This window comes from Tamandua tetradactyla, chromosome 6 (genome assembly GCF_023851605.1).
Source record: "Tamandua tetradactyla isolate mTamTet1 chromosome 6, mTamTet1.pri, whole genome shotgun sequence".
Taxonomy (NCBI): Eukaryota; Metazoa; Chordata; class Mammalia; order Pilosa; family Myrmecophagidae; genus Tamandua; species Tamandua tetradactyla.
This window is the reverse complement of record NC_135332.1, coordinates 30,226,245-30,287,192: the sequence shown is the minus strand read 5'-3', so window position 1 is coordinate 30,287,192 and position 60,948 is coordinate 30,226,245. Positions and strand designations below refer to the sequence as shown.

The following is a 60,948-nucleotide window of genomic DNA, read 5'->3' as shown; positions in this document are numbered from 1 at the left end:
GAAGTATATTTGGACTAATGGTTTGAAATAAAATATCTCAATCATGTTATTAAAGTACCTGTCTGTAGTCCTTTTATTGAGATGTAAAATATTATATTTTTTGGAATAAGCCTATGCTTTCTCTTATTTGATGTTTATTATAACATGGAAAAATTTCCTCACATTGAACCTTCCTCAAAATCTTCAGATAAGCTTTGACTGGAGTGATTTTTCATTAGTATTATTGTTAAACCTCATTTATTGTTACTCTTAAAATAATTTTTCTTCATTTTTTGCAGGTTTTAGTATTAGAATTTGCTTGTTTCATAGACTCAATAATTAGATGGCTTTCTTTTTCTTGTGTTCTGTAATGGTTGTTTATAAACTGGGGATGAACTGATCCTTTAAAGCTTAAAATTTTTCTATAGTGAAAATTTCTGAAACTGGAATTTAGTGTGGGGGTGTTGAATGACTTAGATTCTCCATTGGTCTGTTCAGATTCTCTACGCTCTTATGACTTTTATTAATTCCATGTTTTTCTAGAAGATTCTAGATTTACTTGAGGTTTATAATACTTTATCATTCATTTTAGTCTTACATTTCTAGCTCCGAAGTATAGCTGATTATGCCTTTTTTAATTTTTAATTTGCTTCTTTTGGACTATTTTTCTATCTCTTGATTAGATTTTCTAGAGTTCACCAATTATAGTATTTTTTCTTCAAAGCAATAATTTTTGGATTTATTTATTAATGCCATTGTTTTAGTTTCCTATTCATATTTATGGCTTTATCTTTAATATTTATCTTATTTCCCATAAAACTTATTTGAGCCTTTAAGTCAAATGCCTTAAATTAAATAACTATTTGGCTTATTTTTTTGTTATTTTTTTAAAGTAAAAGCATAACTACAAAATCACCTCTGAGAACAGCTTTGCCACAATTTTGATGTAGAATATTTTTATTCTATGTATCCTCAGTTTTATTGATTTGCACTTTAAAGATAAAATACAATGAGGTACATGCTATAAGAAAATAAACAATATACTGTGGGGCAGAGAAAAGGTTGTGTTGAGGTGGTCTGTAAAATGGTAATAATAATACATATCCCAGAGATTTGTTCTAGGAATTAAGTGACAATGCATAAACGCAGTTACCGCAATGCCTCATACTTAGTAAATATTAGTTATTTACTAATATTTTTGTATTACCACTATTTATGGAGAAACTGTGTCTGTCCCAGCTAGGTCAATGTCTAGTACATAGTTTGTACTCAATACATTTATATATTGAAAATTATAATAAATGAATGTGCTCCAAACTTGCAATTCCCATTTTTTTATTGGACCCCTTGATCTACATGTTCAAAATTGAATTCCTCAGCTTCTTCTGCAAACCTGTTTTTCTGGGTTCATAGTACATCCATTTTCCCAAGCTCTAAATCTCAGAGGCATCTCCATGCCTTCAGGTCTTGTTGAGGCTTCTTCAGTATGCGCTTGTCTCTTCAATATGTGCATACTACATCAGAGGGAGAAAGGAAAGGAAGACAAAGTAAAACTGTCCGGGAAGGAGCTCCCTGATACAGATTTTCTGCCTTCCTGGAGAAGGTAGAAGGCAGACTCGTTGAAAGCAGTTCTGGTTTAAGCAGCTAGGAGGTAACTGGAACCATGTTGAGCAATGGATAATGGATGGGCTTCTTTTGCCCCTGGATGATTACCCCAACTGCACGGTGGCCAGTGTAGCAACTTTCTCCTGGCCCAGAGAGAGAAACTCCAAGTGTCAGTTTCAACCCCCACTCACAGTGAGTGGCCCATACTCTGGAAACAAAGTTCCTAGGTATAGCTGACAGATCGATTCCCACAGTCACAGCCCAGTTTACCTAATGAGTATAGGCCCATGTACCATATATTCTTGAAAAGCAGAGGCATTTTTCATGTCTCTTACCTCAAAAAGAAGAGCTCTTTGTTTTGGTGACTTTTCTGTAATGTTCTTTTGGTCTTCTTTATCCAGGCTCTCTGGAGCAGTGGAGGGTCTTCTCCTATGGTCTCTCTATAACCCTGTTCTTGCAAACATTCAAGGATAACATCGTACCCAACAGCTGAGAGCACAGGTCCCCCAGACCTAACACGAAAATCTATGCCAACATTTCAGGGATGGTGGTGGGCTATCTCCCTGTGACCCCTGGTAGGGCAATCTTCTCATTTGCCCTCCTTTTACAGACTTCTTCATTGAACTAAGAAGGCTGCAGGAAAGATTGCGCTCTGATGGGAAAGTGAATCATCAGCTTGAAGTCCTGGCCATCGACCCTGAGCAAGGAACCCTGGGTAAAATATGTTACAACTTATAAAACATATACCACCATTTCCAGATCAAGTTCAAGTTGGTTCTCCACTTCAGGAACTGCCTCAATGCTCCTCATCCAGCTGAAGTACTAGAAATCATGAAATGAATTGATAGGTGATATGCCCCGGGGAATAACTGAGGCAAAAAAAACAACATGAAATGGATTAGAGTGGCAATGAATAGCAAAATGTTCCTCGGACCTGGGAAAACAGGCCAGATCAAAAGGAGGGACAATGGAAATAAACCAAAGAGCAATTTGGAATGGCCATTATGAGAATGAAAATCAAACTCTTCAGGAGATGGAAATATGGGCCAGATTCAAGGCAATGGGAAAGTGGCCAATGGATGAATTCAGTCTTATGTGCAACTTGACAATCAGACGCTGGGATATAGAGGAAAGCATACTCACCACATGGGCAGAGCATACTCACTGCATGAAGGCCCCATGTAGGTGATGGATGGATTCCTGATCAGGAGACACCTTCCATAACAGATTTACATGTAGACAAGTGGATTAAGTGAGGCAATATGATCAGAACCACAGCCTCTGCCACATGGAGCATTTAGCCAGGACCGCCAGACAAGACAAAAAGTCAGGTCCTTAGGATTACTGAGTTGGCAAGAGGAGTTGAGAGCCAAAGAGCCATGCATGTTTTACAAATCTTTTCCCATCATCCCCAATGTCCAGACCTCTTCTGGCCTGGTACCAGAAGGTAGGGCTTGGGGCCATCTCTCCCTTCCATGTTAACCAGAATCTTTGTCACCATGGCTTGATCAAAACTGGGCAAGGAATGGCATTGATCTTGCTCACCAAGGATCATCTCCTTGGCTCAAATAGAAGAAATACCAAAGGTGTTGGCTGTAACTTAACTTTATTCAACTAGGTGGAAGGTTGTGGGGAGGGGTTTCTAGTTGACCTATAGTTGAAATGGGAATTCTAATCTTGTCTCGCACACACCATTAAAACTCTTTTACATAGATGTGGGGTAGCTGTATTGTTAACTGTACAGATTCTAGATCAAATGACCTGTGTGACTTATGTAAAATAATCTATCTGGTCCTCAGTCCCTTCATCTATAAAATGGGAATAGCATATTCATTTTAGGACTGTTGTGAGGATTAAGTAAAAAGTCCATCATGAAAGACCTTTAATGCATAGTAATCTCTCAATAAATATTGGTCATTAACAGGAAGGAATCCACAGGGTTCCATTCTCATTTTTAAGCCATCTTAATTATTTCTGAAGGAAGGCAAGGAACAAATCAATATTCACCTCCTCTAAAAGCTTCCACCAAGACTTGAAAGTCATTATCTCAACATCTATCCAATTATTTGGGAAGGTATAATTAACAGCAACACCCTATCTAGTCCAGTGATGTTAAACCATGCAGAGTCACTTTAAAGAGTTGTTAAGTAGGAAAGAAAAAGAGAAGTAGGGGGAGAAGTTGGGAAAGAAGAAAGAAGAGACAGGTGTAACCATATTGAAAGTTCACAAATATTGTCCACTGCCCTATGTGGAAATAAAGATTTCACTGGCTGGGCCTCCTTGGGACCCTAGAGTTTGGTAGCACTTTTAAACTGCACAACTTCATATTCTGGCCAGGAGTTGCTTCCTGGCTGACTCTCCAGGGTCTACCCATTTTCTAGGGGTGGCCATAAAACCTTACCAGAGGAAGACACAGTTCTTAGTGTGTTCCTTTTACACCAGACTTCGGAATGTCGTAATTGGTGTAGGTACACCTATTTACCCAACTGATAACCTGGAATGTTCCTTTAAACAAGGTGTTGCCCAGTACTGGCAGGTCATCTTTTCAAAGACAGATAATACCATGGCCAGACTGGACTCACACCCATAGGAACCAAGGCTCTGGGGCTGAGGCCGACCCCTGAAGATCTGAGCAGCCTGGTTCCCAGACCTGGAAAAACTTCCCTGAGACACAGACACAGTCAGATGTCAATATATGTTTCCTTTATTTTGAAATTGTAACCGCGGAATAAGGTGGTTTGTGGCTGAAACAACGTTCTCGGGAAAGCAAACTGGAGTGCTTGTCCATTTCTCAAAACAACAAATTCCAAAAGTCATAGCCAGCGGCCCCACCTCCCCCAGACAAAGTACAGAATAGATTAGAAGGTGGGAGGATGGGCACAATAAAAATTGGGGTTGTGACAGCTGGCAGATTTCCAATAAAGTACAATTTCCAAAACTACCCCAATTACAGAATTGGGTAGCACTTTTTAAAAACAATTTCCAGCAGGAGTACCCCCCCCTCCCCTCCGGCCCTCACCCTGATTTACCATTGTAAAAACAATTTTCAGTACCCTGAGTAAGTGACATCTAGGGATTGAATACCAATTCGCTTTGCTTCAGGGGAGGGTGCTTTTTGGGTTTATTCTTGTTTCTGGAACCAGGATCAAGATTTATGGAGAAAGGGGAGAATCCAAATGGTGGTGGAGGATGTTTATTCTTTATGTTAACTCATTACCCGCTGAAATTCATTTTGAACATCTTTTCATAGCAGTGAATTATAAAAAATTTGCACAAAAATGTTACAAGCGGTACCCCAACCCTCACAGGGGAAATGCTGAGTCAAGAGTTAAGCACCCCAACATACACAAAATCTTTGGGGGGCAGGGGCTGAAGTCACCTGGCTGGGAGGGCAAAAGGGATGAGAAGTACAGGTTCTGTCAGGAATCGGGTGGGGTGAGGCAGGCCAGGGGGCAGACTGTGAGAGCTGTACATAAGAATAGCACGTTATCTTAAATGAGTGAAGAAAATCGCCAAAGAGTGAAACTTATTTATGGGGGGGGAAAAAAAGAGAAAAGTTTGGGAAATTAAAACAATCCAGTGGTTACTGGAAAATGTCTCCCTTTTTTTTTTAATTTTTAATTTTTGGGGTATTTTAAAAAAAATTTTTGGAAAGTACTTTTAAGGTGATATTTTTTTCCTTTGGAAAAAGAAATCTTTTCCCCCTCTAACCTAAGCAAGTGGAGTTGCCACTACCTAATTTATCTCTATTGTTTTGCTAAGAGGTAGATAAAACAAAAGTGAAACGGGGCTTCTATGAGGAGGTCCATTAGAGGGTGGGGAGGGGCTGGGGTCGCCCCTGGAGCTCCCCGACTACAAAGATGGCCTGAGCCAATCCAGAGGACTGGCCCTCGGGCTCTCAGGGCCAAGGGTCCAGCTCCACCTCTTCGCCTGAGCCAGCTGTTCCCTAGCCGGCTGAAAAGGGCTTGCAGGTAGAGGAGCATTTCAAAGAAACCCTGCTGAAGAGGGCGAAGCCCTGGCTTGCCCTGGCTCCCCCAGGCTTCCCGACTTTGGGGGCAGTGGTGGGCTCCAGGCCAAGCCCCAGCTCTCCGCTCCAACCAGCCCCTCCGGTGGAAGGGAGGAGGTACGTCCTTTCCTCACCATGCGGCCTAACAAAGCTCTAGCAGGTGAGAGGGACAAGCTGGAGGGAAAAGGGGTGAAACATGGGCCCCCAGGGCAAGAAAGGCAGAAAGGGGGGACCTAATGGCCAGCCTGCCCAAACCAATCAATACTTGGGGAGAATCCTGGCAGGCCCACCGGTTCCCCAAGGACAAACCTTTTGTGGCACAGCCTCAATTCACTTCTCCTGGCTGGGATTCATTCTGTGGGATTCACACCCTCATGCACGAGTCCCTGCCCTTGGTTCCAATCTTACTGTAAGGATTGAGGTAGTTAATCCATTTATACTCGTAGCATCCATCAACCTGTGGTTACTCAAAACACACGCTCCCAAGGAGCTTCCTGCTAATTCATTTAAGTAAAAACATACTCTTCCTTTTCTTTTCTTTTGTCAGTCCGGACTCAACCACACTACAGTGCCAGTCATGGCACCATCACCCTGTGCCCCAGGGAGGTGCATGGGGCAGAGGGGTCAAGGTTGGGGCTCTGGCCCTCACCCTCTAAATCCACCTTCAGTCATGAGGCCTCCTCCCCATCCTGTACCCTGATAAAGAAGCCTTATGTATCCAAAGGAAAGAAACTGAAGTTTTCAGCTGGTGTTACTCTAGGTCTGAATTCAAGAGAAATGTTCTGCATCTAAATCTCTGAGATATTTGGATAGGAAATGGCTTTTATGTCCCCTGGCACTGATGAGGATTTTCCTTTGATTTACCTGCAATTACTGTGTCAGGCTGTACTGTTTTCCTTCTACCAGTTTCCAACAGACAAAACAGTTGCAAGGATCTCCCCACAAACACTTCAGGGAATGCCCCACCTCTGAATGAGAGGTGAAAGCAAGGGTGGACTAAAGGTGCCAGCTTCTCTTGTGACTCAGGAAGGCCCAAGGGGTTCCTTCTGGAGCTCTGTGAGGTAGTTACATAGCACTGCTGTTGCCCCGTTTGGCAGAAGGGAGCATCTGGGGTAGGAGGAGGGGAAGGCACCCTCAAGAGCAAACTGATGGCCCTCCTCACTGCCAGACTGCCAGGCCTGAAGGGAGCTGTGCAGTGCCATCTCTGCAGGGGGGCAGGGGGCAGGGGTCTGAGAGCAACCTCATGGGAGGAGCGTGATGGCCAGCAGCCCCAAACTTCCCCTCCTCCCCCAAAGTGCAACCAGAAGCCAACGAAACCCTTTCTCAGCTCCCTACCCCTTGGGGCAAGTACCACTCCCAAGTGCCCGGGGAGCTTCGGAAGGGAAGGGACTTGTCTTTAGCTCACACTGCTTCCAGGGGCCCTCCCTCTCTCTGACAACCCAGGTATATACATTGAAAGATGGCTATTGCTTTGAATCAGAAATGGCCTCTCTTAGCCTCTGTCTGTCTTTGGCACAGAGGAAAACGGACACACAGAACTGACTGGAGAGCTCCCCTCCAGTGCTCTTCCCTTACACGGGGTCTTTCCTGCCAATGTGAGGCATAAAGAAAAGGACAGCTCTCAACTGTCCCCAGAAGTCGAGAGCTCACGGGAAAGGAAAAGCTTTAGGAGGACTGGGAGGAGGGAGTAAAAAGAGTAGAAGGGCAATATAAAACTTCCTGTCCCTAAAAATGGCTATCTCCTACCCAGACCCCTCACAGGAGCTGAGTCCACAACTCAAGTGAAAAAGGCAACCAGACCCTAGCAGGGATTAAAGCCATAGGGGTGTAACTGGCAGATGCAGCTTCAAAGTCAGTCAGTGAGTCAAACCATTTTGGTTTTTAATGTGTTTCAAAGAATTAAAAAATATATCCTGAAGAGATGGTCCTTCTTTAAAAATATATATGTAGCACATATATATATATATATAATTTTTTTAGAACACTGAAGTGTTTTTCTTTTCTTTTTTCCTAAGTCGCTTTTCTCAAATCTCATCATCCAATCTCCCAAGTGCTTTTCACTATCACCAAGAACGGGGAAATGAGAGGTGCGTGCAGGAGGGCAAGGATTCGCCCCAAAACCTAGCTGTGGGTCCAAGGAAGACCCACCCAAACAGGTCCTTCTTCCCGCTAAACCTTAACCACCAAACCATACTCCTGTTGATTTCTGGTAGTAATGTAACTTCCCCGATTTTCCTGCTGGGCAAAGATGAGTGATGGGTGGGTTCTTGCCCAACCTAAGTCAGTAAAGTTTACAGTCCCACGCCACGCCTCCTCAGAGCTGGTCTCTTCCGGGAGCTGGATCAGCCAAAAGAAAAGAACGTGGGCTTAAGGTGTGAAGGGAGCAGGACCCCAAGGAAACTGAACACTGCAACAATCACATTTCAGGTACTGTGGGATTTGTTTTTTTTCTGACAATAATTTGAACCAGATATCAAAGCATGCTTGCTGTTGGAAATTCACTTTAAATCACTAAATGGCCGAAGTCTGAATGTCATCTGCTTCATTTTGGGATAAAGCATATAGAGCCAGAGATGGAAAGTAACTGGGAGACCCTTTTTTGTGGTTAGGACAGGTGGGAAGCTTTAATTATCCCAGCCTAATATCTGTAAGTGCTTTCCTTCTTTCTCCTCTCTGGGGTGGACAGAGAGGCTAAGGGGCTACGAAAGAATGACATGGGGAGAAAGCGATTAGACCACGAATGAGGCAGGAACCTGTCCCCAATCACAGTGTAACAGCCTGCCCCTCCTTGCCACACACCACCCTAAATCAACAACTCCCTAATTTGGGTCCACTTTTAGGATCAATCAGATCAATTTAAAGAAGATAGGGAGATACAGGGGAGGCAACTGTCTGAATATTTCTTTGCCCCTTGGTCTATGAATATAGACCAAGAAGAAGAGCAAGAGTGGACTGAAATGAAAAAGAAAGAAAAAGCAAGAAAGATAAAAGCAAGCAAGCAAGTAAGAAAGAAAAGCATTGCAATGACAAACCAGTGGACCTCTCTGAGGGTGAGAGGGTGGCCTTGTCTTTCTTCCATGAATGGAATCTTGGCTCCCATATTTTTGGACAGAGAAATATAGATTTTTTTAAAAGTGTATATTTTTTTAGTTATTACTTCTCTCCTCGATAAAACGGAGGCAATATTTTAAAATATCTCAACAGCACCACTGGTGGGAAAGACTGGCTGGGGTGCTATTTAACCAAAACGTGAGAGAGGGGAGGCCGAAGCCCAAGGTCGGACAGGGCTGTTCTGCTGGTAGGGCCCACAGCTCTGCTAGGCTTTTCAATTCCATCAGGTAGGATTTTTCATCCAGGGTCAGCAGTTTGGGGCTCTGAGAGTCAGACACCAGAGCCAGGAGAGGCTGTTCTGCCCCTCAGGGGTCTCTCAAAGCCTGGGCCTCTCCTCTCTCCATTCCAGCCTCTTCCCAAGGCACCAGCCCCCGCCGCCTTTCCCACGGGGCCTGTTCTCCATAGAGAGTTCCTAAAGGGTTACTGGCTCAAGTGGTAAGAAATTATGAAACATAACTTTCTCATTTTTCCTTTTCATTAAAAAAATAAAATATTCAAGACTATCAGCTTCTCTTTTGCTTTGTTTTTCTCTTTTATATAAAATATCAGCAAGCCGCAAAGAAAAAAAAAGTTCAAAAAATCAAAAGGGGAGAACAAAAAGGAAAATTGCTGAGGTAACTTCATACCTTGAGGTAGTTTACTTCGCGCACAGCATTGCCTGACTCCGCCCACACATCACGGTTTTCTTGTTGTTACTGTTGTTGCAATGTCGGAAGGAAGGGGACTCCATGCATGCGCGCTTCCACATGCAGAGAGACGCCTTCCTCCCTTTCCAGCACACTTGATAGAATTTTCCAGGATAGCTACAGTGCACCGCCTGGATAACATCCACTGACAATCAGTGTATTAGGAAGCAAGGTCTAACCTCATTTAACTGATGGCTGCTGTGCTCCATAAGGACTAAACTTCAAATTGGATCTCATGGAGCCTGGTAAATTAATAAATTAAACTTATTTACCCCTTTGTGCATAATGTTGCTGGTATTTTGAATTTTGTTTTTTTAGACATGCCTTTCATTATGTCAACAATGATTCATGGAGGCAGAAGCCATCAGTTAAATATGCCTCTAGGATTCAAAACAGAAGCAAACACTCCCCAATTTACTGAATATTCAAAATATTTGCCAGGTGATGAACTTTAGCTTTATCAGGAGCTCAGGGTTGGGTTCCAAGTCCCACCACCACCAAGGGAACAGTGCCGTGGGGTGGGTGGCGGGGGGGTGCCCTACAACCCCTGCCTCTGGGAACCAGCCCTTATGGGAACACGTGGGCTGGGGTGAGGGCACCATGGCAGCCTTTGGGGCCACTCAAGTCCTCCATGGAACTGAGACTTTATGAAGGGGATTCAGCATTCCCCTTCCCAGTGCTCACATCCAATCATTTAAAATAGACTTTTAAAAAAATATAAAATCCGCCTGAGAATGATGGGAATCAGGGACAGTGGTCAGTCCCTACCCCAAAGTATTCAGTACCACCCACATGACGTGGGACCCATCTGGTTGGAGGGAAGTGGTGGCAGGGCAGGGATCTCGGTGATGGGATGCCCCGGGATGGGGGAAATTTTAATTGTGCCAATTTTTCAAGATGGTGATCTGGAATAGATCAGCCACAAGGGCACCCCTTTTAAACGTGGATTACTATATATTTTAATTATCTTTCTCCCCATTTCTCCCCCATTCTTCATTCCTTGCTGTTCCTATTGGTTGGGAATTGAACTAGAGCCAGCGGCATGTCTTCTCCCTCAGAATCAACAGTATAAGCAAAGAAATGCATTAGTTCCCATTTTTCTCCATTAGCAGTGGCGATACAATTAGTGTGAGTGTAGGAAGAACAGGTGTCAGTACACGAGCATGGAGGTATGCAATCGAATAAACCAAGCAGGGAGAGAAGTTTGGAAGGACTTTAGGGGCAAGAAGCAAACCATCCTTTGAGGCTGATTAAAACACCCCTCTACATCTTTTAAAAACTTGAAGGGAATTTTATTTCTCTTCCCACTGGGGTTTGACCCATCCTCTCGGTGGCCTGGAGAAGTTACTAAAACAATCCACGTTTAAAAGCACCCTGAGCTAGAATTTCAATGGCGATAACCCAAAGGGTGGGCAGTGTTTGGGGCCGAGAGATCAGGGTTCCTCACTGGAACATCTTTCTCAAGCAAGTGGGCAAACCTGATCTACAGCCCGACTTAAGTATCCCTGATTCCCACTCATTCTCAGGCCCGAGTTGAGTGTGCTCTCGATATCCGCCTGTTGTCCTGGAGCTGATGAGATGTTTAGGAGCTGGTCACTTTCTCCGTGCCTGGGCCTGGTTACTCTGTCCCTTCTGGTGCTGCTGCTTAACTTGAGCCAGAATATCTCGGATCTTCCGCTGAGCCATCTACGGAATGAGCAGATGAGAGGAAGGGAGTAAGGACTCTCAAGGCAAGAAGACAGACCACCAGGGTCCAGTCACGGCCAGCCCATAGACAGGGCCGAGGGGATCAGAAAGACAACGACAAGATTAGGGGTTAGGGCAACTTCTCTGTCTGCAAGTGTACTATGGGCATTCAATATAGCAACTACTGGGGGGAAAGGAGGGAAGAGTAGTATAGATTATTCATCAGAATTTAAAACTTCACAAAGTTTAAAATTTGACGAAGTTGACAAACACGTTACTGAATTAAAATGGAAACTCCTGAAATTTCTAGGCACAATTATTCTATGTGTTGCCAGACAGTTATAAATTAGACTTCCTCAGAAACCTACTACCCAGAAAAAAGGGCTAGAATGCCTAGATATAGCTAAACAAAAAAGTGGTGAAATGAATAGCATCCGTTGTGAAAATGGATGATATACCAAGGGATCAATACCTTTACTCTTTACTTCTCAGAACTTTCTTCCCAAGAATAAAGTTGCATAAGGGAAATGGTAAAATGGGATTTGCTTCACAGAAAATTACAAGAACATCTCCTTTCCATAAACTGTGTGCTCGGTTTTTTGTTTTTAAAGAGACCCAACAAGGTTGAGTCAAGTATCTGGAATCACTACTTATATTAGCACCCATTCTGTCAGCCCCACGCTGACGCTCTACAGTTTTTCATTTAGACCTCATTTCAATAACTGGAATTTCCCTCATTTTAATACTACCCTGGCTAAACCTCATTCTGCTCATTTAGTAAAATGAAATTATTGTGGGGAATGAGATAATACACATAAAACATTTAGAACAATGCTTGGTGTTATCATGAGCACCCATAAATCGTAAGACACTAATATTGTGATTCTTACTAATACTTCTCAAATGATCATCAGAAAAGTTACTTATCCAAGGTCACATAGCAAAGAAGCACAGGCAAGATTTGAACTTGAAGCTCTCTGGCTCAAGCCCTCTGTTCTTGAGGCTGTTTCACGCTGTACTGGGCACCAAGGCCCCAGGTTCCAGTTTTGTGCTTGACCACTAGAGCAGCCTCAGACTGACCGCCAGCCCACTGAGACTGGGCAGTCGTAAATGAATGGAGGGGACTGTGTTAAGTGGTCTCTATAATCCCTTCCAGTTCAAACACAGGGAGAAAATTCCCCTTAATTTTCAATCATTTCCCTCCTGGGTCTATACTTGACCTTCTTTGCTGAAGTTTGGCAAAATTTGAACCTGATATGGATCCTCCTTTCTAGGCTCTGGCGTTTAATACAATGCTGGGCAGCACTGGTTGGCTCATGAGTGGCTGTACAAGGTTCTGGGAAGGGGATGAGAGGGGATGGCAGAACAGGAACCAAGGATGGAACAGTCACAGAAAATCTGTAATCCAAGATGTTATCATTATTCTATAAACAAGACTGGATGATGGCTGATATCTAAAAAAACTCAATTTCCTTTCTTATCCAATGCAAAAAAGAGTGAGGGAAGGACTACAGTTAAAAAGCAAAGACTTCAAATATGTTCTATATAACATATGACATATATATAGTTATTACATATAATATATACTATATATGAAAGTTGTCAATAATCCCTTTACCTAGGACTTAAGGGAGTAAAATGCTACACACCAGACTCCTACAGCTGTAGGAGGGGAATGGCCCAGCCCAGGGACAGGCTGATGCAGTCAAGGCCACGGGAGCTGTCAATGTTATGTAGATCAACCTCGAGTCTCTGCTTCTCCTGCAGCCCTCGGAAAATGGGGAGGCCCCTACATACCTGGCTGGCATAGAAATGCCCAATGATCTTGACAATGACCTGGTCGTTCTCATCAGGGGTCTGGTCTCTTGGCACCACTACCTCAGCTGCTGTTAAATTTTGCAATTCGTTCACCTGCAGAGGAGCGAAGGCAGAGAGGACCTTAGGGGCACCCAAAGAAAAGCATTGCTGGGGTATAAGGGAGGTGCAAGATGCAGGAGACTCTAGGTAGAAATTGGGTGGGGAGTGTCAGGAACTTAGGAAGTAGAATATATAAGTGGGCAAATCAGGAATCCTAAGGTTGAGTGGGGAGGGGAGCTACAGAGCAGAGGTGATGGGTTTGGTGCTGGGGGCCCATTATTCAACCCAACCCTCACGGCTCACCGTTTTGCCACCTTTGCCAATGACCCTGCCAGCTGCTGATGCTGGCACCCGGATATGGGTCTCCAACTTCACTTCTTCCTTAGGGCCAAAGAAGTTCTCCTCCTTGAGTTTGCCATAGATTCTTCCCTGAGCCTGAGAAGAGGAGGTAATTGTTCATCAGCTGGCAATATAGATGACAAAAGGGGAGGGTTGGTAAATACCAAGTGCAGCACCCAACTCTACCTCATCCTTCCTTGGACCACAGACTCAGCCCATCCTAGGAGGGTCAACCATCTTGCCTGGTGATGTGAAAGGGTCCTTTGGCTTATTTGTAATGCTAGGGACCCTGGATGGAGATTACTATGAGTTATGAGTATCTAAATATTTCCCAGAAGGCAATTATGAATAAGTCTTATTGAGATCTGGGATGCTTGCATTTATTTGAACATGTGAATGACTAGGATTCATGGCCCTGAATGACAAATAATCCAATCATTCGAGAGAACAGGCCTGACACTCCACAAGAACCTAGTGCCTGAGTCTAGAGAGGCACCCTATTTCTCTGTGCTCACATAGTCAAGTGAGTAAGCTCTTTGGATGTCTGATCAGAAGTCCAAGAACCTAGGGCTAGGCTAGTCCACCAGTCCAGTGCCCAGTGTGCCTCAGCTCTTTGCCGTCCTGCCATTCTTTTGGTTCAAGAAGTAGATGAGGTGTCAGCCATGGCGACTTGCATTTTGGTGCAGTCAAAATGAGATGACCTCCAAGGTGGACCTTGCCAAGCCGCTGGTGAAGTTCATCCAGCAGATGTACCTGAGCAGCGGTGAGACCCCGTAGTGCCTCACTACTGAGTTCGGCGTGCCGCACAACGCTACACTGGGCCACCCGCTAGACAAGCACAGGGGTGCCTGGAGGTGCTCCTAAGGTAGCAGCCACACCCAGGATGGAGGGAGGACAAAGGAGGAGGAAGAGGACTGCACTTTCAAGATGTTTCTAGAAACTGAACTGCCCCATGATACCTCTGTTCATGTTATTGACCATTATGTAGTATGTCCATACCGCATCAAAGAAATGCTAGGAAAATGAGCTTTTCTTATGGACAGCCATATATCCACCTAAGAACCTGGGGTTCTGCCACTAAGAAAGAAGGGGAGAACTAACAATGTAGGCAGTTAGCACACCCTATTACAGCCTCTCAAACCCCAACCTCCCACTTAGCTCCCTCTAACCCCACCTTAATTGTGCTTGAAATCCTCAACATTGTCCGGAGAGTAAATCCACTCTCAGAGGAGAGAATCCAGGAGCCTATAGATCTCATTTTAAAGATTTTCAGCCACATTGTCTTCTAGCCCCACACTGAACTCTTCTCTTGAGGTACTTCGTGCTTCTCAATTCAGATCCTTTTCCGACTCCGCTGGCGTGGTTTGTTTTCTACTTTGTTGGCTGCCTCCCCTTTAGGCAGCTTGATTTCAGCTTTCTCTCCTCTGCTTCATCACTTTCCACCTCACACAGCAATCTTTTCTATACTGTTGTGTCCTTTCCCATTCTCTTTGTCCCGGTGCATTTACATCTTTTGACAATTTTATTCTCATTTTGGTGGAGTTTTGGGAGTGAGCAGAGAAGGGCTTCTATTCCTATATCTTTAACTGGAAGAGGATATCTGTATTTTCATCTCACCACAATGATGGTATCAGTTCACATTCCCATCAGCAGGAATATGTGAGTTTTTTATTCCTCCACAATGATGCTACCATTCACTGATTAATAATTAAAATTACTGTTTTTGCTAATCTGATGGGTGGGTAATGACACTTATTCTAGTTTGCATTGCCCTGATTTCTTTGTCATTTAGCATCCTTATTGACCTTTTAGTTTCTTTTTTTGTGAACTGGTTCCTTTCTTTTACCCATTTTCCATTGGATTGTCAGGTTTTCCATCTTGATTTTTTTTTTTTGCATGGGCAGGCACTGGGAATCGAACCCAGGTCTCCGGCATGGCAGGCAAGAACTCTGCCTGCTGAGCCATCATGGCCCGCTCTTTCTTCTTAATTTATAGGAATTTTTTGGATATTAATCTAGATATTTATCCTTTTGCCATTTGATATGTTGAAAATATCTTCCAATCTGTTTCTTGTCTTTCAATTGTGTTTATGGTATCTTGTGTTACACAGAAGTTCTTACAAAAATGACCTGGGCTCCATATAAGCTGTAGTTACCTTTTTTTTTTTCTTAATGTTGTGTATGTTTAATGTGTAACTTCTCCCCCTTGACCAGATTTGCTAAAGGTTTAGAGCCAGCTTTTTCTTTTAAAAATCTATACTTTGTACAAATCTATACTTTGACTAGTGCATCTCCTAATATAACTTATGTAGATAGTTGATTGAACACCTTAAGTACATGGAACTTTGTATAGGACATGAGATTTTGTTGGTTTGTCCAGGTGATGCCATGATGAATCCCAGAGCGATTTGATCAGTGAGTGGAAAAGTATTTGCAAAGTCCCCTCCGGGGAATGGTAAGAACGGGGGAAAACTCAACTTCCCCAAGTTGAATTCTTGATATTCTCACAAGCAGTGTGGACAACCAAAGCTATAGGCTGAGCCCCCAGTCTTGGGGTTTGTTCATATGAAACTTAACCCCACAGGGGATAGGTCAAGCCTACTTAAAATTAAGCCTAAGAGTCACCCCCAAGAGAACCTCTTTTGTTGCTCAGATGTGACCTCTCTCTCCAGCCAACACAGCAAGCAGACTCACCACCCTCCCCCTGTCTACGTGAGACATGACTACCAAGGGTGTGGATCTTCCTGGCAGCGTGGGACAGAAATCCCAGAATGAGCTGAGATTCAGCATCAGGAGATTGAGAAAAACTCTAGAATGAGCTGAGACCCAGCATCAAGGGATTGAGAAAACCTTCTTGACCAAAAAGGGGAAGAGTGAAATGAGACAAAGTGTCAATGGCTGAGAGATTCCAAACAGAGTCGAGAGGTTATCCTGGAGGTTATTCTTATGCATTAAGTAGATATCACCTTGTTATCCAAGATGTAATGGAGAGGCTGGAGGGAACTGCCTGAAAATGTAGAGCTGTTCCAGTAGCCATGTTTCTTGATGATGATTGTATAATGATATAGCTTTCACAATGTGACTGTGTGATTGTGAAAACCTTGTGTCTGATGCTGCTTTTATCTACCTTGTCAAAAGATGAGAGGAACATATGGAATAAAAATAAATAATAGGGTGAACAAATGTTAAAATAGATTTAGTTTGAAATGCTACTGATCAATGAAAGGTATCAGTAAGAGGTATGGCATGTAAAACTTTTTTTCTTTGTTATATTTTTCTGTTGTCTTTTTATTTCTTTTTCTGAATTGATGCTAATGTTCTGGGAAATGATCATGATGATGAATATACAACTATGTGATGATATTGTGAATTGCTGAGTGTATGTGTTGGGAATGTTTGTGTTTCTTGTAGTTTTTTTTTAATTAATAAAAAAATAAAAAAAAACAAGTCTGTTTTATGCTGTCACTCATTCTTTATTTTTTTTTTGGTATTGAATGTTTTCATTTTCTATGTTTTCTGCTTTTCTAATAAATGTGTTTAGTACTAAAGTCTTTTTCTGAATCTGCTTTGCTTATGTCTAACTGGTTTTGATACATACCATTTTTTTTTTAGATTGTCCCAAATCTTATTGGACCATAAGAAGGATACATTCCAATGATTTTGGAAGACATAAATGTCTTAGCAGCATTAATCAGACAATCTCTTCCTAAATCATCTGTGCTAATAATTAGGTTTTCAATGATAAAATGCACTGCTTTACTATTTAAACTGTGGGGAGGAAACACATCAATTTACTATTTGAACTTTCCTGATTTTATCAAGTTTACTATAGTATCAAAATACAGCATTAGTTTTCTATTCAGCCATTTCATGTAGGAGGAGGACACACAAAAACTCCCTCGGATCTTGGAAAGTTTCATCTATCCCATAGCATAGCTACAAAAATGCATTATTAAGAGAAAAAGTAGTAGTCAAATGGGAAAGATATGTAGCATTTTAGTTACTTTTTTGTTTTATATTTGAAATTTGTAATTTGTTTTCTGCTTTAATCCAAGAGTCATTTGCACAAGGGGTACCAAATTTCTAAACAGATTTGTCTCATCCTTTTGTGGTTAGTATCTAATTTTTGCATTACAGTAATATTTTCTTTAGTAAAACAAAGTTAATGGTAAAACAAATAAATAAATACATGAATAACCTAGGGCTATATTAAGACAAAAAAGAGAGAAGGGATTTGGCATCAAAGACCTTCCTTCGTAGCTAGGGCAAAGTGAGAGGAAGAAGCCCTCAAACTCCCCCCTTTCCCATATTTCCACTGTGCTTCAGGAAGGTAAGAGGAAAGTGCAAGTCAACAGAAAATTAAGTTCGGTGCCAATCTGAAATCAGCCTTGCAGCCCTGTATCCTGCAGGGAAGGCTGAAAGGTGTGGCAGGGACTTGTAAGGTAACAGGAAGTCAACCCAGCCTTTTTCCCGCACTTCCATCCAAGTCCCCAACCTCAATTCTCCTGGACCCAGCTTGGAAAAATACGAATCACAACCTTGAATTGGGCCTCTGGAGGTCCAGTGATGATGACCATTCGAACTTTGGAGTCAGGAGTCTCAGGAGGAGCAATCTACAAGGCAAAGCAGCCAGTCAAAGGTGCCCTCCAAGAGAAGACTCCCCTCCCCATCCCCACCTCCTCCAGTCCCACCACCACCACCCTTCCTTCCACCACCTCCTTCTGAGGACAAGGGGAAGGACGAACAAAAGACCCTGTACCCCAGGCTATTGCTGTTGCACACCAGGACTGCCGGGTGGGCACAGGTGGTCAGGCAGGGGGGGCTTGCTCCCTCCCCGCCCACCCCCTCCCAATCCCTTAGGGAGGTTTCAGTGAAGACCTGCCGGCACACAGGGTCGGTGGGGAAAGCAGTAACTAACTTTCCTAAAGAATAATCACCACTTTTTCCCAAAGCTTTTTCTCTTTCACGAAAGAGAAAGATTTGTGAATTCAGCAGCACTTCCCTCTCACTATGACAGATTCTCCCATCTCTCTCCCTGGCACCAGGGAAAGTGGAAAAGAAACTTAACACTTACTTAACAACTACTGTGCACCAGGCATTGACCTAGCTGGGGCTTTAGCTGCATTATTCCATTGTATTCTCATTCTTACTGTACTGATGAGAAAGTGAGGTTCAGTTCATACAGGTCACTGGGGGGTGAGGAGCTGGGGTTGGAATTTGAACCCAAGTTATTAACCTGTGGCAGAACCCGAGCTCTTTCTACACCGCAGCACTGCCTCCCTTCCTAGCCTGCAAACCCCAGACCCAGAAGCACTGAAAGTACTCCATCGAGGACCAAGCAAGGTCAAAAGCAAAGAACACTGCAGTTCCACAGGGAAGAAGGTCCCTAACATAGGATACTAAAATCCTCCTGGAATTCTCAAAAGACTGTGAGGAAGATGGGAACAAATGTAGAGAGTGACAGAAGGGTAGCAGCTCCCATTCCAGGAACTAAGCAGATCACCTTGATGGAGGCACTGGCGAACCGGGAGAGCTGCTTGATGTGCTGCCCCTTCTTGCCAATGATGGCACCCACCGCCTGGGCAGGAATGAACACCTGCACCATCTCCTGCTCCGGAGCCTGCTGCCAAGACAGGGTGCGTTACCAAGCAGCCCCAGAGGGCATAGCTGAGCCTGGACAGGGCCTGAAGCCTCTACTTCCCTGCCTTGCATCCTCAAGGAGCAAGGGGTACAGGCACCCAGCTGCCCCCTGGACTGCCAAATGCCATGGCAAGCTCTTTAGCTCTACCTCTGCCCAGCAAAGCTAAAGGGGAGAAGTCAGCAAAGAACAAAGGAAAAGGAAGAGAAAGAGCGCCGCCAGCATCCCGGCAGCATTCCAGGCTGCCTCTCCTGGGCTGGCATTCTCAGCACAAGCGGCTGAGAGCAATGCAGGGAAGGGGCGTTCCCTCGGGCCTCCCTTTCGCTCTCCCTGCAAACCTCCCAAACATCAGACTCCCGCAGAAAATTAGGCCCTTTAAGTGAGACCACACGTGAACCCAAGGGTCCCCCAAATAAGACCTTCCACCTACCATAAAGGAGCTGTAGGGGGTGGCTCCAGTGACACTGCTGGGAGGTGGTGGCACTGCACTGGATGAGGCTGGGAAAAGACCTACAGCCGCCAGGTTCAGGCCAGGGATCAGGTGAGACTGCAGCTGGGAAAGGAAGGTGAAGACAAGGAAATCAGCTCCTTCTGACAGGGTCTGGGGGTCCCTTGTCTGTGCATGGTCCGGGTTGACCCAGGAGGGCAAATGCCGCAGCGGCAGTGGGCCAAGAACAGGAGAATCACATGCTTTTGCATAGAAACCTGCCTGACCTTGTGGTTTTCACACATATTTACATCCACACAGGGCGTGGAGTTGTGTGTGATGTGATATTCTCACTGGACTAAGAACTAGCAACCACAAGAGCTAGCCAGAGGCAGGGATGACAAATGTCCACTTGGTTTCTAGGACTCAGTGGTTCTTGACCATGTACCCCAACCTTGCTACATCGTTTAAAAACATGATGAAAATCATGGACCTTTTCCTCACTGAAGTGCACATAAACACAAATTTCCACATAATTACAGGAAGACTGCGAGCCTCAGGAGCCCAAGCTTGCCCCCCCCCCCACTTCTACCCCAGGAATCCATGAAGCTCAGAGGTAGAACCCCTGTTCGTTAAATAAAATAAAATTTAAAAGCCCATTTCCACCTTGTGTCTGATGCTCCTTTATCTACCTTATCGACAGATGAGTAAAACATATGTATTAAAAATAAATAATAGGGGGAACAAATGTTAAAATAAATTTTGTAGACTGAAATGCTGGTGATTGGTAAGGGGGAGGGGGTATGGCGTGTACAAATTTTTTTCTTTTTTCTTTTTATTTCTTTTTCTGGACTGATGCAAATGTTCTGAGAGGTGATGGTGGTGACGAATATACAGCTATGTGATGATATTGTGAGTTACTAATTATATACCAAGAATGGAATGATCATATTGTAAGAACGGTTGTGTTTGTGTGTTGTTACGTTTTTAAAAAAAAAAAACACATTTCTCCTGAGTTGAGGTCAAAGCATAACACAGCTCGCCCAAGGCCCCTCAGTGCATGGTGGGCAGGCCCTCCACACCCCCACCCCCAGCCGAGGACCAGCTCCCACCTGCCTGTCCTGTAGCCTCAGAAGCGTAAATAGATGGGCACTAGCGGGCCCGGCCCAGCACTCACACTCATGGCTGCCACGTCATTTTCATAGGCCTCCCGGACTTTCTTCATGATCTCCTGCTCAGCCCTGCAGCAGTTCTCAATGGCCCCCTTCACGGTGATGGTCCTCTCGGGGTTGTACAGGGTGAGGTCCTGCAACCTGGGGGGAGAAGCAGAGCAGAGTCAACTTCCCCTGCCAGGTTGGGGGCACGCCCCGCTGTGAACAAGGACCCGCGACCAACCGAGTCACAGCGCCACCACCTCCAGAGGCTGGCCAACTCATCGCACGTAGCTCTCCACCTCCGGCCTTCAGTTTCTCCAGTTTGTAACCAGGGCAGGCTGTGAGGTACAGGGAGACGGGAATACCCAACCCAAAGCCCTGTTTCAAACAAATCCAATCCAGATAGGTTTCTGCCCCTAGTCAAGCAGGAAGGAGGCTTGTGACTGGGTGCTTCCCCAGTGGCTCTAGGCAATACATTTCCCCGTGCCCATTTGGACCAGAGGGGTTCTTCGCCCATCAGGTAGGGCTGATGCAATGAAGAGGCACAGTGCTGACAAAGAAGTCCACTCACTCCCTTGATGCCCAGAGAGGCAGCCCTCTGCATTGGCAGAAGCATGTGCTCTGTCCTCCAAACAGGACTGGAGTGGCAAAGGGGCCTGAAAGCCCAGAGTTCCAGCTCCCAGGATCAGACTCTCTCCTCAAGGCACAGAGGACGAGAAGTATGGTCTGGAGGGAAGAGGACTTAGAATTCAAACAAGAGACGGCACCCTAGCAATGCCCCCACCCCACATGGCCGTGATAGCAGGTGAGCTCCAGGTCTTATATAAGAAAAACACTCTTTTACCACTTCTGTGGTTACTATCATTCACCAGGGAAAAACTATCCAATTGAAGGGGCAAGTATTAAGCCTCAATGATGATATACTGCCAGCCCCAGGCCCCCACAGCCCTCTCATGCCTGGGGAAACGGACAGAGCCTTACGAGGAGATGGTGATTTTCGTCTCTGTGTCCTGTTCCACCTTCTTCAAGTTACGCCCCTCCTTGCCAATCAGACGCCCCACAAAGTTATTATGAGCCAGGATCTTCAGGGGAACCTCATCAGCCCTTGAGAAGACAGAGGAAGAAGTAAGCATGGATGACAGAGAACTGCGTGCCAGTCAGAGGGTTTCCAGGACAAAAGTAAGTGTTAAAAGATTACAAAGAAAAAAAGACTTAAAAAAAAGATTACAAAGACCAGCTGATAAGTGGTTACTGAGGGAAAGAGGAATGGGTTTGATTACAAAGGGACACAAGCAAACTTTGGGGGTGACGGATATGTTAACTGGTGATTGCTTCACAGGTATACAAATATCAAAACATATCAAATAGTATCATTAAAAACATGTACAGGTTATTGTATGTCAACTATACCTCAAAAAAGCTGTAAAAAAGCACAAGTGTGCAGAGGAAAGCATGTAAGTGGATTATATAATCATTGTTTTGTAAAAAGGAATAATTTAAAATAATCCAAACCTCATCAAGAAATAAGGGTTTGATTAAACAAACTATGAATGGTCATACTACAGAATTCTATGCAGCTATAAAAAGAATGAGGCATGTCAATGTGTGCTGACACATGCACTGATACAAAAAGTGGAAAAGCAGCTACTGAGTACAATCCTACTTGTGCTCAAATGCACACATGAGCATGTACACAGAATTTCTAGGATGGATGTGAGGTCCCAGGATGTGGGGAGTAAGAAGATCTTATTTTTCAGTGTATATCCTTTTGTTCAATTTTTAACTATGTCTTTGCATCACTGCTAAAAGTTCCAAAAACAGCAGAAGCCTTACGTTTTGGTGTCCTTTGCCTCCTTATGCATAATCTCTAAGATCATCTTGCAGGCAGAGGAACAGCCCTCCGGAGTTGAGTGCACACTAATGGCCTTCTCAGCTGCACCCGCATTTTCCTTCCTGTGCACGTCTATCCTGAGGGCCACGAGGAAGAGGTTGGTTAGTTGTCCCTGATGAAACCCAGGTCTTCTGAGTACCCCTACTTCTCCTGAAAAGCATAGACCCTGCTCTCCTTGAAACAAGGCCTATCCAGTGCACAACTGGGATACATAAAGAAAAGGCCAGGGAAATAAGACCAATTGGTTATGGATTGTTTCAGACGTGCAATTTTCCAATCAGGAGATAGTTGGGATGAGAACTCAGTCTAGCTATCACTCAAATGCAGGGGCTGGGGATGCCAACCTGTAGCTCTACAACTCCTCATCCCCTTGAATTCTGAATGTCATCTTTGAAACAAATGTAAAGGGATGATACATTGTCACAAATTAAAAGTAAATAACAATGGGATTTATGAATCAGGATATAATGTGAACTCTTCTTTTCCATTGAGCATACTCTTCAATTGTGGTAGACTGGGAAATGGGACATAATGATGATCCATTCCTGGGGTACCCAACTTGAACCAGCTGGCCAGCTATACTGCCATCAATAAGCAGTCATAAAATTACACAGCTCAGGGAAGCGGCTGACTCACCTGTGTGTGCTTGAGGTGACTGAGAAATAACAGTACCCTTCTTGCTAAAAACAATGCTTGACCTAGCCTCTGCCACTAAATAGTGCAGTCCAGGCCCACTCTCCCTCTCCCATCACTGGCCCTACCCAAGGAGGCTGAGCTTGGAAACAGTGATCCCTAAATGAGGAGTGAAAGGAAGAAGTTCCAGGTATATTCCCTAAGGTCCATCTAGATGCTTCTCAGTGTGCTTCCCAGAGTCACCCTGTCTCTCCAGAGGCCAACCACTGCCCTCCAGCACCCAAGACTCACTTGGATTGGGTCTGTTTTGTGATATTGCGGATGGTGGCACCCTCCTTGCCAATGATGGCACCCACATACTGCGTAGGTACCAGAAGCCGCAGGGGGATATCCACTTGCTGCTGCTTGGCTGGAGCCCCTGCTGCCACAGGTGAGCCCTGGCGGGGTTGACCCCGGGAGCCAAAGCCTCCTCGGCGCCCATTTTCAGGACCCTGTGCTATCTGCTCATCAGGAATGTAGGAGACCTTCAGGGCATGGCTCTCCAGCTGGTGGCCATTCAGCTTCATGATGGCTCTGGGAACAGAGGAAGAGGGTGCTGTTCACTCCAATCCATGCCAATCAAACCAAATGCCCTCTTGTGCCAGATACTGCTAAGGAACAATATGAAATACACTAAAGAAAAGAAGGTAACAACCGGCTGCCACTCCACCTCCACCTTAGGAAGCCTTCCAGCCTAAATGGCATAGAACACCAAAAGGAAAAATAAATTTTTCAATTCCTAAAGTTTGTTTGGGGCTTTTTACTGTTCACAAAGACCTTCCACATCTCTTTACTGGGAAAATAGGCTTCTAATCCAATTGGGAGCATAGCGTGCACCCACTCTGAAAGACCAAGCCATAGATTTCAAGGAATTCTCAGATCGGCTAACGAATATGCCACATATCTGAAGTGTTTTGAGAAAGCTGAGATATATACTTTTTGGACAGAGGAATCTTAAGAAGAAGTGAGGAAACTGAGCTAATTTTATAGGCAATGAAACCAAAGGAGATTGAAATCTATGTATGTGGAATTCAAATGTTAATCCTGCTCTGGTAAACTCTAATGATATGTGGGACAAAAGCACTCAAACTGGTCACCAGCATTCCGATCTCAGTTCCACCATTCACTAGTTATGTGAATTGAACATAAAACTTAAAGTTTGATCAGCTGTAAAATGGGAAGTTGAAACCTGCCCTACCTATCTTATGTCTGTGATCCATTCTGAGTTCATTTTTGTGTATGGTGTAAGGTAGGAGCCAAATTCATCATTTTGCATGTGGGTTTCCAGTCATTCCAGTACCATTTGTTGAAATCTCGTAAATGTGAGGGTTTATTGCTAGATCTCAATTCTATTCCAATGATTCATGTGTTTTTATTCTCGTATACACAATCCCAATTGCTGTACCTCTGAAGTGTTTTAATCCAGAAATTTAAGTCTTCTAACTTTGTTCTTTTTTTTTAAGATCACTTTGGTTATTCTGGGTCTCTCACATTTCCATTGACTTTAAGAACCAACTTGTCAAATTGCTATCTTATCGGATCCATTGAGAAAATCAAGTAAAACTGACCTGTGACAGCATGTGATAAATTAAGTGGTTGTTGTTTCTACACTTATTGAGTCTGGCACCTTTCATGGTTTGGGGAACTCAGTGGAAAGGACATAGGAGCTGGAGACAGAACACCAGGTTTTAAGCATATGCAAAGAGGCCACAAGGAGGTTTAATGAGATTGATGAGAGATGACGAGAAATATTAGCAAGACAGGCAGGTAGTGCGGTATGAGCAAATGTTGACCCAATCTTTAAAGCCAGGCAAAGAAGCCTAGATTGCCACAAGGGACAGAAGGAACGTCCAGAAAATTCTGAGCCCAGAGGGACATCTACAAGAAAATGGTAGGTATTTAAAGAAGTGGTAGGATTTTGCAAAGTATCACTAGGCTGGAAGAAACAGAAGGAATAGAGGCAGCATGCTGAAGAACAAGAAAGTCATCAGAAGCAAAATGAGGCAAAAGATCTATTAACAGGAAAGGGTGGTATAAATGAGTAAATGCACAAAATTCAGTCTGTCTATACCAGTGGATAAGAAATGTAAATGCTCACCCAAGGGAGTAAGGAGCTAGAAATTATGGTTGTGATGAAATTGAAGGGACCCTAGAAACATAAACTACCCGCGTGGCAATCACTGGAGTGATTTGATGCTCCTGAGTCAAAACAAGTAGGATTCCTTTTTTAATCCCACATTTATCCTGGTCATCACTAGATGGCGCCATCAACGCAGCAAAGGACCCTGCTGTTCTTGGACAACCCTAGACCTATCAGAAGCCTCTGGCAGGGGATTTCAGACCTTCCCTGGGAGGTCTTTTGGTTCCTCATTCAATGTATTTGCCATCAAACAGGAGTTTCAGTCTCATCAGGAGACTCAGAGATCCCTGCACCAAAGGAAGGACCCACACACCCTAAAAAGGACCTTTTAGGAGCGGCCAGCTTGGACCAATATCAAAGCCCAAGCAAGGGGTGAATCCAACCTGCCTTGAATCAGGGGGACTGAGCTCCCAACACCCCAGCCCCACTTTCCCACCCACTCACTGCCTGGTCTGCTCCCGGTTGGAATAGGTGACATTCACCACGGCCGTCTCACTCTCCGTGTTCACTGGAGGAGCAAAACAGAAGCCAGTGTTAGAACAGCATGAAATAATGGGGTTTTGTGGGTCAAGAAAGCATCAAGCAACTACCCTGTGCTTATATGTATATTATATTCAAAATGCTGGAATGAAAAAGGCAAACCACTCTCCCTTTAGGCCCCCCTTCCACCAGGGCTACTGAAAAATTCAAATTAACCTTGCATTTTCCTTTCCTTATTTTCCTTACTCAGCTCCCAAGACATCTGGGTATGTAAAAGGGTGCAGTCACCACATCAGCAGCTGTGCAGAGCACAGGCCCAGCACCATCACCCCTGAACCTGGGAGATAAATTCACCTTTAGGTCAAACTAGTTTAAAAAGAAAAAAAAATCACACATTGGCTGAGATCAGGAATTTGTACAAGTAAACCTTTGTAAAGTATGGCAAAGATAGAGCTGAAAAGACTTGAGGAACACCCAAATCCATTCGAGCCTCTTGTGTCCTCAAGGACCAGAATGCAACCAAATGCAAAAGGCGTTATGTATATGATAACCTAGCTAAATTGAATAACAGGAGAGTGGCTGTTGTGGAGTCTAAAAAACAAACAGGAATCTTGTGTCCTTTTCCAGGAAAAGGATTCCCAGAATTGAGTGTTCCAAACATCATGGCAATGGAGATGGGACACGGGAGGCCATTGCAGCTTTGTGACACCAGCCATTAGTTGCATCAAACAAAGGCCTAGGCTCTGATTATGAGCAGCCTTTTGATTTTGATTTGATTCCCCATGTACCCTTTTCTATAGGGAAGGACAGCTGACTTTAGAATTCCAGGCAATCAGGACACATACCTTTCATTCTAACAAACCCAACTTGTCTTATGCTTCTGTGTCTTGTGAATTTGGGTCCCCTGGGTCTGCTCCACCCTGGGCTGGGGAACACTGACAAAAATCAAGCCTCTGCCCCCATAAAACCGAGGATAAGGCATTTGGCCACGAAATGTCAGTCCCATCCATGTAAGCCCTTTGGCCTTCGTTAGCCAGGCTCTCCCACCTCACTGGTGAGGAATGTTCTGCAAGAGCAACTGTTATGGACTGAATCATGTCCCCACAGAGATATGTTCAAGTCCGAACCCCAGGAGTCATGGCTGTAAGACTATTTGTAAATAGGAACTTTGAAGATGTTATTGGTCAAGGTGATGCCAAACTGGATCAGGGTAGGTTAACCCAATTTCACTGGAGTCCTTCTAAGCAGAGGACATTTGGACTCAGGAGGAGAGAGCTGAGAGAGAGATGGCCACTCAGTTATGAACTGCAGAAAAGCCATCGCCAGAACACTACAGGCTTCAGAGAATGCATCGTCCTACAACACCTTCATTTTGGACTTCTAGCCTCCCAACCATGAGACAATAAGCACCCGTCGTTTAAGCCAACTAGTCTGTGGTTCTTTGTTACAGAAGATCTGGGAAACTGAGACAATACAACAATCTTCCTCTTGTCACTGGAAACCACAGCAATGAATGAATCCCAAGCCCCTGCCTTCATGGAGCTTATATTCTAGTTGGAGGAGGTGGCAATAAACATAATAAACAAATTATATAAAATATTAGAAGGCAGTGCTAAGGAGAAAAATAACTCAGAGTGAGGAGAATAGGGAGAGAGTCTGGTTTTAAATAGGGTGGACAGAGCAGACCTAGCTGAGAAAGCGGCATGAGCAGGCTTGAAGACTTTTCTCTATGTCCAACAAAATCAAATGTTTCCCCCATGCCGTCATTTCAGGTAGCAGATATTCCCTCCGAGTATGGTGGGCTCTAGCTCCTTGGTGAACCTTGGATAAATTTAAACTAGTCTTGACTTCTGCTGGAGCGCCCAGGCAAGTCGAGCATGGGCTGCCCCACCACTGGCTCAGTCTTGCTCTCTATTTGTCTAAGAGTAACTTATTCACTAGTCTGAGCATGTGCAGTACTGGGCAGCGGTTATCAGTGAGTCCAGTTGTGTCCTGGAGCTTATGATAAAAGTTAAGCTACATGATTAGAGCAGGATACAACCTGTTTGATTAATTCAGCACTTAACTTTGGGCAGGTGAATAGTTTCATCCTTTATAGTTATTTATAGCTTGCCCCTTTCCACAAAGAATTTGGGAGATGAATATTGAAATCTCAAACAATGAGATTATTTGTTTCTCGAAAATCTCCAAACCCAAACTAGTATCTTGTCTACCTAAAGATCAAGCTCTACCTTGTGTCCAAACAAAATCATTCCATAGTTCATTTAATCTCATTTCCTTACAAAAAAATTTATAATACTTAATAAATTACTTATAATTTATAATATATTTATTAATTACTTATTATTCCATTACTTATAGCAGTAGAGAAACCTCAAAAGTCATAGCAATCTTTCTATAACCTAAAGTTCTTTTTTTTTTTTTTTTTTTAAAGGAAAGACAGAGAGAAGGAAGGAAGGATAGAAGGAAGGAAGGAAGGAAGAAAGGGAAACATCTTTAAACATTTTCTTGTTTTATTGTACTTTGTTTTTCCGTTTTTTGTTACATGGGCTCGGGCCGGGAATCGAACCGAGGTCCTCCGGCATAGCAGGCAAGCACTTTGCCCGCTGAGCCACCGCGGCCCGCCCTCTATAACCTAAAGTTCTTTTATTATTTTTTCTTTGTGGGTTTACTTAGAAGATTTTGTCTCCCATAAAACTGTATTAACCAAGTAATAAATCCCCTCCCATTTTTTTTACATTGACCAAAGACATATATATAGCTGCCAAACAGAACTCCTAACATGAAAGAGATAACCAGTTGATAATTCCAGCAAAAATGAAGAAAGCTTTAAAGTCAACTTTTGGAGCTTTTAAAGGGAAAGGGTTACAGACATGGGTTGAATGCACACTTTCTGGAACCTTGGATAACTCCCAGGAAACTGGAGACTCCATGCTGGGAATGAGTGGCTTTGTTATCATTGAATAAACCTCTAAGTTAACAGAGGGGAAACCTGGTCCAAGAGAGAAACAGTAAAGCCAAAATCAGGATCAGGGTCTCGGTCCCCTGTCCAGTGTATTTCCCTCCATACCACATCCTGTCTGTCTGTCTTCTGTGGGTCTTCAGGTCGATTTGGTAATGGAAAGTAAAGCACAGCAGATCCCCAGACTCCACCACACCCGGCCTCTGCCTACTCTTACCTTGCTCGCAGTTCTCTACTGTACCATATTGAGCCAGCAAGCTGTCCAGGACCTAGAGGAGCACGGGGAAGGGAGGAAGGGTAATCTTGGGCATCCCAGGAGCTGCCACTAAAGCAGCCATGATACCCCTCTCCCCACAGGGCTGGGACACAGGCAGACCCTCAGGTGAGGGGTGGATAGTAACCTAGTCAGTTAGCCCTTTCTAGGGAACTAATGCTGACAGCAACCCCAGTGAGGGGTGTATTTCAAGAATATACTTTAACTCTGCATCAAGGGCCCTGCCAGAGCCATTCTGGAAGAAGGTGTCTGGGCCACCCAGATCCCTAAATCAACTTCTGCTCGTACCAGGTTTGGGGCTCAGAGAACACCCTTCCCAGCCCCCTTACACCTCTCACCATAGGGCAATCGAAAGGGCTAACTTTGGTGGAGTCCCAGGTTAAGGATGAGACATGACCAATCCCCCTCAGAACTAGTATCGCTGACTTGCCCCAGACCACTGGGAGAGCTCCCCATGCTAACCCAGGCTGAGCCCAACTTATTTTCCAATCTTCACTCCCCATCCCATTTAGAGTTACACTTACTTCCCATCGGAGCTGGGGTGGAATATTTCGGATCTGAATTTTCCGACTCCTGTAATTAAAGAGAGAAGAAGGTTAGAGAAAACTCTGGACACCTTAGGGCCCTGTTATATTGCAGTATCTCATTTAAGCCCCACTCTTTTCTCCCTACTTTTGTTCACCAATATCAAACTCTCTGAGGCTAAGAATGATAATCTTTTGAGAATGGAGATTTGGGGTAAGGAAACCTCACTTAAGAGAGCAAAATTAGTATCAATGCTACCATAGATAGGAATGCAGAATCAGATGCTCTAAGCACTAAGGTAGCAAATTTTCCTAAAAATCACAACTGCTTTTTTTGTCTCACCTTTGTCTTCAATAGCTTAGCTTCCTCACTCATTCCATTATTCCAAAAGCACTTGTAATCATCACTATGTTCCAGACACTGGAAATGAAAAGCTAAATAAGATATTATTAATTCAGCTCACAGTTATTGAACTGGCACACACTTCATCCTACACTTTGTTCTAGATGCTGGGACCACAGTGATCAGCAAACAGACCCTAAGTGCCCGGCCTCAAGATGCTCACAATTCATCAAGGGAGACATATATGTAAGCAAATGACAGCAAGAAAACAGTGCACAGATATGGATTTAAACCTGTGCTCCTCTAAGTAACACTGACCTTAAAAAGATTATTTAACTTCTCTAAAGCCCATTTCAATTCCTTGTAAAACAGGAATAATGCCTATTCACAGGGTATTAGAAAGATACAAGATAACATTTATAAAGCACTTATTAGCAAAAGGCTTGGAGTAAACACTTAAAAAGTGTAATAATACGTGCATTTGTAGAGATACTATGGTGAGACTGATTTCCCTCTCTCTCTCTCTCTCGCACACGTGCGTGCGCGTGCACACACACATACACACACACAAACACACACACTAACATCAGGACCACCACCTTTCCCCATTTACTACTTTACTTTCTCCTTCCCATCTTCCAAATGCCTCTTAAATATATTCCTTAAGGAAGTCTTTTGGAGCTGATTCCTAGGGCAATTGCTGGCCACCCAAATCAATGCCCTAACCCTTGGGTTTAAAAACATCTAAATTAACTTGATCTGGGTTGTCAGTTATCATTTATGTTTTTGTATATCCTTGCTCAGAAGGCCTCCTAGGCCAGGGATATAGTCAACAAAATTCTAATGGCCTGTGGGAAAACTGGGCTAAGAAGTAAGAAAGTCCAGTTCTAAACAGCCAACTGCCCCTGACTGGAAATCTGATAAAGCCACGTACAGTCTCAGCCCTCAGTGAGGACCATGTCAGCTCTGGCCGGATCTCCAGAGGCGAAGGAAAGGATGCTGCACTCTCACTGTAAATGTTTTCACTCTTTGCTGTCCTGGGCCAGCCCACCACCCTTCCTGCATCCCTGACTTCATGTCTTTAGTTATAAAATAAAAAGTGAAGGGTCTCTAAGATGTCATCTACCACTACAATTTTATGAGTGTAGAGTCTTTATCACTGAAATCTGTTAGGGAAATCTCTTCCCGAGATGAAATAACTTGGGTATGGATGTACCAAGTATGGATGGCAATCTATGTAAGTGGCTTTCTATTTCAGTCAGTTCAAAACCAGTGTTCAAGGCAGGCAACAGTAGCGTACTGGCAGAACTCTCACCTGCCATGCCGGACACCCAGGGTCGATTTCCAGTGCCTGCCCATGCCAAAAAACAAACAAAAAAACCCCCCAGTGTTCAGGAAGTCAGGTAATACCAGGACAAAACAGTAAGGATCAGAAACAAGTTCCATTCCAAGTCCTCTGATCCCAACAGACTTGCGACTCAATTCGTTGGCCAAAAGGGGGTCCAACATCTGCCCTGGTGAGGAATTTTCCATACAACCCATTGGACAGACCAAATGGACACAGAGAAAATGCAGAAACCTTCACAGTGAAATCAAATTGGAAGGTTAAGAACACTTGCCTAGCCTGACTTCATAGCAAGGATCACCCAAGCCCAAGACGGGGCATGCAAACCCCTCCAGCTGAAGGGCAGGGAGGCAGAAGTTACTGAAAGTTCAAACCAACAGGGGCCTAAAGCGACCCCGGTGCAGAAGTCCAGTTTGAAACTCTCTATCAAGATGGCCCCCATACTGCAATCTAAGGTCAAATACAAAAAAATCTCTCCTACTTCAAACTCCTAGTTTTAGGACCCTCTCTCTTCTCAGGGAGGGTGAGGGGTGGGGAGGAAGTAGCAATGGCGAAATCAAATCTCTGCTTGGGATATTAATCCATATCCTAAAAGCAATGGCAGGCAGATTGTCTGGAATGTCTGGAATGTTCCAGGAGAGGGAGGGGGAGGAGGGCAGGCCACCCAACCAATGAGGGACGATTCATCCTAGCAGCCCTCCCCCACCCCCAACCAGCCAAGACTCGCCCACCCCTCCAGGGCACACACCACACCCTGGGAACTCATTCCAGGCCCCTCCAGGCCTCCAAACTTTCAGCAAAGCCCCCAGCCCTGCCTAAAGCCTGGAGGGCCTGGAAGAATAGAGGCCACAAAAAGCCTTTTCCTTTTAAGCCCTAGGCCTGGTTTCTGTTAAGTATGGTGCCACCTAATTTCTTTCAGGCCCAGAGCACATGGGGCAGTGTTGGCAACTGCAGCCAGTATTCCCTTTTCCCAGAACCCTAGGTAACTCATTCATTCCACAAGCATTTAGGGAAGGCCCAGGGCGGGCAGGGCTGGGGCAGTGCCCTGAGGACACAGATGGAGTGCCTAAGAACTCCCTGACTGGTCACTTCTTCACTCTGTACCTCCAGCTTCCTCTGATGGAAAACTGGAAAGGCTTTGTGAGGACCTGGAGAGCCAAGACTGCGTGTGAAGCCTGCCAGATAGTAAGTGCTCAGTATTCTAGGACCCTGCAGGTGTCCAGACGGGCATGGAAAGAGGGAGATAGGCAGGCTGACCATGAGCTGCAGTCCCAGAGTGGAGCCTAACAGTCATCAAAGCACACGAAGACTTCTGCACTGGGGGGAAATAGCTGCTACACTGCCTAGTACCTCCCCCAGATTCCCACCTCCCTGTGATCCCACAACTGAAGGGTTCTGGTCTGGCCCAGGGTTCCCCACTAGATCAGCTCCCATGAGGGTCAAACTGAGTCCTTACCATACGGGTAATGGCTTTTCTAAGTACCTTCTGTGGGCCTGGAACTCCTAAACCCTAACGTTTGCTGCTCAAAAAAGGGAAGAGACTTGCTATGTCTTTAACACGTAATCCTGTTGATTGAAAGAATGAAGCTTCCAGCCCCTGGCAATAAAGGCAGTGGTTGCACCAGAATAATGATTCCCCTGGTACCAAAACCTGGGACTTCAGGTGCTGCCCTTTGCCAGCTCTGACAGCAGAGCAAGCCCCAGGGGACCCATCTCTAAGCTGCCTCCCAGAGAGGAGAGTGCCACAGGGACCGAGTGGCCATTCTCCCCAAACCCAACAGAAATTCCAGGAGGGAACACAAGGAGAGAGCATCTGGGCAACAGGTTTAGAGTTAAGAAAGTAAGAGATTCAGGAAGCACAGGGAGCAACCTTTTCACTCTCAAGAATTCAGGTGTCGCTGACAGACTGAATGGGAAGGAAGAGCCTAAAGGAAACTTTAAAGGAAGGGAACTAACACTGGATGAGTGTTTCCAAGCAGCCAGGGTCTGAGATCCATCATCTCACACAGTCCTTCCAACACCCATGAAAGTGGTGTCACCCTACAGTCCCAAACTACCCTGGGATTAGGAGATTGAGCATCTTGTCCAAGGGGCACAGCTACCGAGAGCCACAATTTGAACCCAAAACCTCCCTGATTGGGAGTTCTTTGCACTGTCCTCTGGGTGGCCTCTTTGATGGCATAAAAAACCTTTGACAAAGGAGAGTCTTGTTAGAACAAATTAAAATTCAGAGTAAGAGTTCACATAACCTCACAGTGAACAGTGCCCCTACTACGGGGTTGTTGCTCTCCAATAAGTCAGAACACCCCACCTGTTCCTTAAATTATTAACTTCTTTCTCCAGCTGCATATTGCCATAGTTAGCTGAAAAGTGATTCAATGGAAAATTGAATGTTGCCTAGATAATGCATACTAAATTATTGTTACTTTTTAAATCATACTGTGATTTTTAAGTTCTATTTTAGAAACACAAACTGACTTATTTACAGATAAATGGCATATCTAGGATTTGCTTCAAAATAAACAGGGGAGATGAAAACATCGACTGTGAGTTGGTAATTGTTAAAGCTAGGTGATGGGTACATGGGGTTGATTACACGATATCTTTTTTAATTTTGTATATGTTTACTTTTTGCTCATAGGAAAAAGGTAATTCTGACTAACCTCATTTTGAAATCATCGTAAGGTTCCAAATTAATGGCTCTAAAGAGGTTTTCTTATCACTGATCTTATCAGCAAGAATCTGGGTCCTGGCAAGAAGCTTGCTGGGGGCAGAGGGGTGAGTGCCCGGGTCCACTGGAGGGCAGAGCAGGCACAGCGAGCAGACCCTTCTCAGAAGGGTGCTTCCCGAGGGCAGAGAGCACAGTGGGGACAGGACTCCAGGTCTCAAGGGAGAGAAGCTAAAAGCTGACCCTGGTAGGGGGGGGTTTCCTAATCCTCTGCAAACCTGCTCCTTCCTCTCCTTCCACTCCCAAACCCAGAGAAGAGGCTGATGGCCTCACCCCTCCCTGGAGGTGGGAAAGGGAGGAGTCCCTCTACACCAGAGTGGAAGGAACCAATTGAAGGTAGGGAGAAAGGCGGCAGCAATGGGTTTAGGTACCTTGTCAAGCTTTGGGCCCAAACCCCAGAGGCCCCTGTCCTGAGTCAAGCCTGGACTTTCATCTCCCACAGAGAACGAGGATTAAATGGGATCTTCAGATTTGATTCTTCACCTCCACCCTCCTCCCCCAGGCCATACCTCTCTCTGACTAGCAGGGTTGCTGTGTGGTCTTGGGCAAGACTTCAACTCTCTGGACCTCAGTTTCTCACATTTGAGCAACAAGGAGTAGAGTTACTCCATCTTGGTTAAACTGAGGGAACCCTTCCCCCACTGGCCAGGCATTTACAGCGGCGTGTGCCTCCAGCCAGGGATCGACCCCAGTCTACCTATTGGAGAATCCAGCTTCTTAAGTAGAGGGATTTTGTGTGCCCTGATGGTGATGGTCTAAAGAAGTGGTTCTTTTTTAAGAGTTTTTTCCCCATTAGGAAGAATGCAATGGAGGTAAGAACACTTTTTCCCCAGAGAAAAATGCAAACATTACGCACACCATCTCAACATCTTAGGAACTGATCAAGACCTTGGAATCCATCCACAAACCAAAGTTAAGACACCCTCCTTTCTCCTACACAACTAATATCCCAGTGATGCCTGGGTCTTCAGTCAAGCCTTCAGATATCTCTCCAAAAAGTTGGGAAGCAACCGGCCTGTGGCAATTATAAAATGAAGCTTGAAGGGGGGCGGGGGTGGTGGTTATAACTGGGATACTGGAAAAGATGCTTCATACTTGTAGAAACACACCCTCCTCGCTTAATCTGGCAAGTACAGATTTCTAATGAACAGCCAGAACTTTCCTTAAGGTTTCTGGGACCGAGCTCAGCCGCTGGAAGCATTCCACAGATGTTTACTGAGGAACCACGCACTGGGCCTGCACTGCCCAACAAGGAAGCCACCAGCCGTACCGAACACTAGAAATGTGTGACTGGTGTGACCAAGGAACTGAATCTCAAATTTTATTTATCTAAATACAGATCAATTACTTCCAAAGAAAATTTAACAAAAGAACTGGGGTGGGATTTCTAAGCCTTAGTGCCCCCAAAATGTAAAATTTTATTAGTAATTGTTTGTATTGACTGCAAGTCGAAATGATGTTTTGATATAATGGGTTACATTTTTTTGGGGGGGGTAGATTTTTTTAATTAGTTTCACCTATTTTTTCTAACACTTTTAGTGTGGCTCCTAGGAACCTGAAGCTTACACTTCAATGAATTTCTGTTGTATAGTGCTAGGCCTGGGCTCCTGTCCTCACCGAGGTTACAGCCCAGCAAGGACCAGCTTGGGGATGGGAGAAAGGAATGGAGAAGGCTAACCCCGCAGCAGCGGAGGTCAGTCCTCTAGATCCCTTCAGAAGAGGGTGTTCTGGGGACTCCTCAAAAAGGTCCCCTGTGGCTGATACCAGGGTTAAAGCCCTCTCCCAGAGCTGGCCCCTCCAAGTTGTTTCTGCCAGCTGGAAGTCATACCTGCAAGATACCCTGAAGGGTCAACCTTTGCGCTTTCCAGAAGATCACCACTGTCCTAGTCTTTACTTCCCATTCCGCCCCCTCATCCTTACAGAGTGGAGAGGAGGTGAAAAAAAAAATTGCCCAGGAAGACTTCTGAAGGGGGCGGACCTGGCACGCTTCAGGCAAGGCAGGAGTGAGAAAGGGGGCGGGGTCAGGGATGGGGAGGAGGAGTTGGCCCGATGCCCAGGGCTCCCTGCCAGGCTGGATCCAGAGGCAGGGCAGCCAGACAAGCAGGCAGGCTAGCGGACTGGCAGGCTGGCAGGCGGCCGGGTGGGCAGGGATGGAGGACCAGAAAACACTGACCTACTGGGGGATGCAGGACCAAGCATGGAGAGGCAGAGCAGATGCCACCACAAAGGAGAATGCAAAAATGTGGAGGGACTGCAAGGAAAGGACAGCTCTGGAATGCATCTGTGACCCTGTGCACATGTCTTCAAATGTATGTGGCACACACCCACTATTCCACGTGTATCCTTACTCCTACACTAACACTGGGGGCAAGCAGGAAGGAAAAGCAAGTCTCCAGGAGCTCCTCTGGGGCTGAGTCCTTATTCCCTCTCTTCTACCACGTTCTTCAGATGGCTAATATTTGTGTTTAATTCCACACTTCTGGCCTACATGGAGTCAGGGAAGAGGACCATGAGAGGTGGAATGGGGGACCACTAAGACCTTACATGAACACACACACACTCACCTGCCACTAGAAGTTCCAATTAAAGGAGCTGAGATCATGCACTGATGGCAGAAAAGGCAAGTCTGGGGAGATGCTAAACATTCACCCTCATTTTATAGATAAACAGAAGGAAAGAGGCATGCCAACTTCTAGGCAGGACTAAACCTCAAAACTCCTCCTAGGCTCATTTATGCTCATTACACTAAACTTTGTTGCTTTCTCTGAAGAGAAATGTTAACACAGCAGAAGCTGTGTGTATAGCACCGATGTCAGGAACAGAAAAAATGAGCTATATTCTCTGTAGCCAAGTGAGTGCCAACTGGCTTTTACTGCATGCGGCTCTAATTTGGGCACAGGATTAAAACTGTAGAAGAGCTAACTGTGCTATAATACAGCTGGATGGCTGCGAGAGATTTGCTAGCAGTATAAAAAGAGTAGTCACTAAAATCTTTCATCTTGCAAAATTCCTCTAGGGCTAGGGACAGACAAGGTAGCAAAAGGTTAATGTGGAAAGGTACTGACTAGGAGCAGAGAGCAAGTCCTGGTGAGGACTATAGTGCTCAATTCACTCAGCTTGGAAATAAACGGTTTGACAGGAGAGCCTCCTGCGTTCAACTTCTCGTGCATCTGAGCAGTACCAGAAGAAGTCAAAACAGAAGATTTGGGACAGCTCTTTCCAGACAAATTCCAGGGATGTCCCCTGCCCCTGCCAACCATCACCTTCCTTGGTTTCTCTGCCTAGAATCTTGCTCTCCCACCTACAGTCGTTCCCTCTGTGGGAGCTGGCCATGTGCAGCTATAGAGTGTGAAGTGGAAGGGAAGAGAGCCCCGGGAGTGGAGAGGTGTGGAGAAGAAACCACCAGAATAAACCTAAACATGGTGAAGAGGTGTCCCAAGGGAACCCGGGCAGCTGAGCCTTCCCAGGGGAGGTGAGATGGTGGTGGGGAAGAAATGAATGAACCTTTGGGGACACTGATTGCCATCCTACTCAGCCTGGCAATGAGAAGCATTTCCAGGATCTTGCTAATGTGTTCTGCATACTGGGAAAGGCAAAGGGGCCAGAAAGACCCTTTCAGGCCCCAACCTCACCAGAGATGATGGTTTAGTCTCACCCCCCAGTGGAGATGTCAGCATCTCTCCGGAGAGCTTCAAGGCCAAAAGGTCTGGCATGCTGGGCCCCAGAGACCTGAGGATGGAGCTGGCGCCCAGTGGAACACATCGTGGGGCAGTGACCTCGGAAATGGAGAGAGGTCGAGTCTCTCGTCAGGAGGGGACAGCATGGTTGGAGAGCTCAGTTCAAAACAAGGGTTTTGAGGTGGAGCTCTCAGAAGGAAAAGGAAATGAGAACAGCCTCAAAAGAAATCAGTCTTCTGTAGCTTACAACAGCAATGCAAAAAAGGACCCTGTGAGAATTAGAGTAGTCCTTGGAATTGTTTAGCATTTCCTGTGTGATGATGAAAATGTATCGCAATACACAAAAAACAGTAATTAAATTTATTTAATTAGTGGAAGAGAACCCTGGCTGTGTCCCTCCAACGCAAAGTTAACAACCTCAAGAGATTCACTGTTTCCCCCTCCAGTTGCTAACAAAGACCTGCTGGTGGTCAGAAACTTCTGGAAGCTGGGTGTGTATTTCTTCCAGTGCGACAATTCTTAAAGTAATTCTCCGACGGGTACACCCATGCTGGGTCCTGCCCAGGCTTGGGGCAGGAGCAAAACACCTTCTCTATAGAGGACTTTCTTTCCCATAAAGGGATTCCATTTGGAGGGGACTTAGGGCAGCTTCCAGGATGGTTCTCACCTACCCAGGAGGAGGGGACAAGACCTCTAACAGCCAAGGAGACCTAGGCCTGGAAACACGAGTTTCGCTGTGAAGGAGTGGAAAGGGGGAGCAGTCTGGGCAAATGAGGAGAAAGAGAGGTGCCTGGGCAGCAGCAGCAGCTGAGGGTGGGGGGAGGGATGGCAGCAGCTGGGGGAGGGGGGGAGGGGCATCCTCATGAACGGGCAATTGAGAAGGTCTGAGCAGCTGAGAGGCCGCGGCTGGCGTCGGCCTGTGCCCCACGTGGGACGGCCCCTTCCCCCCAGCCCCTCTCACCTAACCCAGGGAAAGCTGAGCACTCCACTCCCCCCCATCCCAGCTGCTGGGTGGGCTGCGCCTCCACAGTGCAAGGAGGGGGTCTGAGGATGCGCCCGGATACCCGCTCTGCTGCGGGGTTCGGCACAGTCTGGAATATTCTGGCGCTAAAACCTCCTCAGTACCCCTACTCTTTCCGAGCCTGTCCTGCCGGGCCCAGCGGGCCCTTGGCTACCCGTGCAGGGCCCAGAGGGGGAGGGGACACGCGCCAGGGGCTGCTGGATGGGGGTGGAGACAGGACTTTGCCCTTTGTCTCTCTCTCCTGAGCCACCGGCCGAAACCCGACCCCATCAGCAGCGAACCAGGCAGCCAGCAAGGGGCAGGCTCCCCCTCCGGGGTCCTTTAGTAAATCCAGACCCGACCTCCCTGTGGTCAGAGCTGTGACTGAGGTGGTCCTGTGGGGGAGGGGGCTTCCCGCCTGCAAACAGGCCTGCAAACATTTAAGTGGGAACGGGCTGGGTGTAGGAGGCCGGGAAGGGGCTGGAAGTGAGGCCGCAGAAGCTGGAGGGGAAAAAATGGCCCGGGAGGCAGCATTCCTTAGAGACCTCGGCTGGGCTGCGGGTGGAGGCAAACTGAGCTGGGAAGGCCTCCCACTGAGAAGGCAGGAACAGGCCTGGGAGTAGCCTGGGGTCTGGGGGCCCTGGGGAGAAAAGAACCCTTTCTTCCCATGGCAGGTCCTGGCAGCACTGGTGGAGGCTCTAAGGGGAAGTTAGAACAGAGGAGTGGTAGGTGCCCCAGAGAGAGTGGGGCATTTATCTGGGGTGGGACTAAACTTCTTCGTCTACCCTTTAGGGGTACAGGGTGGGAGACTAAAGAAGGCTAGGGCAGCAATCTAACCTGGGGACTACTGACTCTGTAGTCGGCCTTCTGGGAATTGTCCCCAGCTCCCCTCATCAATTAGCGATAATTATGAAGTCACATTTACTTGGTACTTGGGAGTATTTTAAGAGTTTACAAAGTTTTTACACCCACACACTCCTGAGAACTTGGAACAACCACAAGAAGCTGATTTGGGTCTCAAAACAACCACAGGAAATTACTGATATTTTTATTTTCATTCTGTAGGTCAAAAAACAGGTTCAGAGACGTTCAGTGACTAGTCCGAGGTGACACTAGCCAGCAAGTGTCATTGCATCATGTGGCCTGCTCCTACTTGTCAGACAAAAAAAGGTGGCTGGTTTCTTCTCCTTAAAAACATGTATGATCTATGAATTATGATTCTATATGCATGTGACAAAGGTCAACTCTTTGTCCCTTCCCACTGGGAGGAGGGGGATGGGAGGGGAGTCATTTCAATCCCTGCCCTTCCCCCCCAACCTTCCATTTTCCCCTGGGCTGAACCCAAACAAAAGGAAGAAAGAAAAAAAAAAAATCAGCCAAAGGCTCCAGCCCTGTTGCTTCCCCAGCAATGCCAAAGGATGAAGCCTCTTAAACCTCAAAACACTTATCCAGCTTATTTCATGGCTGTTTCTGGAGACAGGGAGGACTCAGATAAGGAAGTGAGGCCCAGAAAAATAGATACTGACTGCCCATCTCACAGCCAGGAAGGGACAGGCTGAGATTTACACCTGAATCTAACCCCACTCAGATCCTTCATTTTGTTCATCCCTCTCCATGTGCTATTTTAATTCCAAGAGCAGAATTCCCATTTCCCACCTTAGCTAACCATACAAGGGAAGATTTTTACCCCTTCATCTCAATTTTCTTCCACAACTAAAGACTGCCTGAAAATCCCAGGGCTCAGAGGGAAATACAACGCAAGGAAAAGATGAAACACCTGGGAAGAGGAAGGAAACTCAAGGGCAGGAAGAAACTAATGCAGGTATATTTTTATTTGCTGACCTTATGCTTCCCAAAAAAGCTCAAGAAAACACTCAACTTCTCTGTGTGCTCAAGAAGACTCAACTTCTGTGTGTTCTCAAGGGCAGGAAGAAACTAATGCAGGTATATTTTTATTTGCTGACCTTATGCTTCCCAAAAAAGCTTAAGAAAAGACTCAACTTCTCTGTGTGTTCAAAGATCACCCGTTCCCACCTTCTGATGGTCAGCCTTTGAGGTAGAAGTGCAGAAGTGCCTGAGTTTGAATTCCAGATCAACCTCATCCTAAAGGTAGGACCTTGGCTAAGTTACTTTAGCCACTCAGATTTTTAGTTTCTTCTGCAGAATGAAGATGATAGTATTGGCAGGTGCCTGTGTGGATTCAGTGAAGGGATTGTGTCTAGCTGAGTTCTTTTGAGCTTCACAGTGCTCAGAGGCAAAGAGGATGCGCAATAAGAAATGTCTGCCCAATAAGAAATGTCTGCCCTACCTACGGAAGGCCTGGACTCATCTCTGTAGCCTCTCCCCACTGGAATGCTGCCCACCCACCCCCCTTTCTAGAAATTTCTTCCCACAGACTCTCCCAGTGGGTATACAATGCTCTCCTTAATCCATTTCTCTCTTTTTTTTTCCTGCCTATCCTTCAAAATCCAACTTAGGTCAAAACCTCTCTTCTATTTTAATTCCCCAGGTTGTGTGCCTCTAGCATATGATCTCTTGCCCTCTTGTGCATTTTCTGAATCTAAAGTGAAAATGCTGAAGGGAAGGGATTTTTTTATCTTGTACCTCTTTTGTACAGCTCCCTGTCTCTACCTCTGCTACCTTCCTCATCCTGAATAGAGGACCCAATAATGCTAAATAAAATTCCAATAAATAATTTAAAATCCTGCAGGAGAGAAGTCAAGCAAAGCCTTCTTTTTACATAGGATGAAGAATATGGGAAAAAACAGAACTGGCAACAGTTAAAAAGGGCTAACATTCTGGCTATGGGATCTTTTCCTATAGCAAAGGACTTGAGAGCTAGACACATATCAGTCCTCTGCCAGTTAGAAGTTTAAAAAAAAACCATTCACTAAAGATGGCCAGTAAGGGGCAAGCATAATAAACTGAAAATAAGAGATAAATAAGGTTTGTGAAAATTATTTTATCCCACCCCTACCCCCCACTGTTCATTCTGGACAGGTATTACCTTATCCGGTTCCAAAAAGCCATTAGATAAGATAAACTTCAATCAGCTAGGTTTTCCCTTCCTCTCTTACATTAAATAAGAAGGTGCTGGAGTAAAACATTCAACAAGAGTGAAGAAAATATTCTGGACTCTGCTGCTTTCCAAGCCAATTTCCTATTATATCTCATCTGTGCTCAACCAGAATATACTGGCAGCAGCCACCAACAACCACACCTACCTCTGGGAAGGATCAACCCCTTTAATTTAGGATTCTGTCTCCAACTCCTACCAGAGTAACTAGTCTCTATTACGGTCAGACTTTTCCTCCCAAGTAACTTAGAGACCTTGAGGAAGAAGTGGAATAAATATTTCTAACTCTGAATAGGCGTCCTCGACAAGTTTACTCCACCCAACAGCCCCCATTTCAGTTCTCATCTCCTTTCATTTTCTCCTCCTCAGAGTACCTAATGGATAGTTGATACACCCCAAGCAGTCCCAAAGGCCACTCCAGAAAGAGGCAACACACATCATTCTGCATAAACTAATTGTAAAGCCCTTTATAGTAACTGATTAAAGTTACAAGCCTGTGGAATGGCTAAAAACCACATCCGGATTGGAAGCCCCTCCCCACCCCACTCCATTAAGAGAAAGTTCAATCCTCATGGACCGGTCTGAGTTCTTAAAAGGGGCTGTGCATATATACATGTGCCCGTGCACACATATGTGGTGTGGCATGACCCTGTGAGCAGGAAGGACTGAAGAGAGAAGTGGCCATGAAGGTGGGTTCTCAGCAAATCTGTGGGGACTGTTTCCAGGCCAGGGGACCAGGGAGAGAATGTGAGGCCACTTTGGCTTTTTCCGCTACAAGGGCACTGGAAAGAGGACAATTTATGAGGGCATGTCTTGGGCATCCAGGAATCCCCAGCTCCTTCAAGCTTTGTCAAATTCTACAAGAGCTGCACACCGAGACAAAGATGCCCATCTCCCACCAGGCTGGGGAAGCTGCTCTCATTTCTGCCTTCCTCAGATCCCAAGAGGACTCATACTGTCCTCCTGGATTCACACAAGAAGCCTCTCCCCGGTGTGGCTCCCCTACACGCACTGTTGATAGTTACCCTAAAGTATGAAAATTTCAGCTAGGCATCTGGCATGAGTTAGGGACATCTACAAAGAATAAATGGTCCATTTCTCCTAATGAATGAATAATCAGTACAGTAGTCTTCTCCAACATGCTTGCTCCCACGTCTCCAAACCTTTTGTCTGCAAGGATGGGTAAGAGATGTGGTGTAGTCCATAATCCGTGGGCTCTAGGGATTGCCCTGGCAAGCTGCATCTCCCTCTCCCACAAGTTGGCTTTTCCTTTCAGCACACAGGTAGGTATCAAAGCACCCTACACACAGGTCCCCTTCAACACGTCTGTCCACATTGTTCCATACAAAATGCATATCAAAATCACATAACTATAAACACACTAGCCCACAGCTTATAGGCCTCGAGCTGCCACACACAGTCCCACAGACAGAACCTCTCACAGACACATTTTGGGAGCATCTATACACTTGATCAGTTCTGATTCTCATGGAACTAAGCAGGATAGAGAATTTTAAAACTTCAAAGGAGACCAAGACTAACCAGGGAAGGAGACAGAGAGATTAGTATTATAAACTTTAAAATAACAGTAACAACAACAGCAGCAAATGTATACTATTAATGTTACAGTTACAAAAATTGAGGCTTAAGGAGGTTAAGTAATTTTCCAGGGTGTCAGTTATTTATTGCCTGACTCCAAAGCTCATGCTTTTAAACTCTGAACTATCCTGAGGAAGATCTTCCCTCCAGACCCCTGTAGAGTGAGGAGCCTAGGGTGGGTCATAAGACTTTATGACCTAACAGCACTTCCTCCCTTGAGCCTCAAGAATTTTGAATTACTTCCCCTCCCCCACTCTTCTGGCCAAAGAAATCAGACCCCACAAGTGACCTTTATACATCAAACAGTTTTTTTTTAATGTCTGGATTCTGTGATTCCAATGCCCATTTAAAGATTCTAACTTTACTAAATTAAGCCATGCCATCAAATTTCACTCCAACTTAACATTTTCAATTTCAAGTGGTCAAAATGCTCAGATAACTAATTTTTTTAATGACATGAACTCAATGAAAAAAAAAAAAAGATGTTCCCCTTAACTCTCTCTTAAGAAAATGTGGAGAAAATTGACTGGACTCTATGGAAGAGACCATGGTGGAAAAAAGAGAAAATGAAGAGACACCCCCTCCTCTCCTGCCTTCCAAGAGCAATCTTCTCTACAATCCTCCCCCTAACTGAGCAAAATTCCCACCCACCCATACCATGAGCCTTCCATCCATCAAAATGCCACATGTCTAGTAATCAGACTTGTCCTGGAGGGTTTGAAATATCTGCCCAATTCAGTCAAAAATTACTTCAATCATCCAGCTGTTTGCTCTCTACTTCATTCAAAAACATTCACCCATGGACAGCCATGCTCCATGTTCTTTTGCTACATGAACAGAACTTCAAATCCTAGGAGCCTGGATTCCTGTAACATGACTGCACTTCTGATGGTGTTTGTTCTACATAGTTACATTTCAGTGTGTTGCAATCAGATTCTCTCCAACTATGTTAAAATTATGAGGTCCAGACCTACTTTTCCTCTGTGATTACCTGTAACCAACAAACATTTATTTCAGCTGTCTGTGTTTAGGGCAAAAGCTTGTTTCAGCCTGTTTGTTCCTTCATTCCTCGACTATTTATTGCAAACCTACTGTGCTGTAAAGGTAGGAAGCAGGTCTTACAAGCTGACTCTGCAATAAATTTCAGTACTAGGATGATCCCTTCCCACCCACTCAGAAATATATATCCCTGTAGAACAAAACCTGAGGGGCCATCCACATTCTACTAGAATGGAGTTACCAAACTGGGAATTGGACATCTTGCCACTGACAATGCTACCTTGCGATGGTGTGTGTTATAAGAGGAGCTACCTTGCATAATCATTTTCTAGCCAAACCAAAGTTTTATCAATAACCAAATGAGCATACACTTTTTTTTTTTTTCAGAGACCAGGGTTTTTTTTTTCGGTTGTTATGACTGGCATTTTAAAAGGTGGGGAGAAGAGAAGAGGAGGAGATGTGCTAGGTGCCTGAGACCCTGGGAAAGATCCTCAAAGCTTCCTTAGGGTCACCTGGAGGTCCTGTTGTGCATCTTTTGCAACATAAAATCAATGGAGGGGACCTCTGGTTACTATTATTTCCTTTGTTGCTGTTTCTGTCAGCTTCTGGAGCATGAGGAAAGACAGTTCATTTTCTAAAGATTACACATTATTTGACAACTCTTCAAATTTCTATTTGCCATGGCCAAAGGACCCCAGAGAGCAATAGCCTGCTACATACACCTCCATTTTTCTCCCCACCTCTCTCATTTTTTTATTTCCCCCTTCCTACTCTCTTCCTCTCTCCTCTATTTTCCCTTACACATTTACCCACTGGCCTTCTGCCTTTCGAACGGAAAGGTCTTAAGACTGCCCAAAGGCTGAAAAGTGCTGCCCCCCTCCCACCCCAGCCGGTTCAGAATCTGGAGGCTCCAAGGACTCCGGCTAGGCTGTTGGCGCGCTGCTGCCGGGCGTCTTGCGCCGCCCCCTCCCCCAAGAAAGGGGGTCCTCGGAAACCCAGGCATGCGGATGTTCTCTGTCCCGGGCTTGTTAAAGGAGGAAGGCAGGCGGCTCCACCGCAGAGCGGGCAGAGAATGCGGGTTGGGGCTGGGGCTGGGGCTGGGGCCGGGGCGGCGAAGAAGGACTAGGGCAGCAGGCGGACGCAAGCTCTCCAGGAAGCGCCTCCAGAGCTGCCGCGACTTTTTTTTTTTTTTTTTTTTTTTTTGAAAAAGGGAAGAGAAGGGAGGCAACTCGGAAAGCAAAAATAGCTTTGACTGTCTCTGAAATCTCCCACCCCTCCTCTGAACCTGGGGTCTCCGACCTCTCTCCCATGGGGAGTTGTAAGCCTCCAGCCGCTCCTCTTTAACAGGGAAGCGAGAAATCCATCCCAACCCCCATCTCTCTCTCTCTCTCTTTACCCCCCGTCTGGAATTTCCAACCCAAGACTAACTTGTCTGATTTCTCAAGACTCCCCTGCTGCTTTTTACCTCCCCTTTTCTCTCCCTAACACTCATCCCAAAATCTAAGCTGCACTTTCTGGAAGACATTAGCCACATTTTTTAAATCTTTGAAAAAGATGGGAGCGAACAAGACTGAATTTAAGTGCTAACCACTGGAAAATTGTCTGTTCGTCAAACGTCTTTGGTTCATACATTTATTCTAACGACACCATCACCAACGCTATCCCCCCACACACACACAAATTCAACAACCAATAAATATCTCTTCAACACAAATTCTCTACACCAATAACGCTTGCTGAGCTCCTCCTTTTCACTCCACTAAGCAGACCTGAAATCTTTTTTTTTATGTTTTAAGATTGTACATACTTTCTCGATGGTATATTTGCTAACTGGCTATTTATTATAGCATAAATAAACTCTTAAAAAAAAAACCTTAAAGGTAACTACACACATAAAGTAGATTTAAAAAATATATATTTTAAGGTAATTTAAAAGATTAGAAGCTGAGAATTTATGAATCCTGTCATATATTTCCTCTCTGTCATATATTTCCTCTCTAAAACATAATTATAGGAGGGAATGTTTTGCTTTCTTTCACTAAAAGCTATGCCACTAAAACTTTACATTTGGAAGAGTTAATTATACTTTGAATAAATTAGTGAATGAAATTATTATTCTTTCTTCTTTACCAAAAAGTTCTCTAACTGGGAAACCACTAGAGTAAAATTTCATCTTTCTACTTTGGGTCATAAAACAAGGGGGGGAGGGGGAGGGGGTCTGGAAAGCTACAACTCTTCCAAGTACAAATATCACTGTCCTTAGAAAAGCTTCACCTTTAAATATTGACCAGCAAATGGTAACACCTAAGGATTTCTCTAGCAGTAAGAAAACTTAGTTTATGAATTTTTAAAATTTAATTTCTAGGTGGAAATGAAAATGTAGAGAGTGAACCCTGACTTTCACCTTTCCTCCAAACTGGAGAAAAAATTAAGATTCAACTCTTTTCACTTATTTAAAGCCCCCATAATAAGAAATCCTTTTTACTAAAAGTGTCATAAACTGTTTCTACTTTAAACCTACTTGTTGAATATTGGTCAGATGTATCTTTCCCCTTATATGAGTTGTTAACATTCTTTTTACTTTGGATACTAATCCAAAACTACAACCACTAAAGTAAAAGTGCCTGAAAATCTCCCTACCCTAATACTTTTCACTTCCCTGTTTTTTTAACCCCATTCATTCATTTACAGCCCCTAACTAGGTTTTTTTTTTCATTAAAGGCAAACCCATTTCCAAAGGCAAACTTTAGCTTGTTTTGAAACATTTAGTGAAAAAATTATTTCTTCAATACCAACAAATCTTTTTAAAACTAAAATTAAAAATATTTCTTGCCATACAACACATCCTGTTCAGAGATTTTTAAAGCTATTAATTTCAGTAAAAGAATAAACTGTAAAACAGAATCAAGTTGGAACAATTTCTCTTTTAAGAAGTAAGTTCTCACACTTATATGAATGATTATGAGGACTAATTTTAGTTTTTTTAATAGTAGGAAATTTGGGAGGGGGATGTCAGTCTCCCTCATTTTAAGTCAACTTAGAGAAAAGAACAGCCAAAGAAATAACCTTAGAACTCTGACTTGAACACTTTTCACAGAAAAATGACAGTGCATCTCTCTCATTCGTTTTTTGTTTCTTAATTAACAACAACACATTTTGATCACACCAGCTGACAAGAGTATGTTATCTTAAGATAAAATTCTTCAAGAAAAAGGCACACATGGTAGCAAATGCAACCACAAATTTGAGTAGACAAGTCACACCTTAACTGCTCTTAAACCTCTCAAAACAAAACACATATATACAAATTCTTTTTCCAAACTGTTTTAAAAATGTTTTTGGTTTTTCTCCTTTGCCCCAATATTTGGCAGTGAATATATACAAATTCTCAAGAAAAAGCCCAAACTGTTAACCAAAATCCAACACTTATGACTAGGAGGTAGTTTGGGAACGTGATCTCAGAGACATTTAATTTCACCATTTAAAAAATTCAAATTAATTGCAGTTTTCAATTTAAATGTATACTGACTGTTGTCTCTTGAGTTCTTGAAAAGGTACAAATTTTATTTATCAAATAGATACCAAGTTAGAACAAAACAGGTAACTGCTGTAATAACTTATTTTTCATTTGATTCCCCCTCTTTGGGATTTTCATGAAGCTCCTAGAAATTATTAAAAATCATAATTCATTTAGAACTGAGTGCATCAAGAAGCGTTCTACTTTAAATACTGAATTTCTCAAGAAAAACACAAAATATTTATGTCACTGTTCATTTTGCTTTAGAATGCATTACTCAGTTAATTAATTAGTTCCTGTTCTATATATTCATGAGACTGAAAAAAAACTGTAACAAACCATATGAAGAAATATTTTTCAGACAGACTTAAAACACACCACACCACCTGCTTCCTCAAAGAGCACAAATGATAAAGCAGAGTGACTTAAAGACACTTTCTCTTTTTAAACCCCAGGACTGCAAAAATTGATTCATTCTAAAAAAATGAAGTGCCTTCTCACCACCACCCCACAAAGGAAAATAAAACAAAACTGACTTAAGTGTTTGGACTCAAAAATTATTTCAAGAAGGGGGGGCACAAGAGATCTAATTTAATATGGGCATAGAGGGGGAGGTATTTTACTCAGTCTTCTCACAAACCCCAGTGCTATTCCAACTCAAAAAGAGCCCATGGTAATGCATTTTGAAGGAAACAAGAAGTCTAGAAATGGCTCGAAAGCAAGCAGATGGCTTAGGGAAAAAGATCCATAAATACACCACACCATGAAAATTAAAATATAAATGTTTTGAATTCCATTTCATCACATTTTGATATTTCTCTTACTTTTCACTTTATTCCCTTTAAAATTTAATTCATCCTCAAGAGCAAAAGAAAAAATTTCCACATGTCAGAATTCCAGTTATTCTGCATATTTCTTATCAACACATTTTAAATGTGTTTTAAATGCAAATGAGTCTTAAATTCAAATATCCACAATCTTCCATAAATCTATTAGTGTTGGTGTGTGTTTCTTCTATGCCCATCTCCAGGAAATATTTCAAAATAATAAATAAGACTTCTTCCTTCCAATTTTATTGCCTCTTTACTCCAATTCTAATTGCCTTTCCAATAACAAAGTATTTCAACCACTTAAGGTTAAATCACAAGCTCTATAAACATAGTAACATGCCATATTGATCATCTATAGATACAATAATTCCAAGTTACTTAAATACCTCAAACTAAATAATTGAAAAGATTTTTGGCCCAAGTTAAACTTTCTAGCTCTTCTTAACCCTCTCCCCCAGTAAAAAAAGAAGCCATCCACTTCCCATCCAAGAAAGTCTAGGAACTATTCTGAAATGTAGCAAGTTTCACTTGAAATGAGAGGGAGAGAATCCAAGATTTACTGGGGGCTGCTCCCAACTAGTAACATAAGGAAAACTGTACTGTCAACATGTTTAAAGGCTGATTTGAGAAAGCAGAAAGACTCTGCCCTTATATTTCTAGCTACGATTCAATGAAAGATTTGGAAGCCAACATGAACCGGATGGGGGGGGTGTAATGGAGGGACCCCCTTTGCAAGAGAGGATAGAGGGTATTGGAAAACATACTGCCACCCCCACCCCCCACCCCCACTATTTATCCAGGGAGTTCTAGGCCCTCCAAAGAGCCCAGCTCACAGCCTCAACACAAAGCTCTCACCCAGATGGTCCCTAGTAACAATGGACCGAAGGAGTGAGGGAGGGGGCTTGAAAAGGATAGTACAGCCAAATCATATTCTTTGAAAAATTCAGCAAGCGGTGTGGGGGGGGTGGGATGTGGAGAGTAGGGTCTATTTTAAAAAAAAGAAAAAAAAAGCCTTTCCCTGTTGCAGAAATATAAATTAAGCACAAGCATAAGGGTATTCTTTTGGGGAGCAGGAAGCTCATTCTATTGTCCCTAGGGAGTATAAAGGGACCCCCCCTCCTCCAAACCACTGAAAAATTATGGTGAGGGAAGGGCTCAAGGATGGGAAAACGGAAATAAAACCTGCTAAGAAGTTGCAGAAATTGCCTTGGGTCAGAACTCTTCAAAAATTATAAGCTTCCGCACAAAAACCGGCCCCACACCTTGAGCAAACTCCACGAGATTTTTCCCCTTCCTATTATTTTTTATTTCCTTTTAATCCTCCAAGCAACATCTTTTAGCCCACCATAGTCCCAACTTATTATTTTTTTTTACAAGCTGTAAACCACCCATTCAACAAGATCTTGGCCAACCTTCCTTCCCTGCCCCCAACATCCGGAGTTGGGAGTGAGAAGGCCAGTAATGGGCTTCTTCCACTGGAGACGCTATGGACCCCTGATCGGTGCCTCTCGGCCTCCAGGACGGGCCCCAGAGAAGAGCTCTTCCCTACCTTTGCTTTTTGGGGACAGAGTGCTCAATCTCTAGGCGTTTTCCTTGTAGTTCTACTTTCCCTAAAGATTAAAAAAACACACACACTCACATTAATATGAGAGACTGAACAGAGGTGGGGGTGGGAAGAGGAAGTAAAAGACGCTAGGGTTATTGAAGAGTTACTGGGATTCGAGATCGTCCTAGGAATTCAGAAGTGGGTCCCGCTCCTGGGTGGGAAAGGGTCGCTCTGGGCACTATGGAAAATATATTCGTAATATTTTCTTAATTTTTTGTTTTGTTTTCGCACTGAGGCTAGCTGTGTTGTGAACTGCCCTGGGAGCGCCATTTGGGAAAGGTGCGGGGGCATTTCTGCGGGTGCGCTGCCAACACGACCCCCAGATGTGGGGAGAAGTGGCCAAGAGGGAAAGATCTCCCGGTTTCTCGGAGTGTGAGCAGGGGGGCGGGGCGCGGATGCAGAATGAAACTTTATTTTTCTGAAGAGCCAGGAAGAAGGACTTCGGGCCGCCGGGCGGTCACCTGTCGGGGCCCGTCAGGACGGCGAGAACCTGGGGAAGCAGCGCTGAGCCCCGCGAGGTCCCTCGCGGCCTCCGCGCGCGCCTCTCGGCCCAGCCTCGGCGTCTCGGGAAGCAGCATGGCGACCCTGCGCCGCCGCCGCCGCGCCACGCCGCTCACGCCCCACTTTCAAATCAAAATGGCTCAAGTCCCAGGGCCTGGGCGGTAGGCGGGACCCCTTTCCTCCCAGGCCCTGCCCGAAGACTGCGGGCCCCACGGAAACCCGAGGGACCGGAGACGGTGTGGGGACCCCTTCCCTGTTTGGAAAGGCCTAAGGCGGCGTGCAGGGACTGGGGGTGCTCAAACTGAGGGGCCGTCGGGTGGCGGCTAGGGAGGAGCGGGACTTGGAAATAACGTCCAGGCAGGGGTCGCCTCAGCGCCGCTAAAACCAGGCCCCCCGTTACTGCCAAATGGGGGCTCCCGCCCCGTCTTTAGGGTTTAAAGAAATCACCTTTCTAAAGCCCCCAATTTCTTGTCTCGGGTGGGAAGAAGGGGTGAGAATATCCCGAATTATTTCTGCAGAAGAATAGGGGTGGGTTGAGGGTGAGTCCTGGGGCCGAGCCACGCAGGCGGGGCCAGGGGGTAGAGTTGGCGGTCAAGCAAGAGAAGGTGCAGGTCTCGCTTGTTGGGGATCTCGGTGGTGGTTTTTTTTGGTGTGGGGGGGAGGTGGGTGCGCTCTTACCAGAGAAAGTTTCGATGGCCTTCATCGCCCAGTGCTCGTCGGGGCAGTCTACGAAGGCGTAGCCGGATTTGACCAAGAATTGGCCGCTGTAGGAGATCTTGTGCTCCGCAAACACTTTCTCCAAGTCGGCGGAGGTCACGCTCTCGTTGAGGTTGCCGATGTAAAGCTTGTTCATGGTGGCGGTCTCGCGGCAGGACGCGGTCTCCGGCAAGGCCGAACCGAGCAAGTGCGGACGGCGAGCCTCCTAGGCCGAGAGATGCGGAGAGCCGCGGCCGGAACGCAAACTTTCTTTGCACCCAACCCTTAAGTTGTCGCGAACCCAGGGCGGGGAGGGCGCCTGAGGGCGGGGAAGGGCGCGGGAGAGTGCGGGGAGAGCCGGGGAGAAGTGTCCGCCGCGCGATCCGACGCGGAGGACGCGGTGGCGGGTCCCTTCCTTTCCTTGGGTCCGATACCCTTCCGAGCCGACTGGTGTGTCACGTTTCTCCGCGGCCGCCCTGGCGCCGCCTCTAAATAAAATCGACTTGAAAAAAATGGAGCGGAAAAAAAAAAAACGAGAAGCCACGTGGTGAAGGCCCCCACCCACCCCGCAGGGGAAGACCCCCGACGCCTCAGGGCCCCTCGGCCCTCCAGCCAGTCCTGGTCTACCAATCTCCCGCCTGGGGGGCATTCGACTCACCCCCAGGGGAAACTGCGGCGGTGGGGGCGGCATTCCCGGAGGTCTATTTGCCCCCTCCCCCTTTATAAGAACCTGGCCCCTAGGGAAGCGCCCCACCCCCACCCATCTCCCTCCCCTGGCCCGAACTGGGGGAGGGTGGTCGGGCCCAGAATCTAGCCCGCAGTTCTGGGTAAAATGTAGGGCTATTTTTTATTCGTTGGGGGGGGGGGAGTGTTACCCACCCCAACCCGATTAACTGCTCGAGACTGACAGCAGGGGAACGGCCGTGAGAGACAAAGAGAAACCGAGGACTCTGGGGTCTTCAGGAGGGGGTCGTGAGAGCTGGGGATTTAAGAAGGCGCCTTTTGCCTAGATTTTTAAATGAGGGGTCTCCGCCTTCCCCGCCCCACCCCCATGCAACTCCCCCCGCCTCCGGGGATCGGAAACTGATTTCCCCTGTGAGCGCGGGATCGGGAAGCTAGGAACCCGGAGAATCGCAGTTGGGATCGAGGGATCCGCAGGAAATCATGTTTCGGGATTCCCACGGGAGAAAGGGTGGCTCGCACAGGGGATCCGACTGTTGAGCGATAACATTTCAGGGCTCCTGTGGGGGCGCGCGGTTCCGGTCCAAAGTGACCCCTGGAGAGAGGAAGGGTGGAAGAGAAGAAAGAGGGGTGGTATCTTGGGCAAACCCGGAGAACCGCAGGGGGAGGTCTCAGCGAGGGAGTGACCGGGAGGAGATAGGAATGGTCCCCGTTTCCCTGCGGGGCAGACAGGTGGAGTCCTCGGCCTGGTCCACGGCGGACACCTACAGGAGCGCTCCAGGCGCTTGGTTGGGGTCTCGGAACTTTGTTTGGGGCGCAGGATTCGGATCCCAGTGGGAAGGCGGGAGAGGGGCCCGGGGCTGGGGGCTGGGCGCGAAGCCCCTCCCACGCCCCCAGGTCAGACCCGCGGGGGGAGGGGGCAATTTCCGCTCGGCGCTTGAGGAAGCGAGGGGCGAGGGCGGAGAGGAGGGGGCGCTGGCTCCTCCCCCGCCCGTTCCTGGGGAGGGGAAGCGGATCCGCCCAGGTCCCTTCCCTCGGCTTTGACCAACTCGTTCCGGATCCTCCGTCCCCAGGAGCCCGAGGGACGGACCCGACTGGGCAAGGGGCGACACGTGGGCGGTCGCACCCCGTCCCGGCGGTGGGGGAGGGGGCAGGTCGCCGCGCGTCTCGGAGTCCCGGATACGCGACCGAGAGCGGGACGCGGGGTCCACGCACAAGCCCGGAATCCCGGGCGGAGAGGCGAGGCCAACGAGTTTCCAGCGGCGCGGGGCTGGGATGGCGCCGGGGGGGCGCGGAGAGCGCGGCCAGAGGACCCTGGAACCCTCTCAGTCAGGGAACTGGGGAGGGGGCGGGGGTCGACCACCGGTAACGCCCGAGTCTCTCGGAACTGGGCGGAAACTCGAGTCTTGGCCCCGGGTTCCTCTGGAGGGAGAAATAACCCCGTCTGGGGCACATGTGCAGCGAGGGCAGGTGAAGAAGGGGGTCACCCGCCCCTTCCCCGGCCCCCGACCCCATTGTCTCAGTCGCCTGCGGCCCGGGCCGGGTTTTGCAACACGTGTTGCCTGTATTGATATGAATGCCTTGAATTTTTTATTGTTATTATTTTTCTAGTTTTCAGAGTCAGTGGACTGACTCCGACTTTGGCTCACCGCTCTTCTGCCGGTGATATTTATACCGTCCAAAAAGTCCGGACTGAGAAGGCAGCATGCAGCACCTTCGTCCCCCTCCCCATTTTTCCAGCGCGCTGAGAATAAATGAAGGGGGAATGGGGCTTACAACTCGTTTCTCTGTCTCCACCACCTTCAAGAACCACCCTCCCAAATCAGCGTTTTGTTCCAACCAGCCACGTGTTTGTCGGATTTTTATTTTTCTTTCCTTGGGGCAATAGGAATTTTTAAAACATAAACAGTTGGTTGCTAATGTTTTCTGTTCAAGGGGGTAGGAAGACCCCTCCACACACACACTCACACACACACACACACACACACACACACACACACACACGCCTCCTCAGACCCTCCACATCTTCTTTGACTTAAGATTTAGTCAGGTCTCGACCGCAAACATAATTTTAAACTATACCAAAGAGCTGGAAACAATGCCTATCACATAGTAGGCACTCAATAAACATTATTTTTTTAAAGGAACAAGCTAATACCAACTGCAGAGCAAGGAAAATCCAGAGGAGATTTTGAATCCAGAAACTACAAATGATCTTGGCCAGAATATATGGGTCTGTTCCCAGGGAATTTTCTTGGTGGTGTGTGTGGATTTTTGAAAGGGCTAAAAGATGATCTCAAGAAAGGCTGTTGTATTCCTTGGCCTTTTCCTAAGTAGGAACCCAGGTCTCTTTAAAATCTTTTCTGTTTTATTGGGGAACAAGGGAAAGGATACTAGGCAAAGCATCCCAGTACCCAGAAACTTTTAAGTACTGTTTTTTTCATTCAATTTAAATCTTTTAAGTATTAATAGATGCACCTCTCAGCTATTCTACCTGGGGGAATGTTCACTGCTCTATCCTCATATCCCTAAAACAAAAGCAAGTTACACCCTAGAAAATCTCCACCCAGACCTCTCAACTCCTGTACAAATGCAGTTCCCCTTCTACTATCCTAGCTTCAAAGGGAAATGAGTTATAATAAAATAATAATAATAATAATAATAGAATCTTGTTCCCTTTTAGATTGAAAATAATAGAAGTTTAAATGTTAGCTGAAATTAGTCAGTTTTTTAAAAATACATATTTAAAATGACAGCCGAGGAGAAAAAGTTTGCTCTTTAAAAGTCTTTTTAAATTATTAAATTAAAAACTTACCAACTATTGCAAAATTGAAACTACTTATTTTTCAAAATCAGCTGTTTCACTGAATTCTAATCCTCCCCTCACACACACACTCAAAAATGGCTTCTGCACGTATAGTCAGAGGTTGCAAGAACACAAGGGAGAGAAGGAGACAGCTGGGGTGAGATACAGACCTTTTTAACCCCCAAATCAGTTTTGCCTCAGTGACCTAGCTATTTTCGTCTGGGGGGCGGGGGAATTCTGAATGGCGCTGATTGGTGCTTCACCTCTGAGTGAGCTGAGCACTAAAATTAACCTGAAAGAAGAGTTATTTCTCTCAAGACTCAGATTCCTAGGTTAGGGATAGGTATGAGCAGTCTTAGGTTGCCATAATTTAACATCTTTCTTTTCTTTGTTTTACTTTATTTTTTTAATATTTAAAGACAACTGATAAACATTGTATTTCTTTTCAAAAAATTTCCCATGCCACTTCTTTGGAAAAGGTTAATGTTCACTGAAGAATTAAATTTTAAGGACCTAGAAATATATCTGTGAAATAAATTATGCTTTTCTTTCTTTAATAATGTTAATTATTCTTCCTTTTTTCATTTTCTCCTTTTACTTATTTTCCTACTCTTCCTCCTTTGTTTTCACTGGAGAAATTTTTGGTCTAGTTATTGAACTCAATTCCCTCTGAATTCAAAAACACTAAAACTCGACTCTAAAAATAAAGGTGGGGTTCTGATCCATTTCCATCCAACGTGAAGATACAAATACATGCAGAGAAAAAAATGTAAGAAATAAAACAACTTTTTAAAAAATTGGAAATTGAAGGTGAAAAAAATCAACAATTCCACAAGTATCATACCAAATTAATTTTATTTTTAATGTTTCCTTGCAGTATTTGTCCTTTGTAATATTTACACTATGTAATTTTATTCTTATATCCTAATTTCTCACTCTTGTATCACCAGTATTTTTCCATACTACCTCAAAGTGTTCATAAATATGATTTTTAGTGAACATACACAAAAAATGCAATCTATGTAAATTATTAACTGTTATTTTAGATATTTAGGTTGCATCAATTTTTTACTTTTGTAAATAATGCTGTAATAGGCATTTGGGGAAATAGAACTTTTCCTTTTTTTAATTAATAGTTCCTTCAAATAAATCCCCAAAATATTTATAGCATTTAAATTAGCATTTCTCAGTGACTTTTCTATTTTAGAAGCCAACATGTTTTACAAGAAAGAAGACGCAAAAAAATTAGAAAGCAGTTAAGATAGAAACATATTAAAATTGAATTTTTAATTTTTAATTTTCTATAAAAAGAATCAGTTTTGAAATAAAATTATGGTTGCTATAAAATACAGAAAAATAAATTTTCACTTTTCCTAACATAGGGCTGCTTTGTTTCAAAGTTTTTGGAGGAGTTTGTTTTTTATTTTATTGTTGTTGTTTCACTGTTACTGTTTTGTTCTTCCTACTGCTTGAAGTCTTAGTGTGGTTCTTTTAAATGCCAATAAACTTTGGAAAAGTGTAAATTAATCCCAGTTTAAAAGCACATGCAGCATTTTCTCCTGTCAAATAAATGAGAATAATTATGTGTTTAGGATTGCTCATAAAATGTAAGAGAACTATAAGCAGGAAAGGAAATTTACCTTCTTCAAATTATCATTCAAAAGTATCTAGTGTTTTAAAAAATCTTCCAAAGAAGTGTGTGTTTGTTCCAGAGATAGAAGGAAATCAAGGGGAAAAAAGAAATTTAACCACAATCATTTGTTTTTCTGTGGATCTCACAGTATATATGACGAAACTGCTCAATTTTTATTTTAATTCAGGTTTGCAGTATAGAAATTTTTAGATAAGGAGAGGAATAATTTATTTTATTAACATACTTTTTTTTTAATGGATGTTTCCAAATTCAATTTGTTAGTAAGTTAATGTACTACACTCCAGCCCTTATTGACTCATTGAAGAAATGGTCAATAGCATCCTTCACACTATACTATTACTGCCTTTTGCATTTTAAAAAGATAATGAGCAACTTTGTTCAGTCCCTACAGCACAAAGTGCAGAATAGATCAGTGATTCATTTGATGGAAGGCTATACAATTCAAGAAAAGTTAAGGAAATAAATGTAGTTTTTCAAAATAAAACAAAAATTTTAAAGCAACAAAGGAGAGGGCATCCATAACTAAGTATTACTAAGGTGGAAATAGTATAATACAATTTTTTACTTGAAATCCACATATCTTCCAGTATTTAAAAATTTAGTATTTAAATTATTTTAATTCAAAATGAATTAGTTACAACATTAAACTGCATGACATCATTTCGATTTTAGCTAGGTAAAACCCATGCTTTTTAAGACTAAAATAACTTTTCTAGCTGAAAAGTCAGTTATTTTTGTTTGCTTTTTAAAAAATTTACTCCTGATGATAAGACTAATTGATTTTACCCCTGTTTCTAGTTAGGATTTTGTTTTTTGTTTTTGTTTTTTTTCCAGGTGCTGCTTCAAATATTTCAGAGTTCTAAGGGGGAACAAAGTTGTAGTGCTTTTTTTATTTGTTAAAAAAGTGAAAAATAATATTATGTCCCTAATATTTCACCATCAAGAAACTCCTTAAAAACTTTTCAATCTGTTTTCACATACAAACCAATTGTACAAAGCAAAGGGACCCAGCCTAAGAGTATTTAATAAAAAAAACAAATAACTGGTTATCCAATTAAAGTGAGAATTTATGCAATTCCAAAAATGATTTCTGGTTTTCATGATTAAATAGTCTAGAAAAAGTTTGGAGCCATCCACCTCTCCCATAAGCACCCCCAACAGTTTCAGAATTTATTAGTAAGGCAACTTAATTTCCATTCTTAAACATAAACTGAAAATATTTGGTCAGCCTTTATATGATAAATTATGGAATAAATTTTTATGATCTTTTAAGTGTTAAAATATGTTTATAAAGTGTGTAGGGAACAATTATTAGAGTTATGTCTAAATTGCTTTGAAATGGGGTCCATGATGCCATCTCTCTCTCTACCTTCCTCTCCCTCCCTGCCCCTCCTCCTCGCCCCTCCCCTTTCCCTTCCTCACCCCTCTCCTTTTGTTCCTCCATTTTTCTTTCTACTCCCGACACTGTCAATTCCTTTCCTCCTCCCCCTTTACCTTTACCCTCTTTTCAAGTTTTCTTTTTCCTTTGTTTTTTCTCTTCCCCCTTTTGTTACTCTCCTTTTCCTCTGCCCCTCAACACTTTTTCCCTCTTTTTAATCAATATAACTATCCAAAGTTTCCTATCTTGCCTTCCTTTCCCTCACTCATTCCCTTTTCCTTCTCCCTCTCCCACTCTCGCTAACTTATTATCATTCAAACTGTTATTTCTGGGGAGGTGGAAGGATACAGAGATGCTTTAAGTATTTAAGACACCAGAACGGGAAACTCCTTACATTTTTGAGGATCAGAGCAGGGTGACTGAGAGCAGAAAGAGCCTTTATCCCTATATTCGCAGAATTTGTTGTCTGAACATTCACTGGACACGATTCTTTGTATTGCTTCTCTGTGTCTTATGTTGCTAACTAATTTTATTAGCGTTTTATGTATCAAATCCTTGAAGGAAAAAGCCTCTATATCACCTAGGTAGTCTAGCACTGACAGATGTCCAATAAACGTATATTGAATAAGTAGCTTTTGATAACAATCTTGAGAAAAAGACATGGTCTGTATGAGATCAAACACTGTGCTCTGCGTTCAGCATGTGAGTGCTAATTTATTATTTATTTTATTATTATTATTATTGTTGTTGTTATTGTGAAAACAATACCCTACAATCATCAAATGAAATGCAGGTAAATGCAATTAGTCAAAAGACTGCTTGGTTTACATCAATACAGCACAAGAGAGTGTCACTCCCCAGACCTGTGCCCATAACAGACAATGCCAACTGTGTCATTGCCAACCATAAAGTTAGATGGCACATCTCTTTACCATCCTGCTCTGCCCTGATGCCACACAGCCAGGATGATAAGCTCAAGCAGCTCACACTCACCTCCTACTAAGAGGTCTCTTATGTTCTTTCTTCTGGGGGTGTAGCTAGCACCCCACCAACCATATGAAGTTTCGTGACTTTGTGTGTTTTTCATAGCAGAAATGTCTCCCAAAGACAGCCTTCTGTCTCGGTGATTCCCAGGCTATCTGGTCTATCACCCAGCTCATAGCAGATATTACTGAATGTCCAAGTAAACAACTCTGAAAACTCAAGGAGAAGGCAAACCAATTTTTCTAACCAACTATACTAAAAAGAACTAGAGAGATCATCAAAGTTGCAAAGTTTTTTTTTTAATTATAATACTCATTGCTAGCAAGAATGTAGTGAGGAAAAAAAAATTCCATATAGCCATGTGGCAGAACGATGTTAAGACAACAAGAGCCTTAAAAATATTCATACTGTTTGACTTAGAAATTGCACTTTGGGTTAATGTTCTATAAAAAAAATCCAATATATAAAAAGACAAGAAACAAAGATGTGTTGCATATAATTGTGAAGGGAAAACAAAACCTCTAACAATATAAATTTCTAAAAGTAGGGGATATTCAAGTAATTGCTAAAACAACTACTTGATGAAATATTATGATGCCTTTAAAAATTGTGCTCAAAAAGTATTTAGAATAATTTGAGGGAAAGTTTATGCAATAAAGATAAAGCAGAAAAAAGAGCACAATACAAAATTTAGTCCTTGGGTTCATATGGTGCATGTGATTTGGAACCATTTAAAAAAAAAAAACTACCTGTGTACAAAAGACCAGAAATTACCTAGAGAACCGCTTGCACATGGATACCAAGAGACATGTACAAGAACAGTCACAGCACAATTGTTTATAACAAAAGCCTAGGGACCATACAAATGCCCATCACCAGGAAAATGGATAGAGAAAGCCTGGTAAAATCATGCAATGTAATACTAGTGAACAGAGACAATGAATAAACCTGAGCAACATGTATCAACTGGGATGACTCTCACACCTAGTAACAGAAGAATATATATACTATGTATATATCTGTATTTAAAAATACAGCAAAACTAAACAATATCTTGTGTAGGGATATATTCAGAAGAGTAAAACTTGAAAGGAAAACAAGAGAATGATAAACCCAGAATTCCAGAATGTGATTAATTCCAAAGATTTCAGAGAGGCTTACAAAGCCCTTCAAAAATGTTGGTCTAGCTCATAATCTGGGTGACAGCTACACAGGTGTTTGTTTTACTATTCTTGATGGTGAACACGTAAATTTGTTATTTTTGTTAACTATAAAATACTTATAATAAAAATTAATCAAAATAATAAAAAGCATGTAAAGACACTGCTATCAAGAATATTGGTGCATTTCTCTCTCTCTCTCTCTCATCTTCTCTACTTTCCAAGATTTCAGGCTGAGTCTATTATATATTTATAACAAACTTCTTAATAAGTCAAATAAATATCCAACCATATAAATCATAGAATACCTTTACAAATCAAACAGGGAATAGTTTTGGATTTTCTATTGTTTCTAAGATTTGATACTACCAGAAATTCTCCCTATATTACCGCCAGCCTTGAGGGTTAACTGCAAATTCAAACTGATCAGCCTTTGGCTTGACTTCAGCTAAAGATTTGATTAATTATACACGTATTCATAATAAACTGAGATTGTATGTGCTAAAACTGAGGACCAGCCCGGTAAACAGCCCGTGTGCAAGCACTCGGGTTCCCACGCGTGCAACTTGTCCCGGATCGTGAAGGCACGTTGTTGGAAGCATCCAAGGGTGAAGCCCACTTCTCTCTCAACAGTCTGACAGGGCCCCACTGTGGGATCACATCTTCCCGCACACAGAAGCCACAAGCAAGATCTATGGTCGTTCCTTTCTTTAAGAGAGTGGTCTCCATTATTTTACCCACTGAGCTTTTCCGTTATTGTTTCTCCATGAATTCAGTGTTTTGAAAGGTGTTGCCTATCAAAAAAAATTCTTTTGCTCGAGTAACGACAAATTGCTTGCCTATGTGCAGAGATTCTGCCCTTCTCAAATGGCAAGAAATGACACCAAAGCAAAGGGGCTTGACATGTGAATTTGCCCATTCAGCCTAGCCTGATTTGT

At 44.3% G+C, this 60,948-nt stretch overlaps 1 protein-coding gene and 1 non-coding gene across 4 annotated transcripts; both read right to left on the bottom strand.

The window, feature by feature from the left end:
- Positions 1-10,877: 10,877 nt before the first annotated feature.
- On the bottom strand, positions 10,878-51,504 carry IGF2BP1 (insulin like growth factor 2 mRNA binding protein 1). Of its 3 annotated transcripts, none has more exons than XM_077163057.1 (15): positions 51,330-51,504; positions 50,094-50,154; positions 29,431-29,479; positions 28,850-28,901; positions 25,635-25,698; positions 23,303-23,584; positions 22,321-22,455; positions 21,469-21,591; positions 20,511-20,646; positions 19,337-19,459; positions 18,772-18,891; positions 17,807-17,881; positions 13,234-13,365; positions 12,871-12,984; positions 10,878-11,073 (listed from the first exon to the last, which is right to left on the bottom strand). In XM_077163057.1, the coding sequence occupies exons 1-15, from the start codon at positions 51,502-51,504 to the stop codon at positions 10,981-10,983; spliced, it is 1,734 nt and encodes a 577-aa protein (XP_077019172.1). In that variant the 3' UTR covers positions 10,878-10,980. The 3 variants fall into 3 exon arrangements, with proteins under 3 accessions (XP_077019172.1, XP_077019173.1, XP_077019174.1); XM_077163058.1 differs by having other exon boundaries at positions 18,772-18,888; XM_077163059.1 differs by lacking the exons at positions 22,321-22,455; positions 23,303-23,584.
- LOC143689288 (small nucleolar RNA SNORA29) lies at positions 17,118-17,251 on the bottom strand. Its single transcript, XR_013178732.1, has one exon. It is a non-coding gene; the product is annotated as a small nucleolar RNA SNORA29 (small nucleolar RNA).
- Positions 51,505-60,948: the final 9,444 nt, after the last annotated feature.

Coding starts and splice junctions, on each gene's coding strand:
- IGF2BP1 (XM_077163057.1), bottom strand. CDS start 51,504: ATGAACAAGCTTTACATCGGCAACCTCAACGAGAGCGTGACCTCCGCC. Junction 13,366..17,806: donor CTCCAGAGGCCCAATTCAAG/GTTGTGATTCGT, acceptor TCCTCTTCTCAG/GCTCAGGGAAGAATCTATGG. Junction 11,074..12,870: donor GGCATTTCTATGCCAGCCAG/GTATGTAGGGGC, acceptor CTCATTCCGTAG/ATGGCTCAGCGGAAGATCCG.